Below are 71,764 nucleotides of genomic sequence, written 5' to 3'. Positions count from 1 at the left end.
AACAACAGAAAGAACGGCGAAATCGGCAGCGCCAATCCGCAGAAGAGATAGGAGACGAAGAGCACAAACTCCCCCACGACAAGATTGCCGAGGGGAATAGTGCTGGCCTGGATCCTCCCGGCGAGCGCAGGCGAACCCCATCCGAGCATACGGCGCACCGAGTCGAGCGCCTCCTCAGTCTGGTAGTGATCAGGGCGAACCAGCGAGGCCATGGCAACCGCGGCGGCCGGAAACTGAGGAGCACGAACACGGAGAAGCGAGGAAAGCTCGGAGGCGAAAAGGCAGAGCAGTTAGGAAAGAATGCGGAGGCAAAACCACTGCGCACAAGAGACCCTCCTTCAAGAGATGGCTCCTCACACGCTCCGGAAAAATCCGCGTGGCGCGTACCTAGCGCCCGAGCAACTCAGTCGCTGACAGAGGAACCCGAGCCTGCAAGTCACATGGCTGGGGCGCTGGTCTCCATGCGCAGGAAGAACAAACCGCCGTGCGCTCCCATGCCGCCTTGGGGCCGCTGCTGAAAAGTATTCTCAACATGGGCGGTGCCAACAGGGCGCCCCACGCGCGCGGGGCACGACCGAACCGCCATGCGTGGGGGGCCACACACCAGTTTACCGCAAAGACGGGCGCAACGGTTGGGGTGACCAGTAGCAAACTGACAGCGTGTGTGAAAGTCGCCTAGAGGGGGGGGTGAATAGGGCGAATCTGAAATTTACAAACTTAATCACAACTACAAGCCGGGTTAGCGTTAGAAATATAATCGAGTCCGAGAGAGAGGGTGCAAAACAAATCGCAAGCGAATAGAGAGTGTGACACGCGGATTTGTTTTACCGAGGTTCGGTTCTCGCAAACCTACTCCCCGTTGAGGTGGTCACAGAGACCGGGTCTCTTTCAACCCTTTCCCTCTCGCAAACGGTCCCTCGGACCGAGTGAGCTTCTTCTTCTCAATCAAACGGGAACGAACTTCCCCGCAAGGACCACCACACAATTGGTGTCTCTTGCCTCGGTTACAATTGAGTTGTTCGCAAGAAAGAGTGAAAGAAAGAAGCAATCCAAGCGCAAGAGCTCAAAAGAACACAACAAATCTCTCTCACTTAACACTAAAGCTTTTGTCGAATTGGGAGAGGATTTGATCACTTGGGTGTGTCTAGAATTGAATGCAAGAGCTCTTGTAAGTAGTTGGAAGGTGGAAAACTTGGATGACTTGAATGTGGGGTGGTTGGGGGTATTTATAACCCCAACCACCAAACTAGCCGTTTGGTGGAGGCTGCTGTCGCATGGCGCACCGGACAGTCCGGTGCGCCACCGGACACTGTCCGGTGCGCCAGCCACGTCACCAGGTCGTTGGGTTTCGACCGTTGGAGCTCTGTCTTATGGGCCCACATGGCTGTCCGGTGGCGCACCGGACAAGTCCTGTAGACTGTCCGGTGTGCCACTCGCGTGTGCTCTGTCCTCTGCGCGCGCAGGCACGCATTTAATGCGTTGCAGTCGACCGTTGCGCGCGAAGTAGCCGTTGCACCGCTGGCTCACCGGACAGTCCGGTGTGCACCAGACATGTCTGGTGAATTATAGCGGAGCGGATTCCCGAAGCTGGTGACTTCAGAGTCGCTCTTCCTTGGAGCACCGGACACTGTCCGGTGGTGCACCGGATAGTCCGGTGAATTATAGCGGAGCGCCTCTGAGAATTCCCGAAGGTGTTGAGTTGGGCTTGGAGTTCCCTGGTGCACCGGACACTATCCGGTGGCACACCGGACAGTCCGGTGCGCCAGACCAGGGCACACTTCGGTTGTCCCTTGCTCTTTTTGTTGAACCCTTTTCTTTGTCTTTTTATTGGCTTTTTGTGAACCTTTGGCACCTGTATAACTTATAGACTAGAGTAAACTAGTTAGTCCAATTATTTGTGTTGGGCAATTCAACCACCAAAATCAATTAGGAAAATAGGTGTAAGCCTAATTCCCTTTCAATCTCCCCCTTTTTGGTGATTGATGCCAACACAAACCAAAGCAAGTATAGAAGCACATAATTGAACTAGTTTGCATAATGTAAGTGCAAAGGTTACTTAGAATTGAGCCAATATAAATACTTATAAGATACACATGGATTGTTTCTTTAGTTTTAACATTTTGGACCACGCTTGCACCACTTGTTTTGTTTTTGCAAATTCTTTTGTAAATCCTTTTCAAGGTCCTTTTGCAAATAGTCAAAGGTAAATGAATAAGATTTTGCGAAGCATTTTCAAGATTTGAAATTTTCTCCCCCTGTTTCAAATGCTTTTACTTTGACTAAACAAAACTCCCCCTTAATGAAATCCTCCTCTTAGTGTTCAAGAGGGTTTTGATGTTAATTTTGAAGAGGGTATACCAATTTGAAATTATATAACACATAAAATACCAATTTGAAAATACTTCTTTAAAACCAAATTGAAAGACTAAAATTTTTGAAATTGGTGGTGGTGCGGTCCTTTTGCTTTGGGCTCATGCTCTCTCCCCCTTTGGCATAAATCGCCAAAAACGAAATCATTAGAGCCCTTTTTAAACTACTTTTGCACCCTTTGGTAAATAACATGTGAGTGAAGATTATACCAAAGATGAAGAGTTGCTCGGAGCGACAGCGAAGGATGAGTTACGGAGTGGAAGCCTTTGTCTTCACCGATGTGGCAGAACCTCCAAGTTATCGGGCCCACATGCACCTGTCCTTGTCTCAAAGACCTCAGACGGTCGTGCATGTGCACCAGATAACTTAACAGGATCCGTCCGATTGCCCCAAGGACACCGGATAAACCACTTACAACCAGAACCGCGAGATTAAGTAACACAAATCACACACACCAATATTTTTGCAGCGGAAATCTTATTACCAAATTTTACAAGTTACAAAAATTTTATATTATTTTATCGGAGTGATTACAAAAGTATAAGTTTGAAATATATGCTAGCTCAAATGACCATCATCAGTAAGAAGATAAAGACGGGTTATACTTATATAAGAAGGTCGAGCCCACCGGCACTTAACACCATCAAAAGCAGCACAAAGTTAGAACCTGAAAAACAACAGGGAATAAAACCCTGAGTATGGAATTACTCAGCAAGACTTACCCGACTAAAGAAAAGACTCTCAAGGGTATGCTGGATTTAGGAATCAAGGAGAGGCTTTAGCAAGAATCAACTTAGATACTTTTGCAGAAATAGCTTACTAAAGTGAGTTCTTACTTTCAATATTTTAATGCCAGATTAAATATTAATAGACTCTATTTGCATCTGGTCTAATTTCATCATCTCATCAATACAACATCATTTTTATTCATGAGGTTCACATCCTGACTTAGGTTGCAGGTCAGTGATCAAGTCTCCACTCTTCGGGGATATAACGGCGATCCGAATCGATTTACTCAGCTGAGGATCTCTAACCACACGACATATGTAGCACTTAACCCTTGCATATGTCAACCGTTCCCACAGATCCTCCACAACGTGAACCGGTCCGCGCTACCCGGGAGCACAGTACTCCTCCATCCAGCCTCTAGCCAGGAGGGCACACGCTACTCCCACCATCTCCCACGCCCAGTGCGCGGTTGTCTTTTCACGTATGGAATAGCCGGGTTCAAGCTTACCCTGTCCCATTTCCAGGGCATGTGGCCAGTTAAGATAGTCCTTGATCTATCAGGCCTACATACACATCCAATCCTTAATTGACCCGGGCGGAGCATCACCTGTTCCTAGCCCAAGTCCCGATTTAAGTACTTCCATCCTTAGGAGTGTTTGTGCTCCCTAGGATGAAAAGAGCATTATAGGGAACTTTGCAGTAAGATCCCACCACGGTCTCAATGAAAATATTCTTGCAGGTAGAAGCCATCTTTCCTCAGGATAACCCCTGAGCAAGGCCTTAACGCAAAAGACAACCTCTATCCACAAGATCTGAGCAGGGCTAAGCATTTTTGTAAATCATATTTTGATACTTCACCAGAAGTATCTATAAAGGTATGGATTTCAAGGAAGGCAATGCATCAAAGGGTTTCCAAGCAACTCCTATAAACCTAATGCACATTTCACTAGACTTAAAGTGTGCAAAAATTATTTAAAAACACAAGGAAGGGGTTGCATGCACCGGGGCTTGCCTGGAATAAACACTACGTTAGTGTTGTTAGGTGACGTCCACTTGACGATCATCCTTGTCCTAGCACTTGATCAGGTAGGTTCGTTTATCAGCATCTCCATGCGGAGTAGTCCGCGCTTGGGGTCGACTTGGCTCGTCTTCCGCATCACACGATCAATTATCGTACCTAATTGAGATACACGATGCACATGAATGCATATAAACAGGAATATCAAAAACCCTAAATAGTGCTACGCGATAGCGAACTAAACACCTAGCGGCGAGGCATTGTACAATTTTATACGGACACACTAGTTATCGACATACGACTACGCGCAATAATCACAAAATAATAAACTATACATACTAATTACATCACGCACATTTCTTCTGTTCAATCACATCTAATTTTATTATCAAGCAAGATTAAATTATAAACACACATTATCATTTTTAGTAAAATATATTTCAGAGGTCTAGTAAAACCTAGACTCGCTATTATTAAATGCCAACAACTTAAAATAATTATAGAAACAATCTAATTAACTCTTTAAACTGTGTATCTTAATTAACTTGATTTACCGATTTATCTAAATCGAACATCACAATATACATATGCTAAATTAATAACAATTATCGCGACCAACAATTATATTTAATCTATTTATATACCTAGTTGACTGGAATAATGAATCAACTTACCCTCATTAATTCCGACTTGAAACCACGAAATCGACGACGCTTTCCGGTCCGCGCATAACACCAAATATGTGACGAGCAACGTACTAGACTTCATTATTCTATCCGATCAAATTTTATTCTGGGACTAATTCACTACTGCGATTTACGCGCACGTCACCGGCCCACGTTAATAGCGCAAGTATACCAAACTGACGAGAAATATTAAAACGAAAAGCGAGAGCGACGACAACTCACCAATAACTTAATATGTCTTGAAGGCCATGAGCACAGCTACGATTTTCAATTCTGCCATTACCTCGAGCACCTCGCGAGTGACACTGTGGACGAGTCGAGGACACAGGATACGAAGGCACGGCTGGTGGTGTCCTGCAGCTAAAGCCAGCGAGCTGCGAAGGACGCAGTTCGGCGCGCGCAACCAAGGCGTACAGAGGAACCGGGGTGTCGGGCGCGTGTGCGCGGCAACGCACGGCCAACGAGTAAAGACGGCGCGACGGCCATGATACAGGCGAGCTGGATGCCGGCAAGCTGACGGCGCTGGGAAACTCGCGAGCAGGATCTGGAGCAGCCATGGCGAGCTAGAGACGAACGGTCGGACATGGAGCAGCACAACAGCGCACGACGAGGAGTCTAGCTCGGCAGCTTCTGGGAGCCAAGCACAAATGGCAGAGAAGGGTTGCGGCCTGAGGAAGAAGTGCTGAGACGAGTGCCGAGAGGAGCAGAGAAAAGAATGCTAAGACGCCTGAGTGAACGCTGGAGACGTGTAAGAAATAAGCTCCTGCTGAGCGATGGATGGATAAGAAAGAGAATGAGATTTTTTTCAGAAAATGGATCAGGCCGATGAGCGTTATATACAGACAAGGGCCTGAGAAAATATCCTGATGGAGGGCGGCGGGACAATACAAAGAAGAGGCTTATGCTCGCGTAGAAGAAAAGAATTTGGTCTCTGGCATGCGTAGAAGAAAAGAATTTGGTCCCTCGCATGCGTCCAGAAACTGGGCAAGGACATAAGGTTGAGCGTGTCTTCAAGAGTTTTCCAAGGTCGAGGGCTATTAGAAAAATAGGATATTTCTTCTTTCTTTCTTAAGAAATACTGGTGCTAGAATTAGAGTTTGGGTGAGATATAAATGAACCGGACTAAAACAAATATACTACTTGAGACACCATTAATTTAGTTGAACCCAGATAAAAGTTATCTGTTATTTATATCTGAAGATTTGGATATAGGCGAGGAACACACGAACCCAACCAAACAAGATCGGCTTGGATAATTCAAACTATGTCAAATTTGGTTTAAAACAGATAAACCTCATCTGTTCTGAATATTGGGATTTGGATTTAAAATAAGGAGTAAACGGGCCAATTTAAAGCGCTATCGCCAATTTAAAGCGCTATCGAATAATAGATTATTTTCTCGGATTTTTAAATAGGAAAGCGAATCGGCTAACCATTGTTCTGGTTTTGGTTAGTTCGAGTTTGGTTTATTTAAATAGCCCGCCCCTAGTAGTGTTTCTACCAAATTCGTAGGGATCGCTCGAACAGAGCGAAATACTTAGTTGACCTTTCCAGTTCGTCTAAATCGATTAACTTTATTTAAACTAGTACCAGACCACGTCATTATCTTTGATATCTTAGACTGCGCTAGATTGGATTTAATTCAAAACCGGAAACTTTTATCCGTGGTCTCGACACCCGTTTCCACGGCCACAGATAATTTACGCGGAGAATCGGATCTCAATTATAATTCCTTGGACGCGACTTCTCAGTTGACGAGTGGGGACATAATTATTTGCATCGAAAACTTAGTCGTCGAGTTCTACTTAATCTGTTCGAGGTAAAATCATCCGAGTGGATCGGACTTCCGAATTCGTATTCACGCGAGCGATGAATTTTAAATAATCACCGGACGCACCGATTTTTGGAACAACTATGTTCCGAACAGCACGAAAATTTAGGACGAGCCCGGATAGATAAAAATAAAAAAAACGATGTCGCACTCGCGACAGACGAAATAGATGCGATATAAAATCGCGATAGAGAGAATAATTAAAATTTAACATTTGTTTTATCCACTGATATTACGTGCTTAAATCCATACTCGTTGTCGAGCGGAATATAAACACCAAGGGTGTTACACCCCTCCCCCCTTAAAAGAATCTCGTCCCGAGATTTGAAACGAAAGACTTCTAAGAGTAGAGAAGCATGTAACCCATGTCCATATCAGCGATAATCATGAGACATTTCCAAATAAAGGCGAGTGTCTCAGGATGTTGTTTCTCTAGTGGACATAACATGTATCGCCTTAGGCTAATTTAGAGATGTCCAACAATAGAGACAATGTCTGCCAGAGGAACACATAAGGTTCCATGTGTGCAGTTTGCTTTTTCTGATGACATTGCACTATCTGAGTCTATTGAGCGAGCGGCAATTACGCGATTTTACCAAAACAGAATCAGATGCAACCTCTTGGGTAAAACATACAGAAAGAGGTTTACCAACAAGTGGTCACGGTAAGTTCATAGCACACGAGATGGGTGTGAATGTCGAATAACATCACAGTTGACCCGTGGCTAGCCAGAAAATCCAAGTCCCTGAAAGGTGATATAGATTCGAGAACATCACCAACGGAGGGATCTGTAAATGTTGTTTTTGTAACAAATCCATTTTATCGAGCACTAATCATGGCTTGATATGGTCACACATGCTGGAAAAGCACACGTGAGGCGATCGAGACATGACTAGAGCAATGGCTAGGTGGTTATTAGTTGACCTAATCTCGATTTTCGTAAGTACTTTCTTAGGATGGGTTGAACTAAAGTGAGTTTAGATAACTCGATAAAACAATCTCTAAACTCAAACTTTATTCACAATGCAGTTACAAGTTAGTAAAAACCAACTTGTTGAACTACTTTTGACATTGAGTCGGTCCTCTCAGTACCATCGGTAAGCCAACGATCGAGAGTTTACTTTGGCTAACAGGAGATCATGCACTTGGGTGGAAATTCATTTGGTCAGGTTGTTCATCTGTTTCTTCATGCGAGATGAATTATCCACTGACTTGGTTTGGGAATAAATGGATTGAATAAGAGAGTGAATGAACAAACTCCTGCATCTCCACAGCAGGGGAAAAAGCCAATCTCCATTTTGGGAGCTAATCAGCTGTCTCTCGACACTAAACGCTCTAAGGCTTCATCTTTACACAAAGGATGTAAAGGGAACTTGTATGAGTAGTCACTACCAAGATCAAAAGAAATAAGACCACACATGAAAGTGGTATGTCCATTTGATCCGGCAAAGATGATAGATGTTGCTTGATAACTTGAGAAACAACATAGAAACTGTTTCAAAGAAGGAGTCCACGGAAGACCACACATCGGTGTAGTTCCACAATGGATCATGACTAGAGGCTCCGATACCAGCATGCGCCAAGCAGCAGAATCCTGTGTGCACATTCACAGGAGGCTCTTAGTTTCGCCGGGGTATCATAAGTCATTAATCGAGACGCCATTATCGAACTGGCACTAATAATGAATCTCGCAGGGTAAGAATAATCTACGTAAAGATAACATATCGATATAGTCTAATAATGGATTATGACTACTAACGGTGATACCAGCGGATGCCAAGTAGCGCAACCATGTGTGTGCATCCATAGGAGGCCCTCGGTTTCGTCACGGCACCATTGGTTTTAGTCATAACGCCATTACCAGACGTAACCAATAAGAAATCTCGCGCGACACAAATAGACTGAGCAAGGATGGCAATATACAAAAATAGACTCCACTTGTAAGAATGGTTACAAGTAGAGAGCCAAATAGATCATGGCCCGATGAAATGAACAAGGCATGGCCATAACCTAAATTTGATGAAAGGAGTACGACGGGAGACTGTTGCTTCAGCCCCAAGCATATTTCTATGCCCATCGTAGAGATCACAAGGTCAAGGATCAGTATCTGACTAGATACAGGGGAAAACAATATTAAGATTAAGTTGGAATGCCTTCGATAGATATGGGGGAAACCAAAGACATCAAATTCCAGAAAAATGGTTGGACATGTCTTTCCTAGGTTGGGTCGATAAAGTAACATGGTAATCCACAAGGAGAGGCCAAATACCATAGAGACCTCAACTTGCATCAACTGAACAAGGAAATGGTTCTAGAAGGAGACATGGTTTGAGATCCTTGATTTAAGGTTGGGTACATTTTATGTCCAACAAAGAAATTATCTAAACATTCATTTACATGAGTTTAGTCGTAGAGGGATAATGGTAAATTCAAATTTGGGTCTCAGTTTACCTAATAAGAACATGGCCTAATTTTGGGTTTAGGCAAAACAAGTCACTAACCTTCTATCGACACATCAAGCACAAGGGCAAACACATATAGCATCTAAACATAATACCTAAGGAACGGAGAACAACTATTTTATCGAAGTTCATAATACAACATTACACCACATTATCTACAATCACTGGTTACTGGAATAAGGATGAGAGAAGCATCTTGGGTGTATAGGTGACAAACATGATGCAACAATCAGGATGCATGCTCGTCCTACACGTCCTCACGAGTTTTGCCAACATAATGTGGCATTAGCGTTCTATCTCGGTGGCATATTTACGACTCTCACGGTATTTTGCTAGTCGTCAGCTACACATACGTTTTCGAGGTTAGTATACCTGCAGAAAATTCATCACAGCCCAATTCCCCATGATGCAATTCACACATGACAGTTTATCACAGTTTATACTCCATATATTGCTATATGGAGGCCAGCTCATCATTAAGCGCCGAGCCACGCATAGGCGCTGTTGCCACACTTTAACCATAGGGCAACTCATTATGGTAACTCACCTTCTTACCTGAGCGTAGGTGCGTCGTTACAAGTACATTACATTTCTCAGTATTCCCATGTCTGTATACCCATACACATCCATGGGGTACAGAATTCCCAGAAAAGTAAATACTCCACATCGCAGCCTTCATATATACATATGTGGAACATGTATATAATCAAGCGCTTTTTATGCTCTTCCCTAGACCGACGTTTGTTCGGTCATGCTCTCACATCTCACCTTACCTGAGCATCGATCCATTCAAAACTGAATGGCCTTAAAAATAACAATACACATGTATGCAATACCCACCCGGTTGTGGTTTTCAACTAAGCCACCTGATAGTCCTTAATTTAGGGCTTAAGAGAGGATGTCGCTAGCATTATAGTTTTTCAAATCTGATTTTCAAAACCAAACAATGTGTTTAGTTGAAGATAGGTGTTCTAAAACCAAAACTTTTGTTTTGAAAATACGTATGTGATCGTACATACTTAATCCAGCTCCGATACCAGCTGTGGCAGAACCTCCAAGTTATCGGGCCCACATGCACCTGTCCTTGTCTCAAAGACCTCAGACGGCCGTGCATGTGCACCAGATAACTTAACAGGATCCGTCCGATTGCCCCAAGGACACCGGATAAACCACTTACAACCAGAACCGCGAGATTAAGTAACACAAATCACACACACCAATATTTTTGCAGCGGAAATCTTATTACCAAATTTTACAAGTTACAAAAATTTTATATTATTTTATCGGAGTGATTACAAAAGTATAAGTTTGAAATATATGCTAGCTCAAATGACCATCCTCAGTAAGAAGATAAAGACGGGTTATACTTATATAAGAAGGCCGAGCCCACCGGCACTTAACTAGGGATGGCAACGGGCACATTTTACCCGCGTGCCCGCGGGTAAAAACCCTATAGGGTGCGGGTTTGGGTGTGAGTTTGTACCCGTGGGTACGGGTGCGGGTTTGATTCTTAACCCGACGGGTTTTTTCTCGCGGGTATGAAAATGTTATACCCGTGCCCGCAAACCCGCGTACCCGCAATGGATATATATATATATATATATATATATATATATATATATATATATATATATATGTGTGTGTGTGTGTGTGTGTGTGTGTGTGTGTGTGTGTATGTATATATATATGTGTGTATATATGTAATTTTTATATGTGTGTATATTATATATATACATATTTGTATATGTATAGTTATATGTGTGTATAAATATATGTATATATAGATGATATATGTATAAATATATGTGTATAATTATGTGCCCGCGGGTTTGTGGCACCCGCGGGTCGCGGGTATGGGTAGCATATTGTACCCGCCGCGGGTAACGGGTACGGGTGCGGGTTTAATATTAAACCCGCGGAGGCGGGTTTGAAAACCATATACCCGCGGGTTTCAAACCCGTTGCCATCCCTACACTTAACACCATCAAAAGCAGCACAAAGTTAGAACCTGAAAAACAACAGGGAATAAAACCCTGAGTATGGAATTACTCAGCAAGACTTACCCGACTAAAGAAAAGACTCTCAAGGGTATGCTGGATTTAGGAATCAAGGAGAGGCTTTAGCAAGAATCAACTTAGATACTTTTGCAGAAATAGCTTACTAAAGTGAGTTCTTACTTTCAATATTTTAATGCCAGATTAAATATTAATAGACTCTATTTGCATCTGGTCTAATTTCACCATCTCATCAATACAACATCATTTTTATTCATGAGGTTCACATCCTGACTTAGGTTGCAGGTCAGTGATCAAGTCTCCACTCTTCGGGGATATAACGGCGATCCGAATCGATTTACTCAGCTGAGGATCTCTAACCACACGACATATGTAGCACTTAACCCTTGCATATGTCAACCGTTCCCACAGATCCTCCACAACGTGAACCGGTCCGCGCTACCCGGGAGCACAGTACTCCTCCATCCAGCCTCTAGCCAGGAGGGCACACGCTACTCCCACCATCTCCCACGCCCAGTGCGCGGTTGTCTTTTCACGTATGGAATAGCCGGGTTCAAGCTTACCCTGTCCCATTTTCAGGGCATGTGGCCAGTTAAGATAGTCCTTGATCTATCAGGCCTACATACACATCCAATCCTTAATTGACCCGGGCGGAGCATCACCTGTTCCTAGCCCAAGTCCCGATTTAAGTACTTCCATCCTTAGGAGTGTTTGTGCTCCCTAGGATGAAAAGAGCATTATAGGGAACTTTGCAGTAAGATCCCACCACGGTCTCAATGAAAATATTTTTGCAGGTAGAAGCCATCTTTCCTCAGGATAACCCCTGAGCAAGGCCTTAACGCAAAAGACAACCTCTATCCACAAGATCTGAGCAGGGCTAAGCATTTTTGTAAATCATATTTTGATACTTCACCAGAAGTATCTATAAAGGTATGGATTTCAAGGAAGGCAATGCATCAAAGGGTTTCCAAGCAACTCCTATAAACCTAATGCACATTTCACTAGACTTAAAGTGTGCAAAAATTATTTAAAAACACAAGGAAGGGGTTGCATGCACCGGGGCTTGCCTGGAATAAACACTACGTTAGTGTTGTTAGGTGACGTCCACTTGACGATCATCCTTGTCCTAGCACTTGATCAGGTAGGTTCGTTTATCAGCATCTCCATGCGGAGTAGTCCGCGCTTGGGGTCGACTTGGCTCGTCTTCCGCATCACACGATCAATTATCGTACCTAATTGAGATGCACGATGCACATGAATGCATATAAACAGGAATATCAAAAACCCTAAATAGTGCTACGCGATAGCGAACTAAACACCTAGCGGCGAGGCATTGTACAATTTTATACGGACACACTAGTTATCGACATACGACTACGCGCAATAATCACAAAATAATAAACTATACATACTAATTACATCACGCACATTTCTTCTGTTCAATCACATCTAATTTTATTATCAAGCAAGAATAAATTATAAACACACATTATCATTTTTAGTAAAATATATTACAGAGGTCTAGTAAAACCTAGACTCGCTATTATTAAATGCCAACAACTTAAAATAATTATAGAAACAATCTAATTAACTCTTTAAACTGTGTATCTTAATTAACTTGATTTACCGATTTATCTAAATCGAACATCACAATATACATATGCTAAATTAATAACAATTATCGCGACCAACAATTATATTTAATCTATTTATATACCTAGTTGACTGGAATAATGAATCAACTTACCCTCATTAATTCCGACTTGAAACCACGAAATCGACGACGCTTTCCGGTCCGCGCATAACACCAAATATGTGACGAGCAACGTACTAGACTTCATTATTCTATCCGATCAAATTTTATTCTGGGACTAATTCACTACTGCGATTTACGCGCACGTCACCGGCCCACGTTAATAGCACAAGTATACCAAACTGACGAGAAATATTAAAACGAAAAGCGAGAGCGACGACAACTCACCAATAACTTAATATGTCTTGAAGGCCATGAGCACAGCTACGATTTTCAATTCTGCCATTACCTCGAGCACCTCGCGAGTGACACTGTGGACGAGTCGAGGACACAGGATACGAAGGCACGGCTGGTGGTGTCCTGCAGCTAAAGCCAGCGAGCTGCGAAGGACGCAGTTCGGCGCGCGCAACCAAGGCGTACAGAGGAACCGGGGTGTCGGGCGCGTGTGCGCGGCAACGCACGGCCAACGAGTAAAGACGGCGCGACGGCCATGATACAGGCGAGCTGGATGCCGGCAAGCTGACGGCGCTGGGAAACTCGCGAGCAGGATCTGGAGCAGCCATGGCGAGCTAGAGACGAACGGTCGGACATGGAGCAGCACAACAGCGCACGACGAGGAGTCTAGCTCGGCAGCTTCTGGGAGCCAAGCACAAATGGCAGAGAAGGGTTGCGGCCTGAGGAAGAAGTGCTGAGACGAGTGCCGAGAGGAGCAGAGAAAAGAATGCTAAGACGCCTGAGTGAACGCTGGAGACGTGTAAGAAATAAGCTCCTGCTGAGCGATGGATGGATAAGAAAGAGAATGAGATTTTTTTCAGAAAATGGATCAGGCCGATGAGCGTTATATACAGACAAGGGCCTGAGAAAATATCCTGATGGAGGGCGGCGGGACAATACAAAGAAGAGGCTTATGCTCGCGTAGAAGAAAAGAATTTGGTCTCTGGCATGCGTAGAAGAAAAGAATTTGGTCCCTCGCATGCGTCCAGAAACTGGGCAAGGACATAAGGTTGAGCGTGTCTTCAAGAGTTTTCCAAGGTCGAGGGCTATTAGAAAAATAGGATATTTCTTCTTTCTTTCTTAAGAAATACTGGTGCTAGAATTAGAGTTTGGGTGAGATATAAATAAGCCGGACTAAAACAAATATACTACTTGAGACGCCATTAATTTAGTTGAACCCAGATAAAAGTTATCTGTTATTTCTATCTGAAGATTTGGATATAGGCGAGGAACACACGAACCCAACCAAACAAGATCGGCTTGGATATTTCAAACTATGTCAAATTTGGTTTAAAACAGATAAACCGCATCTGTTCTGAATATTGGGATTTGGATTTAAAATAAGGAGTAAACGGGCCAATTTAAAGCGCTATCGCCAATTTAAAGCGCTATCGAATAATAGATTATTTTCTTGGATTTTTAAATAGGAAAGCGAATCGGCTAACCATTGTTCTGGTTTTGGTTAGTTCGGGTTTGGTTTATTTAAATAGCCCGCCCCTAGTAGTGTTTCTACCAAATTCGTAGGGATCGCTCGAACAGAGCGAAATACTTAGTTGACCTTTCCAGTTCGTCTAAATCGATTAACTTTATTTAAACTAGTACCAGACCACGTCATTATCTTTGATATATTAGACTGCGCTAGATTGGATTTAATTCAAAACCGGAAACTTTTATCCGTGGTCTCGACACCCGTTTCCACGGCCACAGATAATTTACGCGGAGAATCGGATCTCAATTATAATTCCTTGGACGCGACTTCTCAGTTGACGAGTGGGGACATAATTATTTGCATCGAAAACTTAGTCGTCGAGTTCTACTTAATCTGTTCGAGGTAAAATCATCCGAGTGGATCGGACTTCCGAATTCGTATTCACGCGAGCGATGAATTTTAAATAATCACCGGACGCACCGATTTTCGGAACAACTATGTTCCGAACAGCACGAAAATTTAGGACGAGCCCGGATAGATAAAAATAAAAAAAACGATGTCGCACTCGCGACAGACGAAATAGATGCGATATAAAATCGCGATAGAGAGAATAATTAAAATTTAACATTTGTTTTATCCACTGATATTACGTGCTTAAATCCATACTCGTTGTCGAGCGGAATATAAACACCAAGGGTGTTACAACCGAAGACTCCAATTCCCTTTCAGTACACCTATGACTTGGTTTGAAATGCACTTGAAAACACATTAGTCATAGTATATGAAGAGACATGATCAAAAGTATATTTATGAGCGATGTATGCAAGACATCAAAAGAAATTCCTAGAATCAAGAATATTTAGTTCATGCCTAAGTTTGTTAAAAGTTTGTTCATCTAGTGGCTTGGTAAAGATATCGGCTAATTGATCTTTAGTGTTAATATATGCAATCTCGATATCTCCCTTTTGTTGGTGATCCCTTAGAAAATGATACCGAATGGCTATGTGTTTAGTGCGGCTATGCTCAACGGGATTATCCGCCATGCGGATTGCACTCTCATTATCACATAGAAGAGGAACTTTGGTTAATTTGTAACCGTAGTCCCTAAGGGTTTGCCTCATCCAAAGTAGTTGCACGCAACAATGACCTGCGGCAATGTACTCGGCTTCAGCGGTAGAAAGAGCTACAAAATTTTGCTTGTTTGAAGCCCAAGACACCAAGGATCTTCCCAAGAACTGGCAAGTCCCCGATGTGCTCTTTCTATTAATTTTACACCCCGCCCAATCGGCATCCGAATAACCAATTAAATCAAAAGTGGATCCCCTAGGATACCAAAGCCCAAACTTAGGAGTATGAACCAAATATCTCAAGATTCGTTTTACGGCCGTAAGGTGAGCTTCCTTAGGGTCGGCTTGGAATCTTGCACACATGCATACGGAAAGCATAATATCCGGTCGAGATGCACATAAATAGAGTAAAGAGCCTATCATCGACCGGTATACCTTTTGATCGACGGATTTACCTTCCGTGTCGAGGTCGAGACGCCTATTGGTTCCCATGGGTGTCTTGATGGGTTTGGAATCCTTCATCCCAAACTTGCTTAGAATATCTTGAGTATACTTCGTTTGGCTTAGGAAGGTGCCTTCTTGGAGTTGCTTCACTTGAAATCCCAAGAAGTACTTCAACTCCCCCATCATAGACATCTCGAATTTCTGTGTCATGATCCTACTAAATTCTTCACATGTAGATTCGTTAGTAGACCCAAATATAATATCATCAACATAAATTTGGCATACAAACAAATCATTGTCAAGAGTTTTAGTAAATAAAGTAGGATCGGCCTTTCCGACTTTGAATCCATTAGTGATAAGGAAATCTCTAAGACATTCATACCATGCTCTTGGGGCATGCTTGAGCCCATAAAGCGCCTTAGAGAGTTTATAAACATGGTTAGGGTACTCACTATCTTCAAAGCCGGGAGGTTGCTCAACATAGGCCTCTTCCTTGATCGGTCCATTGAGGAAGGCACTCTTCACGTCCATTTGGTAAAGCTTGAAGCCATGGTAAGTAGCATAGGCTAATAATATACGAATTGACTCAAGCCTAACTACGGGTGCATAGGTTTCACCGAAATCCAAACCTTCGACTTGGGAGTATCCCTTGGCCACAAGTCGGGCTTTGTTCCTTGTCAGCACACCATGCTCGTCTTGCTTGTTGCGGAAGACCCATTTGGTTCCTACAACATTTTGATTAGGACGTGGAACCAAATGCCATACCGCATTCCTAGTGAAGTTGTTGAGCTCCTCTTGCATCGCCACCACCCAATCTGAATCTTGTAGTGCTTCCTCTACCCTGTGTGGCTCAATAGAGGAAACAAAAGAGTAATGCTCATAAAAATGTGCAACATGAGATCTAGTGGTTACCCCCTTATGAATATCGCCGAGGATGGTGTCGACGGGGTGATCTCGTTGGATTGCTTGGTGGACTCTTGGGTGTGGCGGTCTTGGTTCTTCATCCTCCTTGTCTTGATCATTTGCATCTCCCCCTTGATCATTGTCGTCATCTTGAGGTGGCTCATCTCTTTGATCTTCTCCTTCATCAACTTGAGCCTCATCCTTATTTTGAGTTGGTGGAGATGCTTGCGTGGAGGAGGATGGTTGATCTTGTGCATTTGGAGGCTCTTCGGATTCCTTAGGACACAGATCCCCAATGGACATGTTCCTTAGCGCGATGCATGGAGCCTCTTCATCACCTATCTCATCAAGATCAACTTGCTCTACTTGAGAGCCGTTAGTCTCATCAAACACAACGTCACAAGAAACTTCAACTTGTCCAGAGGACTTGTTAAAGACTCTATATGCCCTTGTGTTTGAATCATATCCTAGTAAAAAGCCTTCTACAGTCTTAGGAGCAAATTTAGATTTTCTACCTCTTTTAACAAGTATAAAGCATTTGCTGCCAAAGACTCTAAAATATGAAATATTGGGCTTTTTACCGGTTAGGAGTTCGTATGATGTCTTCTTGAGCATTCGGTGTAGATACAACCGGTATATGGCGTAGCAGGCGGTGTTGACCGCCTCGGCCCAAAACCGATCCGAAGTCTTGTACTCATCAAGCATGGTTCTTGCCATGTCCAATAGAGTTCTATTCGTCCTCTCCGCTACACCATTTTGTTGTGGGGTGTAGGGAGAAGAGAACTCATTCTTGATGCCCTCCTCCTCAAGAAAGCCTTCGATTTGAGAGTTCTTGAACTCCGTCCCGTTGTCGCTTCTAATTTTCTTGATTCTTAAGTCAAACTCATTTTGAGCCCGTCTCAAGAATCCCTTTAATGTCTCTTGGGTATGGGATTTTTCCTGCAAAAAGAACATCAAAGTGAAGCGAGAATAATCATCCACAATAACTAGACAGTACTTACTCCCGCCGATGCTTATGTAAGCTATCGGGCCGAATAGGTCCATGTGTAGGAGCTCCAGTGGCCTGTCAGTCGTCATGATGTTCTTATGTGGATGATGAGCACCAACTTGCTTCCCTGCTTGGCATGCGCTACAAATCTTGTCTTTCTCAAAATGAACATTTGTTAATCCTAAAATGTGCTCTCCCTTTAGAAGCTTATGAAGATTCTTCATCCCAACATGTGCTAGTCGGCGATGCCAGAGCCAGCCCATGTTAGTCTTAGCAATAAAGCAAGTGTCGAGTTCAGCTCTATCAAAATCTACTAAGTATAGCTGACCCTCTAACACTCTCTTAAATGCTATTGAATCATCACTCCTTCTAAAGACAATAACACCTATATCTGTGAAAAGACAGTTGTAGCCCATTTTGCATAATTGAGAAACTGAAAGCAAGTTGTAATCTAAAGAATCTACAAGAAAAACATTGGAAATGGAATGATCAGGTGATATAGCAATTTTACCCAATCCTTTGACCAAACCTTGGTTTCCATCCTCGAATGTGATTGCTCGTTGGGGATCTTGGTTTTTCTCGTAGGAGGAGAACATCTTCTCCCCTGTCATGTGGTTTGTGCACCCGCTATCGATGATCCAACTTGAGCCCCCGGATGCATAAACCTAAAAAACAAGTTTAGTTCTTGACTTTAGGTACCCAAATGGTTTTGGGTCCTTTGGCATTAGACACAAGAACTTTGGGTACCCAAACACAAGTCTTTGACCCCTTGTGCTTGCCCCCAACATACTTGGCAACTACTTTGCCGGATTTGTTAGTTAACACATAAGATGCATCAAAAGTTTTAAAAGAAATGTCATGATCATTTGATGCACTAGGAGTTTTCTTCTTAGACAATTTAGCACGGGTTGATTGCCTAGAACTGGATGTCTCACCCTTATACATGAAAGCATGGTTAGGGCCAGAGTGAGACTTCCTAGAATGAATTCTCCTAATTTTGCTCTCAGGATAACCGACAAGGTACAAAATGTAACCCTTGTTATCGTGAGGCATGGGAGCCTTGCCCTTAACAAAGTTGGACAATTTCTTAGGAGGGGCATTAAGTTTGACATTTCCTCCCTGTTGGAAGCCAATGCCATCCTTAATGCCAGGGCGTCTCCCATTATAAAGCATACTCCGAGCAAACTTAATTTTTTCATTTTTCTAGTTCATGCTCGGCAATTTTAGCATCTAATTTAGCTATATGATCATTTTGTTGTTTAATCATGGAAAGGTGATCATGTATAGCATTAACATCAACATCTCTACATCTAGTGCAAATAGTGACATGCTCAGTGGTAGATGTAGAGGGTTTGCAAGAATTAAGTTCAACAATCTTAGCACGCAATATATCATTTTTATCTCTAAGATCGGAAATTGTAACATTGCAAACATCTAGTTCTTTAGCCTTAGCAAGCAATTTTTCATTCTCCATTCTAAGGCTAGCAAGAGAAATGTTCAATTCTTCAATCTTAGCAAGCAAATCAACATTATCATTTCTAAGATTTGGAATTGAAACATCACAAACTTTTGAATCAACCTTAGCTAACAAATTAGCATTCTCATTTCTAAGGTTGTCAATAGTCTCATGACAAGTGCTTAGCTCACTAGATAGTTTGTCACATTTTTCTACTTCTAGAGCGTAAGCATTTTTAACCTTGACATGCTTCTTATTTTCTTTAATAAGGAAGTCCTCTTGGGTGTCCAAGAGATCATCCTTTTCATGAATAGCACTAATCAATTCATTTAATTTTTCTTTTTGTTGCATGTTTAGGTTGGCAAAAAGAATGCGTAAGTTATCCTCCTCATTACTAGCATTATCCTCATCGCTAGAAGTTTCATATTTGGTGGAGGATCTTGATTTTACCTTCTTCTTTTTGCCGTCCTTTGCCATGAGGCACTTGTGGCCGATGTCGGGGAATAGAAGACCCTTGGTGACGGCGATGTTGGTGACGTCCTCGTCAGAGGAGGAGTCGCTAGAGCTTTCGTCGGAGTCCCACTCGCGACATACATGGGCATCGCCGCCCTTCTTCTTGTAGTACCTCTTCTTCTCCTTTCTTCTCCCCTTCTTGTCGTCGCCCCTATCACTGTCACTAGAAATAGGACATTTTGCAATAAAGTGACCGGGCTTACGACACTTGTAGCAAACTTTCTTGGAGCGGGGTTTGTAATCCTTCCCCCTCCTTTGCTTGAGGATTTGGCGGAAGCTCTTGATGATGAGCGCCATTTCCTTGTTGTCGAGCTTGGAGGCGTCGATGGGTGTTCTACTTGATGTAGACTCCTCCTTCTTGTCCTTCGTCGCCTTAAATGCGACCGGTTGTGCTTCGGACGTGGAGGGGCCGTCAAGCTCGTTGATCTTCTTTGAGCCTTTGATCATCAATTCAAAGCTCACAAAATTCCCGATTACTTCCTCGGGAGTCATTAGTGTATATCTAGGATTCCCACGAATTAATTGAACTTGAGTAGGGTTAAGGAAAACAAGTGATCTTAGAATAACCTTAACCATTTCGTGGTCATCCCATTTTTTGCTCCCGAGGTTGCGCACTTGGTTCACCAAGGTTTTGAGCCGGTTGTACATGTCTTGTGGCTCCTCCCCTTGGTGAAGCCGGAAGCGACCGAGCTCCCCCTCGATCGTTTCCCGCTTGGTGATTTTGGTCACCTCGTCTCCTTCGTGCACGGTCTTTAGCATGTCCCAAATCTCCTTGGCACCTTTCAAGCCTTGCACCTTATTATACTCCTCTCGACTTAGAGAGGCGAGGAGTATAGTTGAGGCTTGGGAGTTGAAGTGTTGGATTTGGGCCACTTCGTCCTCATCATAATCTTCATCCCCTACGGATGGTACCTGTACACCAAACTCAACAACATCCCATATACTTTTGTGGAGTGAGGTTAGATGAAATCGCATCAAATCACTCCACCTAGCATAATCTTCACCATCAAACGTTGGTGGTTTGCCTAATGGGACGGAAAGTAAAGGCGTATGTTTAGGAATGCGAGGGTAGCGTAGGGGAATCTTACTAAACTTCTTGCGCTCATGGCGCTTAGAAGTAATGGATGGCGCGTCGGAGCCGGAGGTGGAAGGTGATGAAGTATCGGTCTCGTAGTAGACCACCTTCCTCATCTTTTTCTTGTCGCCACTCCGATGCGATTTGTGGGAAGAGGATTTCTTCTCCTTCCCCTTCCCCTTGTTGCGGGACTCTTCCGATGAAGCTTTCCCGTGGCTTGTAGTGGGCTTGTCGCCGGTCTCCATCTCCTTCTTGGCGTGATCTCCTGACATTACTTCGAGCGGTTAGGCTCTAATGAAGCACCGGGCTCTGATACCAATTGAAAGTCGCCTAGAGGGGGGTGAATAGGGCGAATCTGAAATTTACAAACTTAATCACAACTACAAGCCGGGTTAGCGTTAGAAATATAATCGAGTCCGAGAGAGAGGGTGCAAAACAAATCGCAAGCGAATAGAGAGTGTGACACACAGATTTGTTTTACCGAGGTTCGGTTCTCGCAAACCTACTCCCCGTTGAGGTGTTCACAAAGACCGGGTCTCTTTCAACCCTTTCCCTCTCTCAAACGGTCTCTCGGACCGAGTGAGCTTCTTCTTCTCAATCAAACGGGAACAAACTTCCCCGCAAGGACCACCACACAATTGGTGTCTCTTGCCTCGGTTACAATTGAGTTGTTCGCAAGAAAGAGTGAAAAAAAGAAGCAATCCAAGTGCAAGAGCTCAAAAGAACACAACAAATCTCTCTCACTTAACACTAAAGCTTTTGTGGAATTGGGAGAGGATTTGATCACTTGGGTGTGTCTAGAATTGAATGCAAGAGCTCTTATAAGTAGTTGGAAGGTGGAAAACTTGGATGACTTGAATGTGGGGTGGTTGGGGGTATTTATAACCCCAACCACCAAACTAGTCGTTTGGTGGAGGCTGCTGTCGCATGGCGCACCGGACAGTCCGGTGCGCCACCGGACACTGTCCGGTGCGCCAGCCACGTCACCATGCCGTTGGGTTCCGACCGTTGGAGCTCTGTCTTGTGGGCCCGCCTGGCTGTCCGGTGGCGCACCGGACAAGTCCTGTAGACTGTCCGGTGTGCCACCCGCGCGTGCTCTGTCCTCTGCGCGCGCAGGCGCGCATTTAATGCGTTGCAGTCGACCGTTGCGCGCGAAGTAGCCGTTGCTCCGCTGGCTCACCGGACAGTCCGGTGTGCACCGGACATGTCCGGTGAATTATAGCGGAGCGGATTCCCGAAGCTGACGAGTTCAGAGTCGCTCTCTTTGGAGCACCGGACACTGTCCGGTGGTGCACCGGACAGTCCGGTGAATTATAGCGGAGCGCCTCTGAAAATTCCCGAAGGTGTTGAGTTGGGCTTGGAGTTCCCTGGTGCACCGGACAGTGTCCGGTGGCACACCGGACAGTCCGGTGCGCCAGACCAGGGCACACTTCGGTTGTCCCTTGCTATTTTTGTTGAACCCTTTTCTTGGTCTTTTTATTGGCTTTTTGTGAACCTTTGGCACCTGTATAACGTATAGACTAGAGTAAACTAGTTAGTCCAATTATTTGTGTTGGGCAATTCAACCACCAAAATCAATTAGGAAAATAGATGTAAGCCTAATTCCCTTTCAGTGTGCGCACTAAGTTAGTACGGCGTGCGCTAAAAAGATGCCCCGGTTCCCGGTCATGCAGAGCTTACACAGGAAGAGGGTTACGGCCCCACCTGCAGGCTCACACCCTCCCCTGAGGTGGGCCCGGGGGCCACTGTCGGTACCTTGAAACAGGGGTACCCCCTGTTACAAGGAAAATGTGTTGTGCCAAGTCTCTGGTTGGCGCAGTAAACGGCCCACCGTCGCGCAACATCAACCGCCTTGGGGGTCGAGGTGCTCTGGATGTACGCAGCAGGCCTGGACCTACTGCATGGAAGGCACTGGACCCTGTGCCTAGCGAGCGGACCTCCGGGACAGATCCCGGACCCTTCCAAATGTGGTTCGGACGGTTCACCACCGATTCCCATATCCTAGGGGCAGGAAATACCCAGACCCTGCCCTGGAAGGGGTCCGGGGCAGACACGTGTCCGGGGCTTGCACCACGCCCCCCTCTAAGTCGGAAACCCGCTACTACCACATGGCAAGTGGCCCATGACGTGAGCCAACGGAAGGAGTCTGACGTTGGGTCACTGGAGTCACGCATCCACTGCATTTATTGCAGTAGGGACGCGACGCCTGCGCCAAGCCAACGAAAGATGTGCCCTCTCGGCATTTAATGCGTCCAGTCCTCTCCGCTGGCAGACGGTGTCAGACGACGCGCCTGTCCAATCTATCATCAAACAGCGCGCCTGTGCCATGCGGCGGACTGTGCTCGTTGTCCCTTCTGCAAGAAAGCTTCCCAGCACGCCAAGGACGCGCAGATCTCCAGCGTCAGGGCGTGGGAAGATTGCCCCAGCAGCGAACATTAGAAGCTTCAAGTATTATATATACATTTTGTCCCTGGGCCCACATGTCGGGGCCCGGTCCCTTTGTGCATGCCCCCCTTCAGCTATAAAAGGGGAGGCACGCGACGCTAGACCCAACTCTAGGCAGACACTCTCAAGTTCATACAAGCTCCCAAGCAATACATCACACAGTGGAGTAGGGTATTACGCTCCGGCGGCCCGAACCACTCTAAACCCTCGCGTGCTCTCGTGTGTTGATCCACCAGTCTCGTAGCAAGCAAAACGCTTAGGCCCCTCCTCTCTTTAGGATTTAGGGCGGGTGCAATGCGCCACCCGGCCGGGGAGAAATCCTCTCCGACAACCCCCTTTAGAAGACCGACGTCCTCGTCGGTCAACCCCAATACAGGAACCTCCCCTCTTAGTCACATCCGTGTGTCTAGTGTCGTCATATGCCATGTCATGTGACCACTCCGGGCCCACATGCGCCATGCGCCATATACTCGAACCCTAACCCACACACGCCCATGAAACCGTGAGGGTCGGCTCTGATACCCACTTGTAACACTCCGCCCAGTCCCAGACCGGTGGTACTTACTTCTGACAACTATCTATGATCATATATTGTCCACACAGACCAACATGAGTCTTTTGTGCGCACTTTGTCCTCACTCATGCTCGTCTGAGAAAACTTCTCGATCGGTCACCCATCCCAAATTGCTCCAAGCCAAACACGCTTAATTTGGAGGTTTTTTCGAGATAGACTTCCGAAAAAGAAGATGCACCTTATTTGTATGGATACTTTATTAATTTTATTAAGTCTTGGACCAGGATATCAACATCAAAGTGGCCAAGATATCACACGTACACCTGCTACAATAGTCAAGGGCGATAAGTTTAAGATTAAACAAGGCCCCTAGAACCAATATGAAATCAACTGAATAAAATTGGTTCTATATGCTTCAACTTTAGAAGCATAATGTATGTTCAAATATGTACGCACCCTAACTTGGCATTCATAACCGGGAGAGCACTAGAAAACCATTAAGAAACTACTGTGATATTTGCAATGTACAAAATACCTTATATTAACATATAGAAAATTAAGTAGCATTTAGATTATAGGTTACTCAAATCAGATTATGCAGGTTGCGAAGAAAATAGAAAGTCCACATCGGGTAAAATATTCAAACTCACCAGAGGAGTTATATCGTAAAAAAAGTTCAAAGTAAACACATCATCGATAATGTATATTGAATTTATTGCATTTTATGAGACAACGAGATAGATTATGAAGCTTAAGAAAATTAAGAGGTATACAATATAACAAACCCACTAAAGGTATATTGCAATAATGAACTAAGAGTAGGTTACTCCTATAACAATGTCTAGTGTTGATTCTAAACACATTAATATTAAATATTTATAAATGAGAAAGTTCAGGATCAATCAATTGAACTTAATCATATATATACAGAGAAAATGTTTGTAAATCCGCTAACTAAAAGAGCTTCCACACAACATATTTAGGAATCACGTAGCTGGCATGTGTTTAATGAAGCACCTATGATTTTAGATTAAAGAGTCATAAAATACAACCACCTCTCTCAAGACTAAGTTCTCTATTTTGAAATAGAAAGATATTCTATAATCACCAAATTTAGTAGCGTATAACAAGTTACTGTAACGTCTTGATTTTAGTGTATCGATTTATCAAAAAGTGTGAAATATAAGTTAACAAATTAGAGAAAGGACCGACACATAAACCAACATTCACCGATAAGCTTTTCTTCCATACACACCTCTAACATAGCCAGTAAAGAAAAAGGTAATCGTCGTGGCTTATCCTCACCCTCTCTTATCAAGACAACGTCGCTCTGTTCTACTATATATCCAGTGGCTAGAATTTGAGCACAGTTCGTTTTTTAGCCTTAGGGGGTATTTGGTTAGAGGGACTAAAGATTAGTCTCTAGTTTTTAGTCCCTTTTTTGCCAAACACTAGGACTAAAATATTAACTAAAATGGTTTACTCTTTAGTCCTTCACATATGTGATAAAAGGGACTAAATCATATTAATTCCATATTTACCCCTCATTTAGTTCAATTGTACTAATAGTAGAAGAATGTTAAAAGTCATTTTAGTCTTCTTATAAATCATTTAGTATATTCTTACTATTTTTAGCCCTTAGAACCAAACATGTTAGGAACTAAACTTTAGTCTCCTAAGTCCTAACTAAACTTTAGTCCCTAAACTAAAGAAACCAAACATGGCCTTACAATGGCGCTCCATCTAATATCAAAAAGTATAACATCTATTCTACCGTACCTAGTGGTTAGGGTTTAAGCACGATTTGTTTTTCTAGTCTTACAGATGTGCTTACGATCATGGCATAATTACTGTGTTCAGTTCAGTTCCTTGACCAAATCATGTGAGATCAACCCAACCCAAAGAAGGCAATTCGATGAAATGAATCATGCCGGAGCCTGGTTGAATCGAATCAGCGACTCAATGCACGAGAGAATAAGCTAGTACCGTTAAGGCTAGCTTGGAAACATAAATCCCCTTTAAACGGGGAAGATTGAGAGGAAATTAGTTCATTTTTATTTTAATTTTTTCCAATTCTGAATGAAATTGAGTTTTTAAACTATCCCTTAGGACGTGTTTAGGAGCAAAAGAATTAGAAGATATTGAAAGGCTAAAATCCCTTGCTATTCAATTTTGAATAGTAATAGATTTTAGTCCCCTTAATTCCTTTGCTTTGAACAAGCCATTAGGGTTTATGATCGTTGGGTGAGTGAAACAGCACGGAGAAGGCAATTCCATGGATGCAGAGCGAATAAGCAGTTAGTACCAGAGCGTATATATAGACTCACAAAATATGTAGATTACACTGTTTTAGGGGATGAGATAGTAAGACTGCTGGAGATAGCATGGTTTAGGATCGTCGGGTGAGTGAAGCAAGCCTTCGTCAACGACTGCAAGCAAGATGGAGTGAGTCAGGAGCACCTGCTGGATATATATTTGGAGAAGCATGCCACAACACTGGTTGGCTCGATTAACCACGAGTCTCAGCTCAACTCTGTACAATGATGAAACAAATGACAACACTTTCGGGGCGCTAAGGCCTCCTTTGGATTAAAAGATAATTCATGTGTTTTTGAACCATTTCCTGTGAAATTCATATACCATCCCCATAAAATTCCTACATTCGAAAGGAAGCCTAAAACTCGGCTGAGCCAGGAACTCGGGGAAATGGGATGGCGTCTCTGATGTTGTCTATTCCAGTAGCAAACTGTACAAGCCGCTCAAATCCAAGACCGAAACCGGCGTGGGGAACTGGACCAGAAAAAAGTCAAAGTTTGTAATGAACCATCAAGAAGGGAGGAAAAAGGTGCAACAGAAAATAGAAAAAAAATATCAGTATGCGTCATTTTTTAAAATTTTAACATGAGCCAGTGTATTATAACCTGATCCATATCGCCGTAGGTCCAGATACCACCAGTAGCTCTCCTTGTTCAGATTTTGCTCGTCTAGTCGGGCTTCAAGGTAATCAAGACGCTCTTCCCTCTGGCTTCCCCCAATAAGCTCACCAACCTGACATTGAACAGACACTGTCAGTATTGGCAATAGCTAAAGCTTTTGTTCCGTTTCATTCGTTCACAACTTCACATGCTAAGAATTTTATATATGGTCTGTTACTCTGTGCTTTTACCCGAGGAACCAACAAATCCATTGCAGCAACTGTCTTCCCATCATCATTTTCTCTCATATAGAAAGCTTTGATTTCCTAATGAAAATGAAAAGCTATGGTTACTTTGTTTCAAAACTAATATTAACACCGAAAACTGTACGCTGCAAACCTTTGGGTAATCTCTGATTATTACAGGGCGCCCATCAAAGGCAACTTCTGTGATATATCGCTCGTGCTCACTTTGAAGATCCAAACCCCACTTTACCTGGTGATTTTTGCCGAGAGAAAGAAGGGGGAAAAGGTCAGCTAAGACATTTATTTTCATATGAACATCACTTAGCTTCTGCCTCAGTTATTTAAGATCAGGGAACAAATATTGGTATGTGGGACTCTGTACAAGTAGAAAGCACACAGGTGATTTCATACTATCAAAACAACCAGAAGTCAACATTGAACTGTGAAGACAAATACCAACATTTCAGGCATTCAGTCATTTTCAGAAGTATATGCTTCAATCTTCCTTACAATTGTAAATCATTTTTTTTAAAAACATCAAATAAGTATTACTGTGACAAACATGAGAAAGTTATTCTTAGAAGCTGTCACTCATGCATTACCGGAAACTCAAATTTCTTCTTGGACCCAAGTAGTAGCTCGACAGCATCAGTGTAAGACAAGTGAACAAAGTTCTTCTCTACTACATCCTGTGGGCAAGCAGAAGTGAATTTACTGACATCATTCCTCTTGATCAAAATATACGTTGAGTCGAAAGCTATATGCTGCTGCAAGATATGAGAATTATTTCCTTGGCCCTGAAAACGGTTTGGCTTACTTTCTTGGCCCTCTAGGTGAAAAACAAGTCAGTGCAAAGTTCAGTTTGTGTTTATTTTGCAAAATATTTAGCATGGAGAAAAATTACATAAAATAAGAAACTATTTTAAATATGGAGCTAGAAATATGGTGACCTTAAACCATGCAAAAATATTTACCAAAATTAAACACAGACAAACTAGTCTTATGCACTGATTTATTATTTTCACCTAGGGATAAAATTGTCATTTTATCCTTGACTTGCCACCGTTTAAGTCCCAAAACTAACAGAAGAGCCATTTAAAGAACTAAAGATAGGTTTCTGGCAAAAAATAGGCAAGTTCAAAATAGAAGGGCCAAGAAAGTAAGCCAAACTGTTTTCAGGGCCGAGAAAATAAGTCTGTCTAGATATGATAAAAAAGGAAAGCTATATATAAGAGCTATACATTTAATCGATCTATGATGCCTTTCTCAACCCATGTATTGAAGAAATCCATATCCTCTTTGCAGTTCTCTAGAATATACTTTACCTGCATGAAACAGCGTTAATTAGGTTAAAGGTGAGTCACCGCTTGAAATTTCCCCAATTTAATAGACAAGAGGCTTTAATAAAAACAACACTGCAGAAATGGCTAGCAGTAAACTTGACCATCAAATGAAAATGTAGAGGAAGACACCTACTACATACTGGAGATATGCAGTTGCACAAGCCATGTCATCATTTAGATCCGCAAAGGCAAGCTCAGGTTCAATCATCTTCACTCACAACAACGAAACAGCAAAGTGTGAATAATCAGTGTTTAATCGGATTCTAAAGATAGAGGTGTGAGGATTTCAAGTACCCAAAATTCAGCCAGATGCCTTGCAGTGTTTGAATTTTCAGCCCTAAACGTTGGACCAAATGTGTAAATCTGGACAAAAAAATGAATGAGGAAATGAAAAAACTAATTAAAGCTATCAAACATAACAGGGTTTACTGTTTCAAATGAATGTGGCAAAAGAATTACATCAGATAGAGCTGAAGCATATGTTTCACCATTGAGCTGTCCAGATACTGTCAGAAATGCTGGTTTGCAGAAGAAATCCTAGCATAAATAACATTGGCAAGATTTTTATTACTTGTACAGTTTAGAGAAACTAAATAACATTAAATATAGGGCATCATATGATATAAACAAATTGACTCAGGTAACATGCTAACAAGGGCAAAGGCTACCTGTGACCAATCAACCCTTCCATCCTTGGTCGCAGGAATATCTTTGAGTAGGGAACCACCTTCGGTGCTATTCGAAAGCTATATTATAGAAGTGGCAAAAATATTAAATACATTCAAATCAAACCAGAATGCAACAAGGAAAACCAAGGAACAAGAAGGCAAAATGGACAGCTGCATATCATTCTAACAAGTTCTGTGGAAGACAACAATGCCACTAGTAATCATGAACTTAGTTATATACTCTTATACATATATGCATTAGAACACATATGGGATAATGATGGTATAACTTCAATGTTTACATTTACAATTCTGCAAAAAAAGCATGCAACCTTATCTAACAGTAAACCTGGTATACCATTTCTAGGACTTCCATACACCGGATATTTGACAGGTGCAACTTTAAGAAAGTTCTGTAAGCAATATAGGTAAAAAATTGCAACATGTACACTCCAATAATGATACAACTGGACTGGGCAGCTTGTCAGGCTGTATGGTTTCTGATTCAGAGCATAGGCTCCAATTGAAATACTTGTGTAAACATAGACATGGGCTAGATTCAGTTTAACATCGATGAGCAGAACATTTTCTATACAGCAACCAAATTCTAAGCGTAAGTAGTCTATCTAAAGAAACATATTGAAGAAAAACTAACCAAAGTAGTCACGTAAAACTGCTCCCCAGCTCCTTCACAATCTGAGGCAGTAATAATTGGGCTTGAAACCCAAACAAATCCATTGTCTTGAAAGAATTTATGAGTTGCGTATGCCAGAGCATTTCTCACTCTTGCCACCTAAATAAGCACACACATATCCAGTTCCAGTAAGCAAATCCACAGGAGAAACTTGCATAATTACTGAACAAGAAAACATGGGGTAAAAATCATATTCCATATCATTTTTAGAGATTTGTGTAACTAGATCATCAGCACATATGGTAATTCATTATCTTTAGTCAGTGTCCAAGTGGTCCATATTCGAAAGGGGAAAATATAACCATACGACTCCAAAATCTAGAAAATTGAATGGGCAACCATTTAACATATGTGTACAAAATTGTAAGCTAACACATGGAACTAATAACACAAACAGAAAGGGCATTCCATCCAATTTCTGGGTGAGTGAGTAATGGAAGGAAAGAAAATGTATCGTCTGCAATCTCTTGGTTAACGAATCTATGCGCCTTTATACTAGAATGAACCAAAATAATATCAAAGTAGCAGCTTTTAAAGTCCTCAGAATGCCAGTAAAGGAGGCCCAGCAATGTAGAACATACTGCACCAAAAGTGTTTGTCCGAGGACGGAGATGGGCTACAGTTCTAAGGAACTCTCTTGATGCCCGTTTCTTCTGTATAGGAAAAGATGTGGGGTCACTCTTACCAATCTGCAAAAAGAAAATAAAAATAAACATTAGCACAAGACAAGAAATAAAGGCGCAAAAAAATAAGGTCATCAGACTCTGAATGTTCTTGGTCCACAATCTGACAAACGAAAGGTAATTGTAGAGGCCTGATTAGTTAAGTATAGCATACAGCAAAGGAAGTTACATAGCGTGTGTACAACTTGAAACAATAGAACAACAGAAAATATGGCCTCATAGGATGCTTCAGTTGACTACAGTTGGCATGCAAAATGATTAAATGAGACATTAACTAACTACTGACTACAAAATAAGTATTCCTGTACTTTTTTAGAAATGCAGAAACATAAAGAAATTTCTTGACATCTTAACAAGCTAGTCAGTTACAGACTATACTCTTTCACAGGAACTCCTGAACTAAAAGTAATTCTGAAGTACTGGAATAATTACCACAGTGATCTTTGAAACCTTCAACTCCACTTTTTGCTTACCGCCTTGGCTGCTTGCAACAACTCCCTCAACTAGTACAGATGCTCCAGTAGTGACAGAGTCTATCTGACAGCCATCATTGAAAATAATGACAAATAAAATGTATTATAGCCTTATAAACTGCAACCAATGCAGTGTAAGAGAAGCTTGCAAAAGTATAAACTTGCAACCTTCACAAAATGGGCAAAACGTAATACCTGGTCATAGCCTTCTGTTTCAGGAGTCAACACACATTGCATATTGGACAAGCAAGAGCCATCATTGACCTAAAAGTTGAAGTTTTAGAATGCATTAGACTCTTAAAGAAAACAATATTAATAATAATGCCTGTTCCTCTGGATGGTAATCTATGCATGTGCAGAAGACAAGAGCTACTTGAGTCCATAAACATAAATTCCTTTGTGACGTGCATAAGCATTATGATTTGACTGGCTCCTTAGCCAGAGTGTTATGACATGTTAGCTAGGGTCTTGTTGTTCATTACTAGAGCAAAAGAGATACACTATCAGTTGAAACATGCAGCACTATATCACTCAGAATATTTAACCAAATATCAAGGCATTGTTAACATTGTGAAACGCTCATTGAGCATCCTATTCGATAGCATGATTCCTGGTACAAAAGCAAGGCACATAGATACATTCACTAGAGTCACCCAGCTAACCATATGCACCCATTTCAGCAAAAGTAAAATCTGCCAACGACGCGCATCACTGTAGCACCAAATTTCAATTGATCAAAACCATAGCAAAATGAAGTCGCAAGCGTCCACCTCGACGAAGGTGACGGTCCTCTGGGCGCGGCAGGTGCGCACCCACCCGCGCACGGCGAGCTCCTTGCCCACCCAGGCAGCGCCCTCGTCCTCCCCGCCCTTCACGTCCGCCACCCGCAGCCGCTTCCTGAACTCCCCCACGGCCTCGCCCGCCGTCCCTGTCGCCGCGTATGCGGGGGCGGGGGCCTGCGCCGCGGCGCAGAAGCGCTGCCGCCGCCCCGAGGCAGCGGAGAGAGGTGTCGTACGCGGGAGCGGGAACGAAATCGCGGCGAGCGGGGAGGCCTTTGGAACCTGGAGCCGGCGCGGGGCCAAACGGAGGAGCCGGGCGGCGGCGGCCGCCGACATCGGCAGCGAGGCGGTGGCAGGTGTGGTAGGCTCTTGGCGGGGCCTATCTGCTTCCCCCGCCTAGGAGCCGTCCGTTTATGATCGAGGGGCTAACGTGTCTCCTGTGCCTATTGACGTATTTCTAGTAACCCGTCTTTGTAGGTTACGTATTAACAGGTGCCACTTTTTTTATTTGCACGAATCCTTTTGTTTTGTTGAGTTATAAGTACAATATTATTTATTATTATCGTATTATCATCCCAGCATCACACGTTATCAGGCTGAAGTCAATCCAAATCACATGGGAATTGGGTGTTTGGTGTTTATCATCCATCCGAAAAGCATGCAAGAAGCCAATCAAGATCATCACATAACATCACATGTTTTTCGTCGTGACGTCTCACACTCCCACTAGTTGATTGAGGAAGAGACCTGCTCGCTTCTCCCTCTCCCCGAGTCGATCGGTCCAGTCCGAGGGAAGAAGGCAAGAAGCTCCCGGCGCGCGCGCGCAAGCGAGAGGAAATGGCGACCAGCAACGGCTCAGGGGTCGCGCAGGGGGAGGAGGGGAAGACGCCACCGCCTGCGGGGTCGATCGGCGGGTACGAGTCCCTGCACAGGCTCCTGGAGGCCAACCTTTCCCCCGATCTATTCCAGGTATTGCTCTCCCATCATTCCATCGATCGCTAGGCGGAGGCTCAGATTCGTGCCGCCGTGCCGTCGCCCGTGCCCGTTCCTTGCTTCTTGGATGGATGCCGTATCCAAATCCAGTCCAGAAGGCGTGCTTGGGCGAACTGACTGGATAACAAATTGCGACCGGGAAGAGTGGTCCAGCTGCCCCGGCAGTTGAACGGTGGAAGTTTGTGAACAGTTTTAGTTCTCTGAATTGGCCCAATTAACGATCAAGCGGTCAACTAGTCACTTTCTCTTCATATAGGTGGTTATTTTGCACCACTGAGCTTAGTAATCACGTGGACTATAAACGTGCTTATTGTAATAATATTCATACTGATGCCTGATGGTTGTGTACCTCTTCCAACAACAAAAAATCGATAGAATTTAGTACATGTCCTCTTTTGTTCCTAGACAGAGCCTCAGATGTAATGGTGTTTACTTAGCAATATCGGTGGAGCTGAAATTTACCTATGGCCTGATTTCAGAATCGTAAATACTGTACCCTGCTGTACTCAACTCTCGATCTGTTTCATTGGGTCGTAATCATATGGATATCTAGATGACATTTAGGTTCACTTTGTTGATACTGGCAACTTTTTCCTTTTGACAGGAAGCAAGTCGATTGCTGCTGGGACTGAATTGTGCACGACCTCTTGAGGCTATCTCACTGCCTGACGCCACAACCACTCTTGCGGAAACACACAGTTTTGATTTGCAGGTTAACTCATAATAAATTGCCATTTTTCATTACTGTGCTTGTCAAGTGATTTATGTGATTGCAGAGACGTAGCATGTTTTTTCTAGACATCAGCAGCTATCATACAGAAACTAATTATATTGGTTGATGGATTTAAATCTACTTGTGCTACAGGCATTCCGTTTTAGTGCAGACAAAGAGTTTCTGAGGCAATCAAGAGTTGTTCGAGTAGGTCTAATTCAGAACTCAATTGCTGTTCCCACTACTTGTCACTTTGCTGACCAAAAGAAGGCAATCATGGACAAAATAAAACCTCTAATTGATGCAGCCGGCGCTTCTGGTGTCAATATTATGTGCTTACAAGTGAGTAACTCGTCGTATACAGTTCAGGACATTGAGTTATATTCTAAATAGGAAGATCGTTCCTAATGATTCATATATCAAATTCAGGAAGCCTGGACAATGCCTTTTGCCTTCTGCACACGCGAGAAAAGATGGTGTGAATTTGCTGAACCAGTTGATGGAGAATCTACTCAATTCCTTCAGGAACTTGCACAGAAGTATAACATGGTAATAGTGAGCCCAATCCTTGAAAGGGATATAAACCATGGGGAGACTATTTGGAATACTGCTGTTGTTATTGGAAACAACGGCAACATAATTGGCATTCATCGAAAGGTATGTGTATCGCTACAATTTTATTTTCCTTGGCTGCATTTTCTATTTCTTCATTCTGTCAGAAAGCTTTTACATTGTCTTAATAAACGCTACTGTAGAATCACATTCCAAGAGTTGGTGATTTCAATGAGAGCACATACTACATGGAGGGTAACACTGGGCATCCAGTGTTTGAAACAGCTTATGGCAAAATAGGAGTGAACATTTGTTATGGAAGACATCATCCCCTTAATTGGCTTGCGTTTGGTCTCAATGGAGCTGAAATAGTGTTCAACCCATCTGCGACTGTTGGTGAACTGAGTGAACCAATGTGGCCCATTGAGGTCAGACAAAATTTATGTGCTCTTTTGTGCGCTATAGAACATTTCTTTATATAAATGCATATGCAAAATTTGGGGTGAATGATTATTTTTTTGTTATTTCAGGCAAGGAACGCCGCAATTGCAAACAGCTACTTCGTTGGATCAATTAATCGGGTTGGCACAGAAGTGTTCCCTAATCCTTTCACATCCGGTGATGGGAAACCGCAACACGCAGACTTTGGCCATTTCTATGGATCTAGCCATTTCTCAGCACCTGATGCCTCCTGCACCCCATCTCTATCACGCTACCGAGATGGCTTGATCATCTCCGATATGGACCTCAACCTATGCCGCCAGATCAAAGACAAGTGGGCCTTCCGCATGACTGCTCGCTATGAGATGTATGCATCCTTGCTCTCAGAGTACTTGAAGCCAGATTTCAAACCTCAAGTCATTGTTGATCCCTTGATTAATAAGAAGGCATAAAAACTGAGGTATGCTGGATACTTGGGCTTAAAAGGAGGTCATTTGTGTATTGACATGAACAGGAAAAGGTTTACCATTTAGCAGAATAATGTCTACGATGAAGATGCAAAATGGAGGAAGTTTCTTTCTTTTTTTTTCCTTTACATTTCCACATACTGTAAAAATGTGTTTGGTGTAGTTTGAGCTTCTTTTACTCAATATTCGAAACAGTAATGCTTGTTTTGTTGTATAATTTGCTAGAGATTTTTCGATGAAGAAATTCAACAATCTTTAAACCACCGAGAATAACTTAGAAACTCCTTCAAACATAATGCTTAATTAGTTCAAGATGGTTATTGTTCATGGCACTGACTGGCATGGAATGCTTTGGATTATTTGACATGACGACATACAGTTCAGTAATGTAGTATTACCAAGCTACAATAAAGAGATTGGCTACACACCATAGAACTGACATCAGGTGCAGTTCAGTTCCCTAGTCCTCTTTGTCAGAAATTAACCCTAAAATCTTCAGCATATATTAAGGGGGTGTTTGGTTTTTGGGACTAATTTTTAGTCCCTCTATTTTATTCTATTTTAGTTCCTAAATTATTAAATACGGAAACTAAAATAGAGTTTTGTTTCCATATATAATAATTTAGGAACTAAAATGGAATTAAACAGAATGACTAAAAATTAGTCTCCAGAAACTAAACACCTCCTAAACACTACTTTCACTAGTCTCTTCAGGAAGTCCATCACCTACAACTGGAATGGGCACAGATAGAGTTAATAGTTACTCCTCCCCCTCCCCCCTGAAAACTAGTGCAGCGTGTAAAGTTTGATATGTGGCGGAGAATAAAGCATCCAATTGTATAGATAGGTGGATTGTTGTGCAGCAAGTAATAGCAGCCGTGCGCTGGTGGATCCACCAGAGAATACAATGCATGAGATTCTTTTGGTATCAAAATCCCCAAACTCTGTTTATCTCCCCGTAGAACCTGCAATTTTAAACCAATCAAGTCCATATCAACTTTATAAAAAGCATGGATTTTATGTACCGACACCGAAGCGTGGACCTTGAACACGTCCTCGTCGGTAGGGATGGATTCGGATCGGATACACATGGAAACAAATCTGAATGTCACTATTTACCATATTTTAATTCGAATACGAATATGAATACTATCGGATACGAATACGAAACAAATCTGAATGTCACTATTTACCATATTTTAATTCGATACGAATATGAATACTATCGGATACGAATACAAAATGGATAGTTTGAATTCGGATTCACATTCAAATAAATACTTGATTTGGAATATAACATCATAACAAGTATTAATTTGTTTTATCGATGGATTTATAGTTGATAAAAATCATATTACAAGTAAATTATGAACAATAGTACATCTACATTATTTAGTTGAAACTTAGTTGAATATCATATTTTAAATAAAATATTTATAGCGGGTATATTTATATTTTGGACTCTAAATATAATCTTTTTGTATATTAAGTATATTTGTATTTTGGACTCTAAAAACTCCAATAATCTAATGTATTCAAAATTAGACTTTTTAATATTAATTAAAATAATGTAAGATTAACACAATCATTTATTTATGATATAAATATCTTTAACATTTTAAATGGTGTGCATCAGTTTTTAGTGCATTATTTAAAGTTTAAAATCAATTGTAATTAATAATTAGTAATAAAACTAAATTCAAATTGATTTTTATCGAATACGTTTTTCTTTCGGATACGAATAGTATCGGATATTTCATGGTTTTGTCGAATGTTGTCGAATACGAATCTTAAACCGGATAGAGAAAAACCGAATTCAGATTTGTCTATTTAACATTCATATTAAAATCGAATACGAATACGGATATCCATATTAGCACTTTATCCGAATACGAATACGAATAATTCGGATCTCCAGACATCTGAATCCATCCCTACTCGTCAATCCAGTCATCTCCGATGTAGATATATAGGGAGCACTTTGTCAGAATCAGGTAGCCCCAGGGAGTCCAGCAAAAACTCCACGACCTTTCCTTTAATACTTTGTTTGGATACTCTAGTATTTACTTCAATACATACTAGGTATGTGCCCATGCTTCGCTACGTAAGTTAAAAATTAGTACACTTATTCGGTGATGGTCTAAGAGCTGTGACAGCTGCAAATGCTACAATATTTACTTTTTATATAACGTGACGTAGCAGGAGCAGCAGCCGAACGCTAGTTCAGCAACCAAACAATGTGAGTATAAAACATCAATACATAACGACAAATGTCACTATGATATACAAAACTCATAGTAAAATGAGATTCAAATATTCTATGTGACACGTACTAAACATTAGTCTCTGGAACTAAACACCCCTTATCTATGATTAATACCACATCCCTTCACGATTGAAACGAACAGTTAGATCAAGGGTTGGTCCGCTACCAACAGACTGGCCATACAGAACAATGTCTTCTTCCCTGGTTCCATAAACGTTCACAAGGCACTTATATGTATGGGTCATAATAGACTCTAAATTTTACATTATAAGATTACACTATAAGATTTTACACTATGTTCTACGTTTTCTTCAACCCAATTCAAAGATCTTTTGATGCTCCCGTGGCATACTACAAGATATGAAAGCTTGTCTTCATTTAAGGTCCTATCTGAATCAGAAGGCATATCTCTTTCCCTTGCAAAAGCAACTGGATCCACGGGTCTAGAGATTACACCAAGCAAGCAGTAAACAACATAGAACATAACAACATGATAATAAAAGGCTTCTAAATAATGTGTTCATTTAAACATACATAGTGGAGAAATCCCCAAAATGGCATACCTGGGTGCAAAAGAAAAAGAGATGAACTAACCCATGTGCATTATATCCTGCGATGATAAACATAGAATCATCCCAAAAAAACCTTAAGCTGCACTTAAAGGTTGATATCTCTAGTTTCAAACAGACGAAGCAGCTGTTGGGGGCCTTCGTCTCTCGAAGATCCTCAAAAACATGATTTAACAATGTTTCTGTAGTATAATACATGAACAGGTACCTTCGGACTCGGATCAGAACCACAGTGTGAAGAAGCACAAAGAATGCGAAGGTTGGCGCAGAGCCGAAGCTATACGCAGGGGAGCTTCGGCATGATAGCAGAAAAAGGAACCGACTTAAAAGGGAAAAGGCCATTTAGACCTCGATGGATTACTGAAAGGGAATTAGGCTTACACCTAGTTCCTAATTGATTTTGGTGGTTGAATTGCCCAACACAAATAATTGGACTAACTAGTTTTGCTCTAGTGTATAAGTTATACAGGTGTCAAAGGTTCACACTTAGCCAATAAAAAGACCAAGAATTGGGTTCAACAAAGAGAGCAAGGCATAACCGAAGTGTGCCCTGGTCTGGCGCACCGGACTGTCCGGTGCGCCACCGGACAATGTCCGGTGCACCACCGGACAGTGTCCGGTGCACCAGGGGACTTCACGCTGAACTCTTCACCTTCGGGAAAATCCAGAGGCGCTTCTCTATAATTCACCGGACTGTCTGGTGTACACCGGACAGTGTCCGGCGCTCTAAGGAAGAGCGACTCTGGAACTCGCCAACTTCGGGAATTCACTCCGCTATAATTCACCGGACATGTCCGGTGTACACCGGACTGTCCTGTGAGCCAGCGGAGCAACGACTACTTCGCGCCAACGGTCACCTGCAGAAGCATTAAATGCGCGCCAGAGCGCGCAGAAGTCAGGCACGCGCGAAGTGGCGCACCAGACACTCTACAGTACATGTCCGGTATGCCACCGGACATCCAGGCGGGCCCAGCAGTCAGAGCTCCAACGGTCGGAATCCAACAGCCTGGTGATGTGGCTGGCGCACCGGACACTGTCCGGTGTGCACCGGACTGTCTGGTGCACCATGCGACAGACAGCCTCCACCAAACGGCTAGTTTGGTGGTTGGGGTTATAAATAACCCCAACCACCCCACATTCAAGTTATCCAAGTTTTCACACTTCCAACCACTTACAAGAGCTAGGCATTCGATACAAGACACACCCAAGTGATCAAATCCTCTCCCAATTCCACAAAAGCTTTAGTGACTAGTGAGAGTGATTTGTTGTGTTCTTTTGAGCTTTTGCGCTTGGATTGCTTTCTTCTTTCTCATTCTTTCTTGAGATCAATACTCACTTGTAACCGAGGCAAGAGACACCAATTGTGTGGTGGTCCTTGCAGGGAAGTTTTGTTCCCGGTTGATTTGAGAAGAGAAAGCTCACTCGGTCCGAGGGACCGTTTGAGAGAGGGAAGGGGTTGAAAAAGACCCGACCTTTGTGGCCTCCTCAACGGGGAGTAGGTTTGCGAGAACCAAACCTCGGTAAAACAAATCCGCGTGTCACACTTATTTATTCGCTTGCGATTTGTTTTTCACCCTCTCTCGCGGACTCGATTATATTTCTAACGCTAACCCGACTTGTAGTTGTGATTAACTTTGTAAATTTCAGTTTCGCCCTATTCACCCTCCCTCTAGGCGACTTTCAATTGGTATCAGAACCCGGTGCTTCATTAGAGCCTAACCGCTCGAAGTGATGTCGGGAGATCACGCCAAGAAGGAGATGGAGACCGGCGAAAAGCCCACTACAAGCCACGTGAAGGCTTCATTGGAAGAGTCCCGCAAAAAGGGAAAGGGGAAGGAAAAGAAAGCTTCTTCCCACAAGTCGCATCGGAGTGGCGACAAGATAAAGAAGATGAGGAAGGTGGTCTACTATGAGACCGACACCTCATCGCCATCTACCTCCGGCTCTGACGCGCCCTCCATAACTTCTAAGCGCCATGAGCGCAAGAAGTTTAGTAAGATCCCCTTACACTACCCTCGCATTTCTAGACATACTCCATTACTTTCCGTTCCATTAGGCAAACCGCCAACCTTTGACGGTGAAGATTATGCTAGGTGGAGTGATTTAATGAAATATCACCTAACCTCACTCCACAAAAGTATATGGAATGTTGTTGAGTTTGGAGCACAGGTACCATTCGTAGGGGATGAGGATTATGATGAGGACGAGGTGGCCCAAATCGAGCACTTCAACTCCCAAGCCACAACCATACTCCTCGCCTCTCTAAGTAGGGAGGAGTACAACAAGGTGCAAGGATTAAAGAGTGCCAAGGAAGTTTGGGACGTGCTCAAGACCGCACACGAGGGTGATGAACTCACCAAGATCACCAAGCGGGAAACGATCGAGGGGGAGCTCGGTCGCTTCCGTCTTCGCCAAGGGGAGGAGCCACAAGACATGTACAACCGGCTCAAAACCTTGGTGAATCAAGTGCGCAACCTCGGGAGCAAGAAGTGGGATGACCACGAGGTGGTTAAGGTTATTCTAAGATCACTTATTTTCCTTAACCCTACTCAAGTACAATTAATTCGTGGCAATCCTAGATACACACTAATGACTCCCGAGGAAGTAATCGGGAATTTTGTGAGCTTTGAGTTTATGATCAAAGGCTCAAGGAAGATCAACGAGCTTGACGGCCCCTCCATGTCCGAAGCACAACCGGTCGCATTTAAGGCGACGAAGGAGAAGAAGGAGGAGTCTACACCGAGTAGAACACCCATCGACGCCTCCAAGCTCGACAACGAGGAAATGGCGCTCGTCATCAAAAGCTTTCGCCAAATCCTCAAGCAAAGGAGGGGGAAAGACTACAAGCCCCGCTCCAAGAAGGTTTGCTACAAGTGTGGTAAGCCCGGTCACTTTATAGCAAAATGTCCTATTTCTAGTGACAGTGACAGGGGCGACGACAAGAAGGGGAGAAGAAAGGAGAAGAAGAGGTACTACAAGAAGAAGGGAGGCGATGCCCATGTTTGTCGCGAGTGGGACTCCGACGAAAGCTCTAGCGACTCCTCCTCCGACGAGGACGCCGCCAACATCGTCGTCACCAAGGGACTTCTCTTCCCCAACGTCGGCCACAAGTGCCTCATGGCAAAGGACGACAAAAAGAAAAAGGTTAAATCTAAATCCTCCACTAGATATGAATCCTCTAGCGATGATAATGCTAGTGATGAGGAAGATAATTTGCGTACTCTTTTTGCCAACTTAAACATGCAACAAAAAGAGAAATTAAATGAATTAATTAGTGCCATCCATGAGAAGGATGATCTCTTGGACTCCCAAGAGGACTTCCTAATCAAGGAAAACAAAAAGCATGTTAAAGTTAAAAATGATTATGCTCTAGAAGTTGAAAAATGTGAAAAATTATCTAGTGAGCTAAGCACTTGCCATGAAACCATAGACAACCTTAGAAATGAGAATGCTAATTTGTTAGCTAAGGTTGATTCTATTGCTTGTAATGTTTCAATTCCCAATCTTAGAAATGATAATGATGATTTGCTTGCTAAGATTGAAGAATTGAACATCTCTCTTGCTAGCCTTAAAGATAAAAATGAAAAATTGCTTGCTAAGGCTAAAGATTTTGATGTTTGCAATGCTACCATTTCCGACCTTAGAAGTAAAAATGATATATTGCATGCTAAGGTTGTAGAATTAAAATCTTGCAAACCCTCTACATCTACCGTTGAACATACTTATATTTGCACTAGATGTAGAGATGTTGATATTAACGCTATACATGATCACATGGCTTTAATTAAACAACAAAATGATCATATAGCAAAATTAGATGCTAAAATTGCCGAGCATGAAATTGAAAATGAAAAATTTAAATTTGCTCGTAGTATGCTTTATAGTGGGAGACGCCCTGGCATTAAGGATGGGATTGGATTCCAACAGGGAGGCAATGTCAAACTTAATGCCCCTCCTAAGAAATTGTCTAACTTTGTTAAGGGCAAGGCTCCCATGCCTCAGGATAACGAGGGTTACATTTTGTACCCTGCCGGTTATCCTGAGAGCAAAATTAGGAGAATTCATTCTAGGAAGTCTCACTCTGGCCCTAACCATGCATTTATGTATAAGGGTGAGACGTCTAGTTCTAGGCAACCAACCCATGCTAAGTCGCCTAAGAAGAAAACTCCTAGTGCATCAAGTGAACATAGCATTTCATTTAAAACCTTTGATGCATCTTATGTGTTGACTAACAAATCCGGCAAGGTAGTTGCCAAATATGTTGGGGGCAAGCACAAGGGGTCAAAGACTTGTGTTTAGGTACCCAAAGTTCTTGTGTCTAATGCCAAAGGACCCAAAACCATTTGGGTACCTAAAGTCAAGAACTAAAATTGTTTTGTAGGTTTATGCATCCGGGGGCTCAAGTTGGATCATCGACAACGGGTGCACAAACCACATGACAGGGGAGAAGAAAATGTTCTCCTCCTACAAGAAAAACTAAGATCCCCAACGAGCTATCACATTCGGGGATGTAAATCAAGGTTTGGTCAAAGGATTGGGTAAAATTGCTATATCACCTGACCATTCTATTTCCAATGTTTTTCTTGTAGATTCATTAGATTACAATTTGCTTTCTGTATCTCAATTATGCAAAATGGGCTACAACTGTCTATTTACTGATGTAGGTGTCACTGTCTTTAGAAGAAGTGATGATTCAATAGCATTTAAGGGAGTGTTAGAGGGTCAGCTATACTTGGTAGATTTTGATAGAGCTGAACTCGACACTTGCTTAATTGCTAAGACTAACATGGGTTGGCTTTGGCACCGCCGACTAGCCCATGTTGGGATGAAGAATCTTCATAAGATTCTAAAGGGAGAACACATTTTAGGACTAACAAATGTTCATTTTGAGAAAGACAGGATTTGTAGCGCATGCCAAGCAGGAAAGCAAGTTGGTGCCCATCATCCACATAAGAACATCATGATGATTGACAGGCCACTGGAACTCCTACACATGGACCTATTCGGGCCGATTGCTTACATAAGCATCGGCGGGAGTAAGTACTGTCTAGTTATTGTGGATGATTATTCTCGCTTCACTTGGGTATTCTTTTTGCAGGAAAAATCTCATACCCAAGAGACCTTAAAGGGATTCTTGAGACGAGCTCAAAATGAGTTCGGCTTAAGGATCAAGAAAATTAGAAGCGACAACGGGACGGAGTTCAAGAACTCACAAATCGAAGGCTTCCTTGAGGAGGAGGGCATCAAGCATGAGTTCTCTTCTCCCTACACCCCACAACAAAATGGTGTAGTGGAGAGGAAGAATAGAACTCTATTGGACATGGCAAGAACCATGCTTGATGAGTACAAGACTTCGGATCGGTTTTGGGCCGAGGCGGTCAACACCGCCTGCTACGCCATCAACCGGTTGTATCTACACCGAATCCTCAAGAAGACATCATATGAACTCCTAACCGATAAAAAGCCCAATATTTCATATTTTAGAGTCTTTGGTAGCAAATGCTTTATTCTTGTTAAAAGAGGTAGAAAATCTAAATTTGCTCCTAAGACTGTAGAAGGCTTTTTACTAGGATATGATTCAAACACAAGGGCATATAGAGTCTTTAACAAGTCCTCTGGACAAGTTGAAGTTTCTTGTGACGTTGTGTTTGATGAGACTAACGGCTCTCAAGTAGAGCAAGTTGATCTTGATGAGATAGGTGATGAAGAGGCTCCATGCATCGCGCTAAGGAACATGTCCATTGGGGATGTGTGTCCTAAGGAATCCGAAGAGCCTCCAAATGCACAAGATCAACCATCCTCCTCCACGCAAGCATCTCCACCAACTCAAAATGAGGATGAGGCTCAAGTTGATGAAGGAGAAGATCAAGCAAATGAGCCACCTCAAGATGACGGCAATGATCAAGGGGGAGATGCAAATGATCAAGACAAGGAGGATGAAGAACCAAGACCGCCACACCCAAGAGTCCACCAAGCAATCCAACGAGATCACCCCGTCGACACCATCCTCGGCGACATTCATAAGGGGGTAACCACAAGATCTCGTGTTGCACATTTTTGTGAACATTACTCTTTTGTTTCCTCTATTGAGCCACACAGGGTAGAGGAAGCACTTCAAGATTCGGATTGGGTGGTGGTGATGCAAGAGGAGCTCAACAACTTCACTAGGAACGAGGTATGGCATTTGGTTCCACGTCCTAATCAAAATGTTGTAGGAACCAAATGGGTGTTCCGCAACAAGCAAGACGAGCATGGTGTGGTGACAAGGAACAAAGCCCGACTTGTGGCCAAGGGATACTCCCAAGTCGAAGGTTTGGATTTCGGTGAAACCTATGCACCCGTAGCTAGGCTTGAATCAATTCGTATATTATTAGCCTATGCTACTTACCATGGCTTCAAGCTTTATCAAATGGACGTGAAAAGTGCCTTCCTCAATGGACCAATCAAGGAAGAGGTCTATGTTGAGCAACCTCCCGGCTTTGAAGATAGTGAGTACCCTAATCATGTGTATAAACTCTCTAAGGCACTCTATGGGCTCAAGCAAGCCCCAAGAGCATGGTATGAATGCCTTAGAGATTTCCTTATCACTAATGGATTCAAAGTCGGAAAGGCCGATCCTACACTCTTCACTAAAACTCTTGAAAATGACTTGTTTGTATGCCAAATTTATGTTGATGATATTATATTTGGGTCTACTAACGAGTCTACATGTGAAGAATTTAGTAGGATCATGACACAAAAATTCGAGATGTCTATGATGGGGGAGTTGAAGTATTTCTTAGGATTTCAAGTGAAGCAACTCCAAGAGGGCACCTTCCTAAGCCAAACAAAGTATACTCAAGATATTCTAAGCAAGTTTGGAATGAAGGATGCCAAACCCATCAAGACACCCATGGGAACAAATGGGCATCTCGACCTCGACACGGAAGGTAAATCCGTAGATCAAAAGGTATACCGGTCGATGATAGGCTCTTTACTCTATTTATGTGCATCTCGACCAGATATTATGCTTTCCGTATGCATGTGTGCAAGATTCCAAGCCGACCCTAAGGAAGCTCACCTTACGGCCGTAAAACGAATCTTGAGATATTTAGTTTATACTCCTAAGTTTGGGCTTTGGTATCCTAGGGGATCCACATTTGATTTGATTGGTTATTCGGATGCCGATTGGGCGGGGTGTAAAATCAATAGGAAGAGCACATCGGGGACTTGCTAGTTCTTGGGAAGATCCTTGGTGTCTTGGGCTTCAAAGAAGCAAAATTCGGTCGCTCTTTCTACCGCCGAAGCCGAGTACATTGCCGCAGGCCATTGTTGCGCGCAACTACTTTGGATGAGGCAAACCCTTAGTGACTATGGTTACAAATTAACCAAAGTTCCTCTTCTATGTGATAATGAGAGTGCAATCTGCATGGCGGATAATCCCGTTGAACATAGCCGCACTAAACACATAGCCATTCGATATCACTTTTTAAGGGATCACCAACAAAAGGGAGATATCGAGATTTCGTATATCAATACTAAAGATCAATTAGCCGATATCTTTACCAAGCCACTAGATGAACAAACTTTTAACAAACTTAGACATGAGCTAAATATCCTTGATTCTAGGAATTTCTTTTGTTGATTTGCACACATAGCTCATTCATATACCTTTGATCATATCTCTTTCATGTGCTATGACTAATGTGTTTTCAAGTGAATTTCAAACCAAGTCATAGGTATATTGAAAGGGAATTGGAGTCTTCGGCGAAGACAAAGGCTTCCACTCCGTAACTCATCCTTCGCCGTCGCTCCGGGCCACTCTCTATCTTTGGGGGAGAGAGCCTGAGTTTAAAGCAAAAGGACTCCGTCTTTGGTATTATCTTCACTCATATGTTCTATTTGCCAAAGGGGAGAAAATTGTTTAAAAAGGGCTTATATTTCACTCAAAGTATCCGTTTTTGGCGATTCATGCCAAAGGGGGAGAAAGTATTAGCCCAAAGCAAAAGGACCGCACCACCAAACTACTAATTTTTTTAAAAAGGAGTTTTTCAATTGGTAAATTTCAAATGATATGATTTTCAATTTAGTATCTCCTTGTGTTCAAAAAGGGGAGAGAGTAGTATTTTCAAAATCGATATCTCAAAACCCTCTTGAACACTAAGAGGGGGATTTCATTTAGGGGGAGTTTTGTTTAGTCAAAGGAAAAGCATTTGAAACAGGGGGAGCAAATTTCAAATCTTGGAAATGCTTCTCAAAATCTTATTATTTACCTTTGACTATTTGCAAAAGAACTTTGAAAAGGTTTTACAAAAGAATTTGCAAAAACAAAACATATGGTGCAAGCGTGGTCCAAAATGTTAAAAATGAAGAAACAATCCATGCGTATCTTATAAGTATTTATATTGGCTCCATTCCAAGCAACCTTTGCACTTACATTATGCAAACTAGTTCAACTATGCACTTCCATATTTGCTTTGGTTTGTGTTGGCATCAATCACCAAAAAGGGGGAGATTGAAAGGGAATTAGGCTTACACCTAGTTCCTAATTGATTTTGGTGGTTGAATTGCCCAACACAAATAATTGGACTAACTAGTTTTGCTCTAGTGTATAAGTTATACAGGTGCCAAAGGTTCACACTTAGCCAATAAAAAGACCAAGAATTGGGTTCAACAAAGAGAGCAAGGGATAACCGAAGTGTGCCCTGGTCTGGCGCACCGGACTGTCCGGTGTGCCACCGGACAATGTCCGGTGCACCACCGGACAGTGTCCGGTGCACCAGGGGACTTCACGCTGAACTCTTCACCTTCGAGAAAATCCAGAGGCGCTTCGCTATAATTCACCGGACTGTCTGGTGCTCCAAGGAAGAGCGACTTTAGAACTCGCCAGCTTCGGGAATTCGCTCCGCTATAATTCACCGGACATGTCCGGTGTACACCGGACTGTTCGGTGAGCCAGCGGAGCAACGACTACTTCGCGCCAACGGTCACCTGCAGAAGCATTAAATGCGCGCTAGAGCGCGCAGAAGTCAGGCACGCGCGAAGTGGCGCAACGGACACTCTACAGTACATGTCCGGTGTGCCACCGGACATCCAGGCGGGCACAGCAGTCAGAGCTCCAACGGTCGGAATCCAACGGACTGGTGACGTGGCTGGCGCACTGGACACTGTCCGGTGTGCACCGGACTGTCCGGTGCACCATGCGACAGACAGCCTCCACCAAACGGCCCAACCACCCCACATTCAAGTTATCCAAGTTTTCACATTTCCAACCACTTACAAGAGCTAGGCATTCAATACAAGACACACCCAAGTGATCAAATCCTCTCCCAATTCCACAAAAGCTTTAGTGACTAGTGAGAGTGATTTGTTGTGTTCTTTTGAGCTCTTGCGCTTGGATTGCTTTCTTCTTTCTCATTCTTTCTTGAGATCAATACTCACTTGTAACCGAGGCAAGAGACACCAATTGTGTGGTGGTCCTTGCGGGGAAGTTTTGTTCCCGGTTGATTTGAGAAGAGAAAGCTCACTCGGTCCGAGGGACCGTTTGAGAGAGGGAAGGGGTTGAAAAAGACCCGGCCTTTGTGGCCTCCTCAACGGGGAGTAGGTTTGCGAGAACCGAACCTCGGTAAAACAAATCCGCGTGTCACACTTCTTTATTCGCTTGCGATTTGTTTTTCACCCTCTCTCGCGGACTCGATTATATTTCTAACGCTAACCCGACTTGTAGTTGTGATTAACTTTGTAAATTTCAGTTTCGCCCTATTCACCCCCCTCTAGGCGACTTTCAATTACTATAGAGTCATTAGCAAATGTAAAGGGCATGAGTGTAATTTTACATGGGCTGCGTCCCGTGCCTATAAATAGATGAACAGTGCTCCCGTACTGTTCACGCTGACTTGGCATTTGCTTTTGCGTCACGCTCGTACCCTTACCTTCTTTTAAGCTGAAGGTACATTTGTAACTTGATATCATTTCTACTTTACTATGATAATAAAATAGGAATGAGTTGATAATAATACATAATTATTCATGTTATCTTTTACATTTCATATGATTCTCTTTTCATTACCATATGCTGCAATGATGAAGGTATGTCCTTCATAACCTTCGTCCGAAGATCATTATATCCTAAGGGAAATAATGCCTCAAAGGACGAAGGGCATTAACGTTTAACATTTTTTGTGTTGCCTTGTTCTTCACTCATAGCATTTGAGAACAAGTCCCCAACATTGGCGCCCACCTCCGGTGAATCCTTTTCGACCACCTTCGGCAAGCACTGACCTTCGTCATGGCACCGAAGAAAGCTTCAGCGACAGGGGCTGCCGCTCTGCAGCCGCTGGACCCGAACCAGGAGACCCTTTCTCTTCGAGAGGCCCGAAGCCAGAAGAGGAAGGCCACTAGTCCAACACCCTAGGAGGACGAGTTGGACCAAGAAATCAGAAACATGGAGATGCTTCATCAACAAGTACAAAGGAAGAAGGAGAAGATGGCTCGGCTAGCCGACCTTCAAAGGCAGATTGACAAAGCCACTGAAGAAGTACGCCATCTTGCTCAAGATGAACAAGAATGAAGGCCCCAACACAGGGAGCTTCATCAAGAAGGCTTGTTCGATAATGATGGATGGTATGATGATTTTAATCATGGTACCTTTACTTTTGACGATGCTTCTCCTCTGGCAGCAGAACTGCAGGCTATCCCATGGCCCCCATCGTATAAGCCACATCAGCTTTCGATGTATGATGGGCATTCAGACCTGAAGCAGTTTTTGATGAGTTATGAAGCAACTATATCTTCATACGGAGGTAATGCAGCTGTCATGGCCAAGTCCTTCGTTATGGCAGTTAAGAATGTGGCTCAAACGTGGTATTCTTTTCTTCGGCCAGGGACTATCACTTCATGGCAGAAGCTCAAGGACATGCTGGTGACAAGTTTCCAGGGCTTTCAGACAAAGCCAGTCACAACTCAGGCTCTATTTCAATGCACGCAGGATCATGAGGAGTATCTCCAGGCATACGTCAGAAGATTCTTGCGTCTGAGAGCACAAGCGCCTACTGTGCCCAATGAAATTTTCATTGAGGCCATGATCAAGGGGCTTCGTCCAAGACCTACTGCCCAGTATTTTGCTAGAAAGCCTCCACATACTTTGGAGAAGCTGCTTCAAAAGATGGATGAATACATCCGCGCTGACAATGATTTTCGCCAAAGAAGGGAGGAAGCCTACAGGTTCTCTGAGATGACCAGGGGCTTCGGAGGGAGAATCCACCCAAGGCATGTCAGGTCAATCCACTCCACCCAGAGTGACGACAGAGGAAGTCAACAACAGAGGCCACAATATTCCTCGCAAGCTTCGGGGTAGCAACAAAGCTATCTTCGGCCACCAGCTCCAAGAGGTAGAGGCGCCAGGGGCTTCAGAGGAAGGTTTGGGGATCAACCTAGGAAAATTTATTACTTATTCTGTGGTGAGGACAAGGGACATACTACAAAGATGTGCCATGTCACCATTCAGAAACAAAAGGAAATAGCAGAAGCTACAACTCAGCAGAACCAGCCGAAGCAGGTCATGCATACTGCTTCGTATCACTCACCCTACATACCAGAGTATGTGGGTAACCATCCTGCAGCGTCTGTTGCTTCAGCTAGTCAGCCACAGGCATCCTGGCCACAACCTCCACCTCCGCCACCACTACAACCTGCATATTCACGAGGCTAGCAGCCAGAAGGGAGCCAATAGACCCATCAACAGCGAGATTTCAGGGAGGAGTCCGAAGCTCGCAAAGTCAATAGTACTGTGCCAGAATCGAAGCATATCTATTAAGAGATATCCTACCCCTGAAACAGTTTTTACATTCATTATCATTTTCTTTTTTAATAAGAAACAATCATTGAAAACCTAGTTCTTTTGTCGTTTTCAATTTCCTCTAATAGCTTCATTCTTGCCATAGTGTAATATATCTTCTCCACAGACTCACGAAGTTCAAAAAAGTCGCTGAAGCACAAAAGTCGTTCCTAAGGGAACGCGGGGCTAAAAATCACATTACAAGTTTCACCGAAGCTACAAAAAGTCGTTATAAGGAACGCAGTGTAAGTTTGCCGAAGCTATAAAAAGTCGTTCCTAAGGGAGCGCAGTGTAAGTTTTCTGCTCAAAAGTCGTTCCAAAGGAAATGCAGAGCCAAATACCGCCGAAATATAAGGCGAAGCACGAAAAGTCAACGCGAATACCACCGAAATAGAAGGCGAAGAAGTTCAAAAGACGTTCCTAAGGGAATGCAGAACTTACAGCGAAAAGTCAGTGCTGATACACCAAAAAAATAAGCGGTGAAGCCGAAAAATAAACGGCAAAGAGACTGTGTATTCCACTATGGGGATGTGTGTCTTCGGCACAAATATCATTTTGCATAGCATAACATCATCACATCATTTCGCATAGCATAACATCATACATCATATTGCATCAATGGCACAAGAAGGGGATACAATGTTGACCTTCGGAGAATGCTTCGAAAAAAATGAAATTGTACTAAGGCACAAAATAAGTTTTGAAGAAATACAGCTTCATCAGCTCTGATATGGAGGAAAAAATCTATTGTTGACGAAGCATTAATGTTTTGGCGACGCTTGGAGGATTTTTTTACGAAGCACTCTGATGTGGAGGAAAAAATCTATTGTTGACGAAGCATTAATGTTTTTGCCACGATTGGAGGATTTTTTACGAAGCATAAAAGCCCTTCTTTACGAAGCATGAAAAGACGGGAAGGTGTTTTTTTGCCGAAGGCTCAAAAACGGTATGTACATAAAAGTTTCATGCATCGCAAAGAAATGAATTACAAAGCCATTTAGATATTACATTCAAAACCCATGAGCACTAAATATTACAAGCGTAGTTCAGCAAATGTTACATTCATATTCTGGCAATGTTTTTACAATAGCTATTCTTCTTCTTTCAAAACTTTATCTGCAGCTTCGGTCAATAATTGGGTAACGACTTCGTCCATAATAGTTTTGGCCATGCTAATAATTTCTGTTGAATCCTTCGCCTCTGGGTCGGCCAGTGACTCGAAGGGCTCTAGGGGAGGAGATAGTTTAGATGCGGTAGAAAACATAAATTAGTTCGAAGTCATAAAAATAAACAATAAAGTTAAAAGCTATTAAGTAATACATATCCGCCTTTCGAGTTCCACAGCTTTTTCAGCTGCTTTTGTTGCTTCTCTAGCGTCATGAGTATCTTTTTCGCTCTTCTTTATTATTTCGTGGGCCATCCCTCGGCCGCCATTTTCCCAGACGTCAGTGAAAAATTTTCCGCCAATCAAGCTTGCTTCGGTCGAGGGGTCTTTCGTATCATCAACAGAGAAAGCAGCTTCGGCTTGGGCCAAAATTTTCATATGTTCGCACCCTGCTTTCTCCAAAATAGCTGCAACTCCTCTTGCACCAGAGAAGGCACAGACGTCCCCGCGGTCGCTCAAAATTTCTTCAAAAGCTTCGGCTTCGTTGCCGATCCACTCAATTGGGCCTTCGGGGTCGCCCCGTATGAAGTTATCTTCGCTTGAATATGCGCCAACGTTGGCGAAACTAGTTTTTATCTTTTTCACTCATTCTATAGATTTTTTAAAACATCTTTCTTTTGATGTGCGAAGTTCTGCAACTGTTTTTTCCCAGTAATTTTTCCAGTAATCACTGGCATCTCGTTCAGCTTCGGCAACAACGCATTTTAATTTGGCTTTAGCCAGCTGTTTCCGAAGGTCTTCAATTTCACATTTCTGGGCTTCAGCTTGGGCTTTGGAAGTAGCTTCGTCTTCTTTTATTTTGCTCACCAATGAATTTAATATTTTATCTTTTTCAAGACCTTCGTTACTTAGTTCAATTACTTCGGAACGAAGGTTGTTCAGAGCTATAGTGCATCCTTCGTCTTCGGCATTTTTCTGCGCCCTGAGGGTATTGCTAAGAATCAGTCCCTGCAAAAGAAGTACGGTATTGAGTATAAGCAAATAAAAAAAATTCGTTTTTAAGTACAGAAAATTGATTTTCACACCTTTATACTATTATATGCTAAACTGTCGGCCAATTCATCTTTCGACAGCACCGAAAGCCCGTCTTCTAATGTCGGGAATCCGAAGCTTCTGCTCATCTCCCGGCAGACAGAAATCTCCTTGCTGTCTGGGAGACAATACAAGAAATCCTCTTCTCCGCTGCCGTTGAATACTAATACCCCCTTTGGATATTTCAGCTTCTGGGCATAGTGTTGGGCTTCTCGTTCTTCTTCTTTAGAGAGCTTTTTTCCTGAAGCATGACGGATAATATATTCAATATTTTCTTTCAAAGCTTCGGGATAAGGAGCGGCAGCTTTTTCAGACAAAATCTGTTCTATAGCTTCTCCCTCCGCTGCCTTTTCTCCAATTTCCAAGGATTTCTCATTGGTGGGCTCTGAAGGCCCAGCTTCGGCATCGGCCCGACTCATTGAAGCTTCGACTTCGGTCGGTTTTGTCTCGGTTTCAATTTGTGTTTTCGAAGCCTTGGCAATTTTTTCTGGAGTAGAGCTTGAAGTTTTTATCGTCTCCAGCACATCTAATACACTAGCCATCATTTTTCTCTTGGGGGTTGCTGCCAGATCTTTTTGTGTCTTCGGCGCCCCCACTCCTACCGAAGGGCTTAGAATTTCTGATGTTTTCGCCTCTTCGGTTCTCGGTTCTTCAATTTTGTCAGCCTTCGGCATTGCAGCCGGCTCTTCAATCCTCTGCGTAAGGGCAGGTCCTTTGGCTTCAGTAGCCGAAGAGGTCTCACCGCCAAATTCACGCACTGTGGCCGGTTCAATGTAGCGCGGTCGGTGAGTAAGAACCTTCACCTTTTTCCTCTTCGGCGCGGGCTCGCTTGGAGCAGCTGAAGCAACATCCTTCCCAGAAGTTGCACCCTTTCTTTTCTGCCCTTGCGGCGGGTACCGATAGTCAGGGTACACAAATCCAATAGCGTCAAAAACCCTATTCAGTCTTTTCTTTTTTCGGCTCTCGAAGGCCGCGGATAATGCATTATCTTCAGACTTGGAGTATGCTCCAAGTAGTTCATCACTAGTATTTTCAACACATTTCAGCCAGTCATCGTCTGGTTCGATAAATTGGTCTCTAAACCTGAAGGAATATTTCAATCGAACCAAATCACCTTCACTAGGGTTGCTGATGGTCTCTTTTGGCATCTCCCAGTTGTCTATCAATGGCCATATCCTATAAGGCACATGTTCTTGGACTAAATCCCTTGTCTCGATGAAAGAGCAAACTATGCCGAAGGCCCTTCGGCATCCTTCGGCTGCTTCATCAATTTCTACCTTCGGTTTCCGAAGGCCGAAGCGGGACCAAATGGGGTGCATGATGATCTCTGTAATGTCTTCCCTCGCCTTTAAATCATTTTTCACATAGAACCATTCTTTCATCTAGTCTCTGGGCCATCTCTTCCGAAAAGTTGGCACTGGGCAGCTTGAGCCCGAACGAGCAACGAAGCTATAGCAACCAAAATTGTTATGATATTGTTCCTTACCCTAGGGCTTCGTCTCATATGAAAGTTCGTGCATGCTGCAGAAACATTTTGCACTTGGCTCCAAACCTTGACTCCTCACGGCCCAGACGAAGATCCCCATTCTGATAATTGCTTCAGGAGTAATCTGGTGATGGAAAATCTCATATATCTTTAAAACTTCAACCACAAATCTGCTTAAGGGGAATCGAAGCCCAGCCTTGAAGAAGCTTCGGTAGATCATGACTTCATTTTCTTCGAGAACAGGAACAGTCCTGTCTCCGTTGTCAGCCCTCACAATAGACATATCTCGAAAATACCTTCCTCTCATATTATCAAGATGACTCTGTCTGATAGTCGATTTCCCAAAAACTGCATGACTTGGTCGCCAGGGCCGATCTTCGGAGTCTTCGCCCCCACTTTCCGCATCATAACTATCGCTATCATCGGTATCTTCAGATAAACCTTCTAGAATCTCCTTAGTAATCTTTTCTGTATTTGTCTTTGCTATTGATTCAATAAAGCCAGCAGTCTTCTCCTCAAGGAGCTTCTCCTCCTCGCTCAGCTTCGTCTTAGCAACAACTTTTTTATCTTGAGACATCTTCTCTTCGGAAATGGTGAAAATGTGTTCTTAAAACCGAAGCTTAGAAAATCTAAAAAACCAAGCAAGCGTTGGTAGGCAAGAGCTAAAAAATTAAGCAAACAAAACAGGCGGCAAGTAGCGTACCAAATGTGCTCGGGGTGAGTTCTTATTTATATGCCCAGCGCGCTCCAAGTTGGAGGGCCCCCTCTGTCATTGACTGTTGCTATTCTAGCAAAGGGAAGGTGTTTTTTCGGACCTTCGGCTTAGGGCCTTCATCTATATCGCAATCTGAATTCGTTATTCTAACAAATTAACCTTGCGAGGGGCTACTGTTGGGGGCCTTCGTCTCTCAAAGGTCATCAAAAACATGATTTAACAATGTTTCTGGAGTATAATACATGAACAGGTACCTTCGGACTCGGATCAGAACCACAGTGTGAAGAAGCACAAAGAATGTGAAGGTTGGCGCAGAGCCGAAGCTATGCGCAGGGGAGCTTCGGCATGATAGCAGAAAAGGGAACCGACTTAAAAGGGAAAAGGCCATTTAGACCTCGATGGATTACTATAGAGTCATTAGCAAATGTAAAGGGCATGAGTGTAATTTTACATGGGCTGCGTCCCGTGCCTATAAATAGATGAACAGTGCTCCCGTACTGTTCACGCTGACTTGGCATTTGCTTTTGCGTCACGCTCGTACCCTTACCTTCTTTTAAGCCGAAGGTACATTTGTAACTTGATATCATTTCTACTTTCCTATGATAATAAAATAGGAATGAGTTGATAATAATACATAATTATTCATGTTATCTTTTACATTTCATATGATTCTCTTTTCATTACCATATGCTGCAATGATGAAGGTATGTCCTTCATAACCTTTGTCCGAAGATCATTATATCCTAAGAGAAATAATGCCTTGAAGGACGAAGGGCATTAACGTTTAACATTTTTTGTGTTGCCTTGTTCTTCACTCATAGCATTTGAGAACAAGTCCCCAACAGCAGCAAAGGCATGTTTGTTCACTCGTCATTACTGTGACTTTACTTTTATTATATTTGTCAACAATTAACACGCCTTGTTTATCCTGATCTATCTAGTCCTCAATCTATGTTTACCAGAGATAGAGGGGGATATGGCTAGGATTTTTTGAAATGAAACGATCCAGAAGAGATCCAAAGGTGCAGTTGGTGTGAATCCACACAATTCACTTTAACTCTGCCCTTGATAATAAAGAAATATTGTGGATCGACATATGTAAGCACTCAACTATCCCATTTTGATCAGAGTACCAAGCAAATCAATTGTAATTATTGCATGCCAAATGAGGAAATTCTAGTGACAACCATACTATAGCAAATTTGGAATTGATCAAGCCATATAAAGGCACCGCGATGAGTCACTCACCTAAACCCATGTCAATAGTGTGGCTCATCCAAGGACCTAGCTAGAGTGACAGAGAATGCCAAAAGCCACATTGAATATCGATCACAACAAAAGTTCAATGTACAAAATGCCCAACCTTAGAAAATTCTGGAGTAATTGCAAGTCTATGATACCGTTTTGTCAAGCACAGATAATCCCTATCAACATCCACGAAGCATTCGCGCACATAGTCATTTAGTAAAAGCAAAAATGTTGGGTGGGCGCGCGAGAATAGAAATGTCACCACCTGGAAATGGCATGTTCGATCTTCCTCTGTCCTTGTTTGCATTGTCCTTGATGTGCTTTGGCAGCATGACAATCTCCTTCATGTCACTGCCTCCACCAATCGCATTGAAGGCACGCCATAGATCAATAAATGTGCATAGATGAATCAATAAAAAACAAAGGAGAGAGCAAATCAAGAGAAAATTGAGCTCACCCCTAGGAGGACTTGCTAGATGTAACCAGCGGTGAAGACCATCCATACATAGGTAAGAAATGAAGCCAGTGGAAAGAAGCGCTATGACGGTCGGAGGAGGGGGTGTTGGGTTACTGAAAGGGAAATGTGCCCTTGGGCCATTTCTAAGTATTTTGGTGATTGAGTGTCAACACAAGTGCTTAAATGTGAATCAATGCCCATGGATGAACAATGTGCAAATCTAGAACAAAGGTATGTTTCTAAGTCTTAGTACATTGGTTTTGTGTACTAATATACTTGTCTAAGTGTTAGAAACAGAGAGAAGAAGAAAAGGAGAATGTTGGCTGTGTACAGTCAACAGGCTGTTTCGGTCTGGGGCACCGGACTGTCCGGTGGTGCACCGGACAGTGTCCGGTGGTGCACCGGACAGTGTCCGGTGCGCCAGGCTACTTCGGGCGAAGAAGCCGCTCTCGGGAATTTGCCGTCGGCGTACGGCTAAAATTCACCGGACTGTCCGGTGTGCATCGGACTGTCCGGTGAGCCAACGGTCGGCCAGGGCCAACGGTCGGCCGCGGATTCTGCGTGCGACACGTGGTCTGGCCAACGGTCGGAAGGAGGCACCGGACTGTCCGGTGTGCACCGGACTGTCCGGTGCGCCAGATCTGCAACGATCGGCAACGGTCGGCTGCGCTGTTTATGGAAATAAATCGGGCACCGGACAGTGTCCGGTGTGCACCGGACTGTCCGGTGCGCCCGACGACAGAAGGCAAGATTGGCCTTCTGGATTTGCTCTCAACGGCTCCTAGCTGCCTTAGGGCTATAAAAGGGACCCCTAGGCGCATGGAGGAACACACAAAGCAACCTTAGAGCATTCCTGATCATCCACACTCAGTCTTTGCGCATCCGATTGTCATTCTAAGTGATTCGAGCTCCGTTCTTGTGAGAACCTTGAGCTAGTCTTTTGAGCTCGACTCTTGGCTTTGTGTGTGCGCGTTTTTCTGTGGATTTGTGTGTGTTGCTTCCCTCCCTTACTCCGTATTTCTTTGTGAATCTCAAGTGTAAGGGCGAGAGACTCCAAGTTGTGGAGATTCCTCGCAAACGGGATATTGAAAGAAAAGCATAACACTGTGGTATTCAAGTTGATCATTGGATCACTTGAGAGGAGTTGAGTGCAACTCTCGTCCGTTGGGACGCCACAACGTGGAGTAGGCAAGTTTTGTACTTGGCCGAACCACGGGATAAATCACTGTGTCTTCTCTGTGTTGAACTCCTTGTGATTATCATATTGTGCAAGATCTTCTCTCTAGCCACTTGGCATTAACTGTGCTAACACTTAATCAAAGTTTTGTGGCTTAAGTTTTGAAGTTTACAGGATCACCTATTCACCCCCCCTCTAGGTGCTCACAATTGGTATCGGAGCCGTTCTCTTCAAGAAAGGGACTAATCGCCCGAAGAGATGGATCCTAAGGGGAAGGGAATCGTGATCAACGACAAGGAAAAGGAGTCCTTCGTCAACGAGCCAAAAGATGACAAATTCAACGACTCTGGCTCGGGCCACAAGCGCAAAGATGGGAAGAAGAAGAAAACAAGGCGCATCAAGGAGATCGTCTACTACGACAGCGATGAATCCTCTTCTTCCCAAAAGGACGACGACAACGACTACAGGAAGACGGTCAATTCAAACTTTTCATTTGATTATTCTCGTATTCCACATAGTTCGAATTCGCATTTGCTTTCCATTCCTCTTGGCAAACCTCCACACTTTGATGGAGAGGACTACGGATTTTGGAGTCACAAAATGCGTAGTCATTTATTCTCTCTCCATCCAAGCATATGGGAGATCATAGAGAATGGAATGAAATTTGATAGCTCGGATAGCCCTATGTTTATTAATGAACAAATTCACAAAAATGCACAAGCTACTACTGTGTTGCTAGCCTCTTTGTGCAGGGACGAGTACAATAAGGTGAGCGGCTTGGACAATGCCAAGCAAATATGGGACACCCTCAAGATCTCTCACGAGGGGAACGACATCACCATGCTCACTAAAATGGAATTGGTGGAGGGCGAGCTTGGAAGGTTTGCAATGATAAGGGGCGAGGAGCCAACCCAAACATACAACCGGCTCAAGACCCTTATCAACAAAATAAGGAGTTATGGAAGCACGCGATGGACGGACCATGACGTCGTCCGACTATTACTAAGGTCCTTTACCATTCTTGATCCTCATTTGGTGAATAATATTCGTGAGAATCCCAGGTACACCAAAATGTCGCCCGAAGAAGTCCTAGGAAAATTCGTCAGCGGGCGAATGATGATTAAGGAAGCAAGGTACGTGGACGACGCCTTGAATGGACAAATCAACGAGCCGCAACCTCTTGCTCTCAAAGCAACAAGAAGCAAGGAGGCGCTACCTAGCAAGGTGGCACAAATTGAGGCGGCCGAACTTAATGATGAAGAGATGGCTCTCATCATCAAACGCTTTAAGACGGTGCTAAGAGGTCACAAGGGGCAGCCAAGCAAGACCAAGACAAAGGGGAAGCGCTCATGCTTCAAGTGCGGTAAGATTGGTCATTTTATCGCTAACTGCCCCGATAACGATAGTGACCAGGAACAGGGGAACAAGAGGGAAAAGAAGAAGCATTACAAGAAGGCAAAGGGCGAGGCGCATCTAGGCAAGGAGTGGGACTCGGATTGCTCCTCCTCCGACTCCGACAATGAAGAACTCGCCGCCACCGCCTTCAACAAATCAACCCTCTTCCCCAACGAGCGTCACACATGCCTTATGGCAAGGGAGAAGAAGGTATGTACTCGCAACTCTACCTATGCTTCTTCAAGTGAGGACGAATCTAGTGATGAGGATGAAGTAGATTATTCATGTTTGTTCAAGGGCTTAGATAGATCTAAGATAGACAAAATTAATGAATTAATTGATGCCTTGAATGAAAAGAATATACTTTTAGAAAAGCAAGAGGATTTGTTGTATGAAGAACATGATAAGTTTGTAGAGGCTCAAAAATCCCTTGCATTAGAAATTAAGAGAAATGAAGTGCTTTCTAGTGAATTGTCTTCTTGTCATGAAACCATTGCTACTTTAAAAGGTGTTAATAATGATTTAAATGCTAAACTAGAAGTGGCTAGTAAATCTAACTCTTGTGTAGAACATGTTATGGTTTGCACTAGGTGTAAAGATTTTAATGTTGATGCTTGTAGTGAACACCTAGTTTCAATTTCTAAATTGAATGATGAAGTAGCTAGTCTTAATGCCCAACTTAAGACTAGCAAAAGCGAATTTGATAAATTAAAATTTGCAAGGGATGCCTATACGATTGGTAGACATCCCTCAATTAAGGATGGACTTGGCTACAAAAGGGAAGCCAAGAACTTGACAAGCCATAAGGCTCCCATCTCCGCCAAGGAGAAAGGGAAGGCCCCTATGGCTAGTAGTGTGCAAAAGAACCATGCCTTTATGTACTATGATAGAAGACAACCTAGAAATGCTTATAGGAGTTGTAATGCATATAATGCCTTTGATTCTCATGCCATGTTTGCTTCTAGCTCTTCTTATGTGCATGATAGAAATGTTGGTAGGAGAAATGCTGTTCATAATATGCCTAGGAGAAATGTTGTTAATGTTCCTAGGAAAGTAAATGAACCTTCTACAATATATCATGCTTTGAATGCTTCCTTTGCAATTTGTAGAAAGGATAGAAAGGTGATTGCTAGAAAATTAGGGGCAAGATGCAAGGGAGACAAAACTTGCATCTGGGTCCCTAAGGATATTTGTGCTAACCTTGCAGGACCCAACATGAGTTGGGTACCTAAGACCCAAGCCTAAATTTGCCTTGCAGGTTTATGCATCCGGGGGTTCAAGCTGGATTATCGACAGCGGATGCACAAACCATATGACGGGGGAGAAGAAGATGTTCACCTCCTACGTCAAGAATAAGGATTCCCAAGATTCAATTATATTCGGTGATGGGAATCAAGGCAAGGTAAAAGGGTTAGGTAAAATTGCAATTTCTAATGAGCACTCTATCTCTAATGTGTTTTTAGTAGAGTCTCTTGGATATAATTTGTTATCTGTTAGTCAATTATGCAATATGGGATATAACTGTCTATTTACAAATGTAGATGTGTCTGTCTTTAGAAGAAGTGATGGTTCACTAGCTTTTAAGGGTGTATTAGACGGCAAGCTTTACTTAGTTGATTTTGCAAAAGAAGAGGCCGGTCTAGATGCATGCTTAATTGCTAAGACTAGCATGGGCTGGCTGTGGCATCGCCGCTTAGCACATGTGGGGATGAAGAATCTTCACAAGCTTCTAAAGGGAGAACACGTGATAGGTTTGACTAACGTACAATTCGAAAAAGATAGACCTTGTGCAGCTTGTCAAGCAGGTAAACAGGTGGGAGGAGCGCATCACAGCAAGAATGTGATGACCACCTCAAGATCCCTGGAGCTGCTGCATATGGACCTCTTCGGACCCGTCGCCTATCTGAGCATAGGGGGAAGTAAGTATGGTCTAGTTATTGTTGATGACTTTTCCCGCTTCACTTGGGTGTTCTTTTTGCAGGATAAGTCTGAAACCCAAGGGACCCTCAAGCGCTTCCTAAGGAGAGCTCAAAATGAGTTTGAGCTCAAGGTGAAGAAGATAAGGAGCGACAACGGGTCCGAGTTCAAGAACCTTCAAGTGGAGGAGTTCCTTGAGGAGGAAGGGATCAAGCATGAGTTCTCCGCTCCCTACACACCACAGCAAAATGGTGTGGTAGAGAGGAAGAACAGGACGCTAATCGACATGGCGAGGACTATGCTTGGAGAGTTCAAGACCCCCGAGCGTTTTTGGTCGGAAGCCATGAACACGGCTTGCCACGCCATCAACAGGGTCTACCTTCACCGCCTCCTCAAGAAGACGTCGTATGAGCTTCTAACCGGTAACAAACCCAATGTATCTTACTTTCGTGTATTTGGGAGCAAGTGCTACATTCTAGTGAAGAAGGGTAGAAATTCTAAGTTTGCTCCCAAAGCTGTAGAAGGGTTTTTGTTAGGTTATGACTCAAATACAAAGGCGTATAGAGTCTTCAACAAATCATCGGGTTTGGTTGAAGTCTCTAGCGACGTTGTATTTGATGAGACTAATGGCTCTCCAAGAGAGCAAGTTGTTGATTGTGATGATGTAGATGAAGAAGATGTTCCGACGGCCGCTATACGAACCATGGCGATTGGAGTAGTGCGGCCACAGGAACAAGATGAACGAGATCAACCTTCTTCCTCAACAACGGTGCATCCCCCAACTCAAGACGATGAACAGGTTCATCAAAAGGAGGCGTGTGATCAAGGGGGAGCACAAGATGATCAAGTAATGGAGGAAGAAGCGCAACCGGCACCTCCAACCCAAGTTCGAGCGGTGATTCAAAGGGGTCATCCCGTCGACCAAATTTTGGGTGACATTAGCAAGGGAGTAACTACTCGATCTCGATTAGTTAATTTTTGTGAGCATTACTCCTTTGTCTCTTCTATTGAGCCTTTCAGGGTAGAGGAGGCCTTGCTAGATCCGGATTGGGTATTGGCCATGCAGGAGGAACTCAACAACTTCAAGCGCAATGAAGTTTGGACACTGGTGCCTCGTCCCGAGCAAAATGTTGTGGGAACCAAGTGGGTGTTCCGCAACAAACAGGACGAGCACGGGGTGGTGACGAGAAACAAGGCTCGACTTGTGGCAAAAGGTTATGCCCAAGTCGCAGGTTTGGATTTCGAGGAGACTTTTGCTCCTGTGGCAAGGCTAGAGTCAATTCGAATCTTGCTAGCATATGCCGCTCACCATTCTTTCAGGTTGTACCAAATGGATGTGAAGAGCGCTTTCCTCAACGGGCCGATCAAGGAGGAGGTGTACGTAGAGCAACCCCCTGGCTTCGAGGATGATCGGTTCCCCGACCATGTGTGTAAGCTCTCTAAGGCGCTCTATGGACTTAAGCAAGCCCCAAGAGCATGGTATGAATGCCTTAGAGATTTCTTAGTTGCTAATGCTTTCAAGGTTGGGAAAGCCGATCCAACTCTTTTTACTAAGACTTGTAATGGTGATTTGTTTGTGTGCCAAATTTATGTCGATGACATAATATTTGGTTCTACTAACCAAAAGTCTTGTGAAGAGTTTAGCAGGGTGATGACGCAGAAATTCGAGATGTCGATGATGGGCGAGTTGAACTACTTCCTTGGGTTCCAAGTGAAGCAACTCAAGGACGGCACCTTCATCTCCCAAACAAAGTACACGCAAGACTTGCTGAAGAGGTTTGGGATGAAGGACGCCAAGCCCGCAAAGACTCCGATGGGGACCGACGGACACACCGACCTCAACAAAGGAGGTAAGTCCGTTGATCAAAAAGCATACCGGTCAATGATAGGTTCTTTGCTTTACTTATGTGCTAGTAGACCGGATATTATGCTTAGTGTATGCATGTGTGCTAGATTTCAATCCGATCCTAAGGAATGTCACTTAGTGGCGGTGAAGCGAATTCTTAGATATTTAGTTGCTACGCCTTGCTTCGGGCTCTGGTATCCAAAAGGGTCTACCTTTGACTTAGTTGGATACTCAGACTCCGACTATGCTGGATGTAAGGTCGATAGGAAGAGTACATCGGGGACGTGCCAATTCTTAGGAAGGTCCCTGGTGTCATGGAACTCTAAGAAACAAACCTCCGTTGCCCTATCCACTGCTGAGGCCGAGTACGTTGCCGCAGGTCAGTGTTGCGCGCAACTACTTTGGATGAGGCAAACCCTCCGGGACTTTGGCTACAATCTGAGCAAAGTCCCACTCCTATGTGACAATGAGAGTGCTATCCGCATGGCGGAGAATCCTGTTGAGCACAGCCGCACAAAGCACATAGACATCCGGCATCACTTTTTGAGAGACCACCAGCAAAAGGGAGATATCGAAGTGTTTCATGTTAGCACCGAGAACCAGCTAGCCGATATCTTTACCAAGCCTCTAGATGAGAAGACCTTTTGTAGGTTGTGTAGTGAGCTAAATGTCTTAGATTCGCGGAACTTGGATTGAATTGTAGCATACATGTATTTATGCTTTTGATCATGTTCCTTTTTGCATTTTGTTGCTTATTATGGTGCTCAAGTTGTACAAACACTCCCTGGACCTCACAAGTCCGTTGCAAAATAATGCACATGTTTAGGGGGAGATGTGTTACAACTTGACCCTTTGAGACTAACCATGTGTTTGAGTTTGATGATTTAGTCTCGAAGGAGGATTGAAAGGGAAAAGGTGGACTTGGATCATAAAAGACTTCCACTGCACTCCGATGAGAGGGTAATTTATTCCAAGTCCATCTCATGAACTCTTATTGCCATTTGATCTTAATTGAAGATTTTGGTGAGGCAATGGGGTTAAGAGGCCAAGATTGATCCCGTTTTGGTGCTTGATGCCAAAGGGGGAGAAAATAAAGGCCAAAGCGATAAATGGATCAGCTACCACTTGAGAGATTTTGAAAATAGTAGAATAGAGTTTTTTGTTTTGTTAAACTCTTTTGTTGTCTCTCTTGTCAAAGTTGGCTTCTTGTGGGGAGAAGTGTTAATTATGGGAAATAGGGGGAGTTTTTGAAATCTTTGATCAATCTCTTTTGGAATGACTCTCTTTATGCTTCAACATGTGTGTTCGACTTAGAGATAGAGATTTGAGTTTGATTTGCAAAAACAAACCAAGTGGTGGCAAAGGATGATCCATATATGCCAAAATCGAATAAAACTCAAATTCATTTTTATTTGAAGTGATTTTGCACTTGTTCTAGTTGCTTTATGTTGTGTTGGCATAAATCACCAAAAAGGGGGAGATTGAAAGGGAAATGTGCCCTTGGGCCATTTCTAAGTATTTTGGTGATTGAGTGTCAACACAAGTGCTTAAATGTGAATCAATGCCCATGGATGAACAATGTGCAAATCTAGAACAAAGGTATGTTTCTAAGTCTTAGTACATTGGTTTTGTGTACTAATATACTTGTCTAAGTGTTAGAAACAGAGAGAAGAAGAAAAGGAGAATGTTGGCTGTGTACAGTCAACAGGCTGTTTCGGTCTGGGGCACCGGACTGTCCGGTGGTGCACCGGACAGTGTCCGGTGCGCCAGGCTACTTCGGGCGAAGAAGCCGCTCTCGGGAATTTGCCGTCGGCGTACGGCTAAAATTCACCGGACTGTCCGGTGTGCATCGGACTGTCCGGTGAGCCAACGGTCGGCCAGGGCCAACGGTCGGCCGCGGATTCTGCACGCGACACGTGGTCTGGCCAACGGTCGGAAGGAGGCACCGGACTGTCCGGTGTGCACCGGACTGTCCGGTGCGCCAGATCTGCAACGATCGGCAACGGTCGGCTGCGCTGTTTATGGAAATAAATCGGGCACCGGACAGTGTCCGGTGTGCACCGGACTGTCCGGTGCGCCCGACGACAGAAGGCAAGATTGGCCTTCTGGATTTGCTCTCAACGGCTCCTAGCTGCCTTGGGGCTATAAAAGGGACCCCTAGGCGCATGGAGGAACACACAAAGCAACCTTAGAGCATTCCTGATCATCCACACTCAGTCTTTGCGCATCCGATTGTCATTCTAAGTGATTCGAGCTCCGTTCTTGTGAGAACCTTGAGCTAGTCTTTTGAGCTCGACTCTTGGCTTTGTGTGTGCGCGTTTTGCTGTGGATTTGTGTGTGTTGCTTCCCTCCCTTACTCCGTATTTCTTTGTGAATCTCAAGTGTAAGGGCGAGAGACTCCAAGTTGTGGAGATTCCTCGCAAACGGGATATTGAAAGAAAAGCATAACACTGTGGTATTCAAGTTGATCATTGGATCACTTGAGAGGAGTTGAGTGCAACTCTCGTCCGTTGGGACGCCACAACGTGGAGTAGGCAAGTTTTGTACTTGGCCGAACCACGGGATAAATCACTGTGTCTTCTCTGTGTTGAACTCCTTGTGATTATCATATTGTGCAAGATCTTCTCTCTAGCCACTTGGCATTAACTGTGCTAACACTTAATCAAAGTTTTGTGGCTTAAGTTTTGAAGTTTACAGGATCACCTATTCACCCCCCCCTCTAGGTGCTCACAGTTACTCTCCACTGCCCCTCTGGTCAACCTTGCTACTGCATACTATTGCTAGGCTTCCTGTCGAACTCGTGGTCGGAGTCATCCATGTCGTCGTGCTCCCACCGCATCTTGCCAGAGTCATCCATGTCGTCCAGCTTCCAATAGTCTAATGAGGCGCCTTGTTTTCTGGGATGGAGGGAGTATATAGGTACTCATCTGACACCTTTAGAAATCATGAATTTTGATCCATAATGAGGCGGACATCCCAGACCTAGAGAAAGAAAGCATGGGGTGTGTAAGCTGCTATCACTGAACAATGAACATTCAGTAAACAACAAAGCATTATTCATACCACTGAACTTCACTTTACATGACATGTTTGACACACTAAGAATGTCCTAGCAGTAGTTCATGATATGTGCCTCAAATTCAAATATAGTAGGAATAATGTTAGGAGAAGACATGAACCTGCATAGACGTTTTGCATCACATCCTTCAGGCCTTCACCCAAACTCCCGTGACGCAGCAACCCACCATTTGAGAGTACAATATTTCTGCAGATGCATGATTTAACCACTTGAATTATTTCATGGTGCCAGCTCATCCCAGGCTACATGATGAAGATGGTACCATGCCTATGTAGAACAGTTATTCAGAAATGTTATAATCTTGAGAAAAGCCATAACGCCTTCTCTAAGATAAGCTTGTGAACAAGCTAATGGAGCTAAAAACAGACCAGATCAGTAAATGACAGAGTAAAAGCCTTATCTAACATAACTGAGAGAAGAATACATGGTGGATATGCCCATATTTCAGTATGTGTGCAGGCGACTAACACAGATATGCCCCTATCTTAGGGTGCGTGGTGGTAGGCAGCTTCTAGAGTTCTGAGAGGCTCCAACGTTCTGCAACGGCGCGGTGTGAACATGCCGACAATCCTCATCACGAGTTGAGGTGGAGCAGGGCGAGGTCAGTGAGGAGGTCGAGCGTGGGGCGAGGAGACCGCATCGTCGTCGTGGTTGAGGTCGACCCCGGCTACAACGAGCGCACGGCGGTCGGGGCCGGAGGGAGCGGTGCGGAGTACACGCCCATGTAGATGCAAACCCCCGATCTGGATTCATGGGGTTATTGCTCTAGAACCTGCTTGCATATGTTCCACCTGGTCTTCTCGTGCGCGTTCGGGAGAGAGGTCGTGGCTGCAGCGGAACTCTGATTGAGCGCACGGCCGGCTCCAGCTCCAAAACGGTGAATAATTTTCGTAAATGGGAGAACAAAGTGCGTACTTGTTGGGGGCCTTCGGCTTCCGAAGGTCCTCAAAAGTATGATTTAACAATGTTTCTGGAGTACAATGTGTGAACAGGTATCTTCAGACCTGAGTTAAAACCACAGCGTGAAGAAGCACAGAAGGGGTACGGAGGATGGCGTGGAGCCGAAGCTGTTTGTAGAAGAGCTTCGGCATGATAGCGGAAAGGGGAACCGACTTAAAGATGAAAAGGCTATTTAGACCTCGAAGAATTATTATAGAGTTATTACCAGATGTAAAGGGCATAGGTGTAATTTTACATGGGTTGCGTCCCGTGCCTATAAATAGATAAACAGTAACCCTGTACTAGGCACGCTGACTTGGCATTTGCTTTTGCATCATGCTTGTACTATCACCTTCTTTCAAGTCAGAGGTACATTTGTAATCCGATGTCATTTCTATTTCTCCATATCAATAAAATAGAAATGAGTTGATAATAATATATAACTGTTTATGTTATCTTTCATATTCCATGTGATTCCTTCTTCATTATGATATGTGATATCTATGAAGGTATGACCTTCATAACCTTCGTCCGAAAATCATTATATCCCAAGGGAAATAATGCTTCAAAGGACGAAGGACTTTAACGTTTAACATTTTCTGTGTTGCCTTGTTCTTAACTCTTAGCATTTGAGAACAAGTCCCCAACATTGGCACCCACCTCCGGTGAACTCACTTCCACTTGTTAAGTTTCGAACACCTTCGGCAAGCATCGACCTTCGTCATGCCGCCAAAGAAAGCTTCAGCGATAGGGACTGCAGCTCTGCAGCCGCTGGACCCGAACCAGGAGACCCTTTCTCTTCGAGAGGCCCGAAGCCAAAAGAGGAAGGCCACCAGTCCAACGCCCCAGGAGGACGACTTGGACCAAGAGATCAGGAATATGGAGATGCTCCATCAGCAAGTACAAAGGAAGAAGGAAAAGATGGCTCGGCTAGCTGATCTACAAAGGCAGATAGATGAAGCTTCGGAAGAAGTTCGTCATTTAGCTCAAGATGAGCAGAACCGAAGGCCTCAGCACAGAGAGCTTCATCAAGAGGGCTTCTTCAACGAGGATGACTGTATGAGGATTTCCATCATGGAAATTTTGCTTTTGATGATGCTTCTCCTCTGTCAGCAGAACTGCAGGCTACACCTTGGCCCCCGTCTTACAAGCCACCCCAGCTTCCCATGTACGACGGACACTCAGACCCGAAGCAGTTTTTGATGAGCTACGAAGCAACCATATCTTCGTATGGTGGCAATACTGCAGTCATGGCGAAGTCTTTCGTCATGGCTGTCAATAATGTTGCACAAACCTGGTACTCCTCTCTTCGGCCAGGAACAATCACGTCATGGCAGAAGCTGAAGGACATGCTGATTACCAGTTTCCAAGGGTTTCAAACGAAGCCGGTCACCACTCAAGCTTTATTCCAGTGCACCCAGGATCACGAAGAATACCTTCAGGCGTATGTCCGAAGGTTCTTGCGTCTGAGGGCACAGGCACCAACGGTGCCCAATGAAATTGTCATTGAGGCCATGATCAAGGGGCTTCGGCCAGGACCTACGGCCCAATACTTCGCCAGGAAACCCCCTCAGACCCTGGAAAAGCTGCTCCAAAAGATGGATGAATACATCCGCACTGATAATGATTTTCGTCAAAGAAGAGAGGAAGCTTACAGGTTCTCCGACATGACCAGGGGCTTCGGAGGGAGAATCCACCCAAGACATGTAAGATCAATACATTCCACTCAAAATGATGACAGAAGAAGTCAGCAACAGCGGCCACAATACTCCTCTCAGGCTTCGGGGCTACAACAGAGCTATCTTCGGCCGCCAGCTCCAAGGGGCAGAGGCGCCAGGGGCTTCGGAGGAAGATTTGGGGACCAGCCCAGGAAAATTTATTGCTTATTCTGCGGTGAGGACAAGGGCCATACTACCAGGATGTGCCATGTCACCATCCAGAAACAGAAAGAGATAGCAGAAGCTGCAGCCCAACAGAGCCAGCCGAAGCAAGTTATGCATACTGCTTCATATCACTCACCGTACATTCCAGAGTATGTGGATAACCATCATGCAGCTTCTGTTGCTTCGGCAAGCCAACCTCAGGCGTCTTGGCAACAGCCTCCACCTCCACCACCAATGCAACGAGGCCAACAGCCAGAAGGGAGCTAGCACACTCATCAGCAACGAGACTTCAGAGAGGAGTCCGAAGCTCGCACAGTCAACGGTACTGTGCCAGAGTCGAAGCACATCTACTAGAAGATATCCTACCTCGGCAACAGTTCTTGCATTCATTTTCATTTTTCGTTTAAATAAGGAACAATCATTAAAGCTTAAGTTTTTCTTCTCATTTTCAATTTCTTGTAACAGCTTCGTTTTTTACCATAGTGAAAATATATCTTCTCCATAGATTTACGGAGTCAGAAAAATTGCCGAAGCACGAAAGCTCGGTCTTAAGAGCTCGTGATTACAGAAAGTATCTCCGAAGATACAAAAAAGTCGTTCTACGGAACGCAGCGTAAGTTGCCAAAGTTACAAAAAGTCGTTCCTAAGGGAGCGCAACATAAGTTTTCTGCTCAAAAGTCGTTCCAAAGGGAATGCAGAGCTTACAACGAAAAATAAACATTGATTCCGCTGAAATAGAAGGCAAAGAAGCTCCTAAGGGAGGCTTACAGCGAAAAATAAACGCTGATTCCGCTGAAATAGAAGGTGAAGAAGCTCCTAAGGGAGGCTTACAGCGAAAAATAAACGTTGATTCCGCCGAAATAGAAGGCGAAGAAGCTCCTAAGGGAGGCTTGCAGTGAAAAGTCAACACTGATCTTCGGCACAAATATCATTTTGCATAACATCACATCATCACATCATTTGCATAGCATAACATCATACATCATATTGCATCAATGACGCAAGAAGGGGTTCAATGTTGATCTTCGGAGATTGTTTCGAAGAAGCAGTGCCAAGGCACAAAATAATTATTGAAGAAGCATACCTTCGTCAAACTCTAAAATGAAAAGACCTATTGCTTACGAGGCACAATATTTTTTACGAGGATTGGATGTTTTTATGAAATATGGATATTCTTCACGAAGCATGAAAAGAAGGGAAGGTGTTTTTTCGCCGAAGGCTCAAAAACGGTATGTACGTAAAGTTTCATGCATCGTAAAGAATTGAGTTACAAGCAGCTTATATATTACATTCAAGGTTATAAAAATATTACACACTTTGTGTCGGGGACCATAATTAGGGGTACCCTCAAGGCTCCTAATTCTCAGCTGGTAACCCCCATCAGCACAAAGCTGCAAAGGCCTGATGGGTGCGACTAAGTCAGGGATCGGTCCATTCGAGGGACTCGATCACGCCTCGCCCGAGCCTAGCCTCGGGCAAGGGCAGCCGACCCCGGAGGATCTCCGTCTCGCCCGAGGCCCCCCTCCAGCGACGAACATACTTCCGGCTCGCCCGAGGCCCAGTCTTCGCCAAGAAGCAACCCTGGCCAAATCGCCACACCAACCGACCAAAGCGCAGGAGCATTTAATGCAAAGGTGGCCTGACACCTTTATCCTGACGCACGTCCTCCGGTCGACAGAGCCGAAGTGACCACAGTCATTTCGCTGCTCCACTGACCAGCCTGATAGAAGGACAGCGCCGCCTGCGCCGCTTCGACTGCTGTGCCACTCGACAGAGTGAGGCTGACAGGCAGCCAGGCCCGGCCTCAGGCACCATAGGAAACTCCGCTCCGCCCGACCCAGGGCTCAGACACGGGCTCAGCCCCGGAAGACGGCGAACTCCGCTCCGCCCGACCCAGGGCTCGGACTCGGGCTAAGCCCCGGAAGACGGCGAACTCCGCTCCGCCCGACCCAGGGCTCGGACTCGGGCTCAGCCCCGGAAGACGGCGAACTCCGCTCCGCCCGACCTAGGGCTCGGACTCGGGCTTAGCCCCTGAAGACGACGAACTCCGCTCCGCCCGACCCCAGGGCTCGGACTCAGCCCTGGCCTCAGCCGACGGTCTCCGCCTCGCCCGACCCAGGGGCTCGGACTCGACCTCGGCCTCGGAAGACAGACTCAACCTCGACCTCGGAGGAGCCTCCACATCGCCCAACCTAGGGCGCGGACCGACCACGTCAACAGGAGGCACCATCATTACCCTACCCCAAGCTGACTCAGGCTATGGGAAACAAGACCGGCGTCCCATCTGGCTCGCTCCGCTAGACAAGCAATGATGGCGCCCCGCACGCTCTATGACGATGGCGGCTCTCAGCCCCCTTACGGAAGCAAGAGGACGTCAGCAAGGACTCGACAGCCCCGACAGCTGTCCTTCCGCCAGGCTCCAGCGCTCCTCCGACGGCCACGACACCACATTAACCGGGTGCCAAAACCTCTCCGGCTGCCATGACGGCATGTACTTAGGGCGCTAGCTCTCCTCCGCTAGACACGTTAGCACTCTGCTACACCCCCATTGTACACCTGGATCATCTCCTTGCGCCAATAAAAGGAAGGACCAGGGCCCTCTTACAGAAGGTTGGCCGTGCGGGGAAGAGGACGAGACAGGCGCTCGCGTGAGGCCGCTCGCTCCCCCTCCCACGTGGACGCTTGTAACCCCCTACTGCAAGCGCACCCGACCTGGGCGCGGGACAAACACGAAGGCCGCGGGATTTCCTCCTCTCACGCCCGTCTCCTTCCCCCTTCGCGCTCCGTCTCGCGCCGACCCATCTGGGCTGGAGCACGCGGCGACATTTTTACTCGTCGGCCCAGGGACCCCCCCGGTCTCGAAACGCCGACAGTTGGCGCGCCAGGTAGGGGCCTGCTGCGTGTTGACGAACAGCTTCCCGTCAAGCTCCAGATGGGCAGTCTCCAGCAACCTTTCAAGCCCGGGACGGTGCTCCGTTTCGGGAGTCTTGAGTTCATGTCCCTCGATGGCAGCTACGACATGATACTCCTCCCCCCGCCGTGCGACAGCGACAATGGCGGCCGACAGCCTGCCCGCCGGTGGCGGAATCGACGACGTCTTCCCCGCGTGGTGGAAGAACGACATTCGAGCTCACCCCGCCCTCTCCCCCGCCGACGGAGGAGGAGGCGGGGCAACCAAGGCCAAGCAGGAGGCGACACCTCATCGGCTGTCGAGCGAGTCGACGGCGCCGGCGCCCCAACGGGGGGCGCGTCGGGCATCGACCTCACGTTTGAGACGAATACGAGCGTCGTCTCCCCGCAACACGCCAATTTCAAGCAAACGGACGACGCCAGCACGCTCACGAAAGGCTTGCTGGGTGTCACCCTCTTACCTGAGACGACGGTGCAGTCAGTCCCTGACGTGACTTCATCACCGCCCGTCGACCAAGAGGTACCGACCGATTCCCATCTCACGCCTCTTGGATTCAGCCTCGACCCACCAAGCGGCTTCGCTTTGGTGGACGCTCTCGTAGAGGCGAGTCCGAACCCTCTGGGGTATCGTATGCGGTCACCCTGGGACCGGCTGACGGACGTCTCAACCTACGGGCCCTCGGGGTCCGAGGAAGATGACGAGCCCGACTTCTGTTGGGACTTCTCCGGACTTGGTAACCCCAGTGCCATGCGGGACTTCATGACCGCATGCGACTACTGCCTTTCCGACTGTTCCGACGGTAGCCGCAGCCTCGGCGACGAGGACTGCGGCCCAAGTCGTGAATGTTTTCACGTCGATCTAGGGGTCCCTCCGAAGGCAACCATCTTGGTATGACGGAGAACGGTGATCTCCCTAGGCCTGTGCCTCGCGTTGACATCCTATGGGAGCTAGCTATGGTCCCCGTTCCGGCGGGGGGTCATGACCCACAGTTCGAGCAAATCCGCGGGGTGCCGGCCAGGCTCGACCAGGGAGCAGGAGCACTTGAGCCGATCCGCCGGGACGTCGGGCAGGAATGGGCGGGCCAACCTCCGGCCGGAGAAATGCGTCATCTTCCCCAGGGTATCCAGCACCGCGTCGCCGACGATGTCAGGGTAAGGCCGCCACCCGCTTCCAGTGGGGTCAGCCAGAACCTGGCTGCAGCGGCAAT

The 71,764-nt window shown here is 44.3% G+C and overlaps 2 protein-coding genes and 3 long non-coding RNA genes across 5 annotated transcripts; 1 reads left to right on the top strand and 4 right to left on the bottom strand.

The window, feature by feature from the left end:
• Nucleotides 1-3,917: 3,917 nt before the first annotated feature.
• Nucleotides 3,918-10,490, bottom strand: LOC118472986 (uncharacterized). The gene is made up of 2 exons (XR_004851555.1): nucleotides 5,026-10,490; nucleotides 3,918-4,276 (listed from the first exon to the last, which is right to left on the bottom strand). It is a non-coding gene; the product is annotated as an uncharacterized lncRNA (long non-coding RNA).
• A 1,494-nt stretch (nucleotides 10,491-11,984) lies between these two features.
• Nucleotides 11,985-13,977, bottom strand: LOC118472985 (uncharacterized). Its single transcript, XR_004851554.1, has 2 exons — nucleotides 13,093-13,977; nucleotides 11,985-12,343 (listed from the first exon to the last, which is right to left on the bottom strand). It is a non-coding gene; the product is annotated as an uncharacterized lncRNA (long non-coding RNA).
• A 12,161-nt stretch (nucleotides 13,978-26,138) lies between these two features.
• Nucleotides 26,139-31,924, bottom strand: LOC103633183 (asparagine--tRNA ligase, chloroplastic/mitochondrial). The gene is made up of 15 exons (XM_020540738.3): nucleotides 31,484-31,924; nucleotides 30,909-30,977; nucleotides 30,673-30,777; nucleotides 30,139-30,246; nucleotides 29,519-29,656; nucleotides 28,864-28,941; nucleotides 28,655-28,732; nucleotides 28,490-28,558; nucleotides 28,329-28,403; nucleotides 28,094-28,177; nucleotides 27,455-27,541; nucleotides 27,007-27,102; nucleotides 26,859-26,933; nucleotides 26,614-26,740; nucleotides 26,139-26,482 (listed from the first exon to the last, which is right to left on the bottom strand). Exons 1-15 carry the CDS (start codon nucleotides 31,826-31,828, stop codon nucleotides 26,367-26,369), a joined length of 1,650 nt encoding a protein of 549 aa, XP_020396327.1. The 5' UTR covers nucleotides 31,829-31,924; the 3' UTR covers nucleotides 26,139-26,366.
• A 255-nt stretch (nucleotides 31,925-32,179) lies between these two features.
• LOC100283449 (beta alanine synthase 1) lies at nucleotides 32,180-34,917 on the top strand. Its single transcript, NM_001156350.2, has 6 exons — nucleotides 32,180-32,461; nucleotides 33,090-33,197; nucleotides 33,351-33,539; nucleotides 33,627-33,854; nucleotides 33,953-34,177; nucleotides 34,280-34,917. Exons 1-6 carry the CDS (start codon nucleotides 32,330-32,332, stop codon nucleotides 34,640-34,642), a joined length of 1,245 nt encoding a protein of 414 aa, NP_001149822.1. The 5' UTR covers nucleotides 32,180-32,329; the 3' UTR covers nucleotides 34,643-34,917.
• Nucleotides 34,918-37,292: 2,375 nt separating this feature from the next.
• Nucleotides 37,293-55,037, bottom strand: LOC109940812 (uncharacterized). The gene is made up of 3 exons (XR_002263510.1): nucleotides 54,954-55,037; nucleotides 37,487-37,533; nucleotides 37,293-37,366 (listed from the first exon to the last, which is right to left on the bottom strand). It is a non-coding gene; the product is annotated as an uncharacterized lncRNA (long non-coding RNA).
• Nucleotides 55,038-71,764: the final 16,727 nt, after the last annotated feature.

This window comes from Zea mays, chromosome 7, assembly GCF_902167145.1.
Source record: "Zea mays cultivar B73 chromosome 7, Zm-B73-REFERENCE-NAM-5.0, whole genome shotgun sequence".
Classification (NCBI taxonomy): domain Eukaryota; kingdom Viridiplantae; phylum Streptophyta; class Magnoliopsida; order Poales; family Poaceae; genus Zea; species Zea mays.
The sequence above is the reverse complement of the archived record's forward strand: the minus strand, read 5'-3'. Positions and strand labels throughout refer to the sequence as shown.

What these genes read in the sequence shown, in the direction of transcription:
- LOC103633183 (XM_020540738.3), bottom strand. Translation starts at nt 31,828, where the DNA reads ATGTCGGCGGCCGCCGCCGCCCGGCTCCTCCGTTTGGCCCCGCGCCGG. An exon ending in AGGTTTCAAAGATCACTGTG is followed by an intron (nt 30,247 to 30,672) that starts GTAATTATTCCA and finishes TTCTTTTTGCAG; the next exon opens with ATTGGTAAGAGTGACCCCAC. An exon ending in CCTACGGCGATATGGATCAG is followed by an intron (nt 26,483 to 26,613) that starts GTTATAATACAC and finishes TTTCTGGTCCAG; the next exon opens with TTCCCCACGCCGGTTTCGGT.
- LOC100283449 (NM_001156350.2), top strand. Translation starts at nt 32,330, where the DNA reads ATGGCGACCAGCAACGGCTCAGGGGTCGCGCAGGGGGAGGAGGGGAAG. An exon ending in CACACAGTTTTGATTTGCAG is followed by an intron (nt 33,198 to 33,350) that starts GTTAACTCATAA and finishes CTTGTGCTACAG; the next exon opens with GCATTCCGTTTTAGTGCAGA. An exon ending in TAATTGGCATTCATCGAAAG is followed by an intron (nt 33,855 to 33,952) that starts GTATGTGTATCG and finishes ACGCTACTGTAG; the next exon opens with AATCACATTCCAAGAGTTGG.